This window comes from Lactuca saligna, chromosome 5, assembly GCF_052625555.1.
Source record: "Lactuca saligna cultivar CGN05327 chromosome 5, ASM5262555v1, whole genome shotgun sequence".
Lineage (NCBI taxonomy): Eukaryota > Viridiplantae > Streptophyta > Magnoliopsida > Asterales > Asteraceae > Lactuca > Lactuca saligna.
In genome coordinates this window covers 101,078,240-101,150,328 of record NC_136421.1, presented here as the reverse complement: position 1 = coordinate 101,150,328, position 72,089 = coordinate 101,078,240, and the positions used below count along the sequence as shown (strand labels likewise).

Below are 72,089 nucleotides of genomic sequence, written 5' to 3'. Positions count from 1 at the left end.
AGGAAGGAGGGAAGAGTTAAGGGAGTTTCAGTCCTTTAAGGATGGTGGATGTATTAAATATGGGAATAATTCATATGGCATGATCAAAGGGTGTGGAATGATTACAAACGGAGAATTTTCTATATGAAAGGTGGCATACGTGGAAGGATTGTAGCACAATCTCATAAGTGTCTCTCAACTAGTTATGGGAACTGGCTTGAAGGTTTCATTAGATGATGAAGGTTTTGAGATAATCGAAAACAAATCAAAGAAAGTTCTATTGAAGTCTAAATGCAAAGGAGAGATGTATCCTCTAAATCTCAACCCAATACGAGGAAAACCCTCTATATGTTTGCTGACAAAGGCGAACTCAGATGAAAGTTGGTTGTGGCACCGAAGGCTCTCGCACCTGAACTTCAAAGATATTAGTAAGCTAGTGCTTGGAGATCATGTGCAAGGACTTTTCATTCTCAATTTTGATAAGGAACACTTGTGCGCAGCATGCGAAATGGGAAAGCAAAGTTGAAAGATACATCCTACTTGTATCAATACAAAGATCATTGAACCTCTTGAACATCTACATATTAACTTATGTTGCCCTTCGGCTATTGAAAGCATCAGTGACAGTAAGTTTATATTTGTTATTGTAGATTATTTTTCACACTTCACATGGTTTTTCTTTCTTAAATAGAAATCAGAAGACACTCCCATGCTGAAACTTTTTATCAAACAAGTAGAGTTGCAACTGTGAAAGGTGGTAAGAAACATAAGAAGCGATAATGGGCTCGAGTTCAAAAACAAAGATTTTGAAAACTTTCTGGCTGAAAAGGGAGTAGCTCACAATTTATCTGCTCCCTATACTCAACAACAGAATAGGAACATTGAAAGGCGAAACCGTTCATTATGTGAAGCAGCCCGAACCATGTTGAGCTTCGCTTCACTTCCACTGTACTTCTAGGCTGATGCAATCGCTGCTGCGTGTTACACTCAGAACTGATCCTTCCTCAACAAGCAATTCTCCATCACACCATACGAGATTTTAAATAATTGCAAGCCTAATGTGAAGTTTTTCCATGTGTTCGGTTCAAGATGTTTCATTTTCAACTCGAAAGAGAACTGAAACAAGTACGATGTAAAGGCCGACGAAGGGATCTTCCTTGGTTACTCGCTTACTTCAAAGGCATATAGGGTTTTGAATAAACGCTCAAACAAGATTGAAGAAACCTACTATGTTACTTTTGACGATAATTACTTGAAGAAGATTCGAACAAGCGAAAGCCCAACAGAGGAAATCTTTCCAGAATCAGGTCAAGTCTCGGTTCCTATTTCCAATCTATTTGAGGAGTACATGCCACTCTTTGATGAACTAGAGAAGGAAATTTACTCGGAAGCGAAAGCAGCAGATAATAAAATCGACAACTTGAAGAAGATTATCGACGAAGCTGCAAAAGACATGGAAAGAGAACCTCAAGTCGAGAAGCAGACTCCAAGCGTACCTATCGAATCAAGCAAAAGTCCAGCTTCAACTAACCCTCCAAAAGAAAGCTCTATATTCCAGGGGGAGGGCTTGTCCGCACCAAAATCAACCGAGTTACCTTTCTAGGGGGAGAATCCATCACAAACCTCAACACATGAAAGTCCAACCAAGGGGAGCGTTCTAAACATGACATAGGATACGCTTCGCCATTTGAGGGGGATGATGAAAATACAAATGACGAAGGCGATCAATCAGAACTTGAAGAAGAAATTAACGCTGGATTGGATCCTGCGTACGATCCAAATTAGCCACCTCTCACAAAATGGACAAAAGATCATCCTAAAACTCAAATAATTGGTTAATCATCTGAGGGAGTTCTCACTCGCTCTCAATTAAAAGCGAAGAAAACTGCTTCCACTAATAGAAAAATAGCCTTTTATGACGCTCATTGTGCGTCATAAAGGGATCAGACGACGCGCAAATGCGCGTCAAGGAAGGCCCTGTCATAAAGAGAGACGACGGGCATTTACGACGCTCATTTACGACGCGCAATTACGACGCGCGTTTACGACACGCAATTGGTATCAAGAAAGGTCCTGTCATAAAGGAAGACGACATCATTTGCGTGTCATAACCTTACGACGCGCGTGTTAATGACACGCAATGCGTATCAAGAATGCCCCTGTCAAGAAAGGCCATGTCATAAATTTAAATGTTTAAAAAAAATTATATATTTATTAATATTTAAATTAAATTTTCCTTTAATTTCTCATAATATAAATAAAATACCATATACAAAAAATACAATCCATTGCATAATATAAAGTAAAATTTCATACTCAAAAAATAAAATAAATTGCACAAATTATAATGTCATACAAAAAATCATTCAAATGTTAAAAAAAATAATACATTGCTAACATGGGTTATACATTCCTATAAAACTAAGAAATAATCATACAACTCTGTTTCATACCAGAAACATTTCATGTTATTTGTTTTTGCCAACGCCTTGTGTGCGTACCACCTGCTTAATGTGTACTGGAAAGGAATGCCAAACATGATTACAAGTCTCCCTTAATCTTGATTACTCACCTGCTTAAGTAGAATGCTGTTGTTGAAAAGGTTACCTAGCAACAGAGAAAAAAACAACACCTCTCCCACAATCACAACATCATTTACAAAAAAAAGGGATGCTAATTACTTTCATTAAGACTTTCATTTAATCACAAAAATATTAAATAAAAGGGTAAAAAAATAACTTACTTTTGATAAGTTGATCTCCCTTAGAGCAAACACTGCTAAAGCATTGAATAAGACCCTAGGGCCTTCTTCTAATGTAAACACAAGGCTCCTCTGCAAAACTGAGGCGATAAAATAAAACTAGAATATTGTTTGGGTAGTTTATATATGATCTGATAATTTGATTTAAAATACATTAAAATAAATTATCTTTTTTATTACCTTATGTTCCAGCAATAATGTCCATAATAAGTGTGGCCATTTGAGACATGAGTACCATAGGGTAAACTACCAATTCCATCAGTTCTCTGGCTCTTTTCACAATTTTAGTTGTGTTTGATGACATTGCTAACTCCAGAAGTTCCAATAAATTCTCATCAGAGACAACTCCTACCTACAATCAACTCCAAAAGAATTAGTAAAAAGTTTGAATAAAAAGTTACATGGATCAAGAAACCAGTAGATTAGATACTTACAAGTTCATTTCCATCCTCTAAAGCATCTGCATCTTTTTCATTACTTTGATTTACATCATCACCATGTGCATTTTCTTCCATCACTATATCACCATGTGTTGTCTTAAAGGTGCTTGTCAATTGATCACCCCAAGTTTTCCAAACTCGTTTATCTGCATAAATTTAATAAAAAATTGCAGGAATTCTCAAAAAAATCTCATTACAATGTGCAACCAAATTTAAAAAAAGGGGAAAAAAAAAAAGACTTACCCATGTGATTGCAGTTCAATGGGTGAATTCATCAGGGGAAGATGCTCTTTGTACAAGTATTTCTGCCATGCGACCGTAATCTACAGACTTCATCAGTACCACTCCTAAAGTCAGAAATTTACAAATAAATGACAAAATTTGCTACTAAAAAATATGAGGTTTAATCGAATTACAATTTATATAGTTTTTAGTATAATCTTATTTGAATTTTAAAAAAATATCATTATGTTTACTTTTAATTTGTAAATAAAAGTTCATTAATTATAACTATATAACATAAAGAGTAGAGTCAAAACAATATGTTGTATTTTACATACAATATGAAAATTCATTACATGTCAACTAAACATGATCATGGAATGTAATGTAATGACTGATTCCATTACCTTGTTCATTAGCTACAGAGAACCAGAGAGTTCTTCATCTCTAGAAGATACTCTAAAAGTGCCAAGTCAGCTTGTTGCCGGATTTCATGGCTGGAATCACTTAACATATTAAATAAACCTGAGATCTCCACATGTGACATGTTAGATGAATCCAAAAATGTTGTGCGAAAAAAACACTTGCAAATTGACGGGAATACCCTTTAACTGTGAAGTGAGATCATTTACCATCAAGAAAATCAGGAAGAAAACTGAGTATGTCTATCTCTGGAACACTGTCCAACACATTGATCCATCCAACCAAAAATTGGCGAACATAAGGATTCAACACATTCATATGCTCTTTCAACAAAGATATAAATTCTTCAATGCTGATAAAAGATAAAAATTATTCAGGATCCCAAGTTCAATACATTTTACATTAGTAACCCTATCAAATTTATACCAAAAAATGAAAGATGATCACCTGAATTAGTCAGACTCTGCCATAATGTTCTGTTTTCAACAATAAGAAGAACTGTGATTCTGCATTAGAACAAATATAACAAATAATAAGATGAGTCATTTACTTACCTTAACGAGTTTATCTAACAGACGAGCTACACTTTGTACATTGGGATCTGAGTCTGCTGAAAGCTTACATAAAGCACCAAATATCTTATTGAAGAACACAATGAAGTCTCCTCTCATAACCTGCAAAAGGCATAAAGTAAGCCCTAAATGTACTGTTTACATATTATACACCATCTGATGAACTCACAACTAATTCTAACCTATGCGATGTTGTATAAAGCTTCACAAGCATAATAACGAACTCTGCTATATTGATTGGAGAAAGAGTTTATAAAATTTTACTTTGCTTTAGGAATAGATCATCGAAAATTGCTCCAACTTTATTCTGTTTTCTCAATCTAATTTATGTGGAGACTAACCATCTCAAATAGGTTTAAGGTATTAACAGAGAGCACTCTGCAGGTACCATATGTAGTGGTGCTTTGTGCTTGCTAAGGTGGAAGGAAACCACAGCCAAGGCCGTGGTTACCATATCGGATGAACTTATTGAAATTAACTTTTAACCCCGATGCAATGCTAAAACATCTAAGAAGTTGCCTCAAGTTTTTGAAGATCACCGACCTCATGCTTAACTGACAAAAACAATTACCGTTAATTCTTCGAAAAATAAATAGACACATAGACATATATATATATATATATATATATATTATTATCCATACAATAAATATATAAATGAACTGTATTTGGACAATGGTGTCTTTTAACAGATAAGGGGTCTTGTCCTGTAGCCATGACTGGGAATTTTCATGCGTAAATCCCTGTGAAAAGGGGGGCACAACTGACAATTCACTCACCATGATAAATAATATCGGCAATAATGAAATGAAGAAAATTATGAGAGATGTAGGGTAGGTTTCAGATAGGACAACTTTGTAGAGTACCTAAAACATTTCTCTTCTCTTCTCATTCCTTTTTTTTTTCTCTCTCTCTCTCTCTCATACACACAAACACGCATATTCATAGATGGAAGGTGAATCATGGTGTCAATGGTTCAAATTTTTCTTTTTGGTGGAGAGAAGAACCTGATGCCTCTTTTTGGTGGTACAATTTGCTACCAGGTGGATTGTAATGGAAGAAGAGGCAAGAGAAAATCATCATTTGCCAAATATATATCCAATAGCCGAGGACCCACATATTTATGTTCTTCTTTCTCAAATCACATGAACTTTTCAAAATCAGCTTCTATATGTATGTGAGAAATAAATCGGGCTGAACTCATCTATTAGGGTTTGAAGCGCTTATAAGAATAATTCACACATTTTATCAGCCTAGCCTTATCATTAATCACTCTACAAAGATGAAATAGGCAGAGATTAGTCTAAATTAACATGAAAAAGGGTAAGGAAACAAATACATGTGCCAAGTAGAAAATATGAAGTACTAACTAGACCATAATCACTAAACTTCAAATAATACCGATTTTATAAATATTTAAGAATGGAAGAATGTTAATCCTCTGTACGAGAAGTATATATGTAGAAGTAGAATAGAAAAGAAAAAGAAGAGGTGAGGAGAAGAGATGACCTAAAATCAGAATCTGCAATTGAAAAAACATGACGATCTAGCTCCCCAAATGCTACTCCTTTGTAGCGTTGCATCATTGTGAAGTCATTGAAATAAAAAAAATATATACCTGAGAGAAGTCGTGGGAGCTAGAACCAACGTAAGTGCACATACACATCTTTTATGAAAAAAACAGTAAGTCGGTGTCTTAGTCAATAACTTGTACCAAAAAACCCTAAATCACTATGAGAGAGGAGTGAGGCCTGAATCGCTTTCATTGAGATAGGATATCTTGAAGCGGAGATGTATAGCAGTCCGATAGGGCGGGGATACTTTACTTATGCGGCACAATCGGATGAATCAAGGGTGTCGAGCTAACCCACACCAAGTCGATTGAAGTTCCTGCCTTGAACCTTGCAGTTACCGTCAAAAAACACACAAAAGTATTGGGCTAACAATAAACGTATAGTTGTTGGTCGCCATTTTGTGATCTTTAGAAATGAACGCGAGTTTTTAAGAAAAAAATTTTAGAATGGTTATATGAGTTTTCGAGGTGTATAGAAGGTATCGTGATTAGGTTTGCATAGAGAAGGGAAGAAGAGAACGAAGGGATATCTGAAGCGGGGTATTTAAAAATTTTAGAATTTTAAGAGAATTTCATTTCCCACTTTTAAGAAACGCACCTTTTGAGAAAAACATAAAGCGACACTGATAGAGAACGCACATTTTAGATAAAGTGCCCTCCGTGTTTTTAATTTTTTTACATTAGGCACTAATTTAAGGGCGCGCAATAATACGTGACATAAATCCTTAAATTTTTTGATGAGATGACACTTTTTTAATGTCACTCTCTTTTGCGTAACATTAATCAATGAGCGTCGTGGTTTGCGCGTCGTAAAAGGGTCTTTTTCTTGTAGTGTTTATTCTCTCAAGTATAATTTTTCATGTTTAATTCGTTCGTCTCTAAGATTGAACCAAAGACGGTAAATGGTGCTCTTGATCACTTAGATTGGGTGCAAGCTATGCAAGACGAACTCCATGAGTTTGAACAAAATCGTGTATGGAGGCGGATTCCCACACTAAAGGATGCATGTGTAGTCGATTTAAAATGGGTTTTCAGGATTAAGTTAGATAAATAGGGTAATGTTATTCGCAACAATGCAAGGCTGGTGGTAAAAGGATATTGTCACGAAGAAGGAATAGATTATGAAGAAACCTTCGCTCCTGTAGCAAGGTTGGAATCAGTAAGAATATTTCTGGCATATGTTGCATATAAAAACTTTGAAGTTTTCCAAATGGATTTAAAATGTGCTATCTTAAACAAAGAACTAGAAGAAACAGTATACGTAGAGCAACCACCTGGATTTGTGGATGAAAATTATCCTGATCATTGCTACATTCTGGATAAAATAGTCTATGGTTTGAAGCAAGCCCTGAGAGCCTAGTATGAAACTCTAACATGCTTTCTCAAAATCTCGAAATTCAGGAAGTTGAAGAAGACTAAGTTTGAAATGAGCTCAACGGTTCCTATTAACTTTTTCCTTGGACTGAAATATTAGACAGGGACCAGAAGGCATCTTTATTAATCAGGAGTCGTACATGAAGACCTTGTTGGCCAAGTTCGGCATGACGGGAGATTCCAAAGTGAAGGTTCCAATGGCTTTTAGCACGAAGTTAACACGGTCTCTGGATAAACCAGCTGTTGATGTGACACTCTATCGTCAAATGATAGGGTTTCTTATGTATCTAACGGCTAATAGACCAGACATAATGTTTTTTGTCTGTTATTGTGTAAGGTTTTAAGCGAATCCAAGAGAACCTCATATGGTTGTAGTGAAAAATATCTTTCGGTACTTGAAGTGAACCTCGTCTCTCAGTCTCTGGTATCCTGCTAAATCTGGAATCTTTGTTCAAGCCTTCTTTGACGCTGATCTTGGTGGATGTGGTCTAGACCGAAAGAGCACAACCGGCGGGTGCCAATTCCTTGATGATAAACTCATCAGCTGGCAATCTAAGAAAGAAACATGTGTGTCTCTTTCCATAGCTGAAGCTGAGTACATTGCTGTAGCATCCTGTACATCACAAGTCATATGGATACAAAGCCAACTTAGGGATTATGGATTAAGCATGAAGAACATTCCCATCTACTGTGACTCTGAAAGTGCAATTCAAATATGTTACATTCTTGTGCAACACTCCTAGGCTAAACGTGTTTCACTGAGAAACCACTTCATTAAGGACCATGTTGAAGATGGTAATGTTGAAGTTCACTTTGTTCGGTCCTCAGATCAACTGGCTGACATCTTTACTAAGGCCTTACTAGAAGTAAGCTTTAATAAAATTCTACAGGGATTCGGAATGATGGAAGTTGACTCAGTACCGAAACCACTTTCCTTTCATTAAAATTAGAAAAGCGAAATAGAGCGTAAGCTCGGTGTATTTCGGTTCCGGGATTTTTGGGAACCAAAATGAATCGAACGCTCGGTCTATTTCAGTTCCGGGATTTTCGAGGACCGAAATGAACCAAGCGCTCGGCCCATTTCGCTTCATATTTTCAAACGTTTGGTTTCGGTTGTATATTTTTGTATATCTTCTCTCTTGTTGTTCTTTCGTTTTTGTCTTAGTTTTAAAACTCCAAAAATATTTTATTTTTTCTTTTTATTATTTTTCAGAAATTTCAAAAATCCAAAAATATTTTATTTTCTATTTTTATTATTTTTCAGAAATTTCCAAACTCCAAAAGTATTTTATTTTTTGTTTTTATTCTTTTTCAGAAAAATCCAAAACTTCAAAATATTTTCTTTTTGTGCTTCGCTTTGTTTTTGTTTCTTTTCTTCCTTAGGTTTGAAGATCACAGTTATTACATAATTTCGAGCTAGGGCAGGTATGTATGTGTGTGTGTGTGTGTGTGTGTGTGTATATATATATATATATATATATATATATATATATATATATATATATATTTGTACTAGTTAAGTGTCCTAGAAGCATGTTGTTGTATGTCGACCGAAGCCTCCAAGACTCGGGGTGAAGCCTTAATGATTCGATCAACACACATCGTTTCTTCTCAATTAGGCTACTACATTCACTCTAGTCATGAGCTACCTTACTCTTCTCACATTGAGTTAAGAGTTTTCTGCTTTGTCATTCTTAAATAGCAGAGGTACTTTCGGTTCCTTAACCACCTTATCACACTTCTCCATCTACTTTCGCTCCACAATCGTAACCCTTGAGACTCTCAGCAATTACCACTGAAGTTTATAGTTACACAACATCTGTGTTGATGATCTTAGATAAGTTCACCACGTGCTAAGTGAGACCCAAAATTCAACACCTTATATGAATTGACAGTGAATGCTTAAATGTTTTAGCTAGTACTTGTTACCTCGAAGAAATCTCCTTTTATTTTTGCATGGTCTTTATGAAATTGTCTAAAACCAAGATGTTTCTTCCCATAAGATCCAGTTTCGTTTTTGTTTTGGAGATTTCTCATAATCACCCAGTCACTACATATTTTATCAAACCTTCTTGTTCAACAGACCACATCGGTCTCACAAGTACTTCGTCCTACTTTCGGTCTTATCATAAGTATCGAAGTTCAGATGAAGATTAACCACCCGTTAAATACTATATTTGAAATAAAAAACCCTTTCAACATTTCTTAACATAGATTTGATCGTATTTCAACAGGAAACCACACAGACACTTCTAAGTCTCTCTTGACTTTGAAGGAAGAGATTCGTGCCCGGGATCCTTCGTTTCATGTCTTCATTAAAATCACTTATATCCCAAACAAATCTTGCTTTATTTCTTTTTCTTTGGCACACTCTTGCACGAAGATCTTTATGATTTTCCAAACTCTCTTTTGTGGTCCTAATAGCACCTTTTTAGATTTGTGCTTTTAGTCAAAAGAAATGGTGGTTCACTTTATTGTGGAGCGAAGGTTGCTGCACATGACAAGAACAGATGAGTCTCGTTTGTAGTTGCATGTAAGGGAATTTGAAACATTTTCAAAATTAAAGAGATGGTAACTAGATAAGGATTCAAAATGACTCACAGGATAAGACTTTGAATAGGCGTGTGAATTTGAAACAGTTCCTAAACCCACGCCTGGTGACATATATCTAAGGAAACCCTGCTGTCACATCACGCTTTTTCAGGCGCTGTTTCAGGGATCGTATCATCATCATATCTAATTCTTTCTCTCTCTTGGGAATGGTATAAAAGGGTTTCTCGCACATCCCGAACCTGCTCATCACCTCCAAATCTCTCTCAAGAATACAACATGTGATTTCCACTATTCATTTTCTTCCTTTCAACAACCATGGTAGCATCCTCTTCTATCCAAGAACAAACCGCTACTTCATCACTTTTGATCATCAAACCTAATCAGAATACGATTATCGAACTGAATCCCTTTGTCTATGACTCCTACATGCTTCATGTGGTCGAGTGTTTGAAGTATTCCCCACTGGTGGTTGCGCTCACTCAAGTTGAGTCTGTTCCAATGTCTCTACTCTCATAGGTCTATTCCTTTGCTTCTTATGAGAAACGTAAGGAATGAATCTTCTTTGAAATCTTCAATCACAAGACATTTGTCTCGAAAGCTCGCTTCTTTTCTCTGCTAAAGATTGCTTCAGATTCTTCTGTTATCTCTCTAGATTTCATCACTACTACGCAGCTCTTCACTATGTTCTATGACATGGGGTACACCGATGTCCTCACCATGGTGACTAAGTTCAAGAAGTACTACTTACCACCGTAATGGAATGGTTTTTTCACACTCATATTCAAGGGATTAGCTGAACCAGTCATTGGATCAGATGGTGCCAGTAAAGGCTTCGTAACCATTCTTTATGGTCTCTATCACGACATCAGCCTGGACTACAGCTGTCAGATATGGTCTTAGTTGATGTAGAGTCTCAACTCATCGTCCAAACACTCAGAAATCTCATGTGGATGCTTCTGGACTCTGGTGACTCACAGGGAAATCGAGCATTTTCAGGTTTCGGTTATGGCGGATGCAATGTTGTCTTTAATCGCTACCTTTCACATGACAAAGATCATTGTTTCTGATCCCATCAAGTTCATGTTCAACGGTTTAATTTCTAAAACAATGTCCTGCTGTGTTTCAAGTGTGAGTCGTGTTAGGGTTGATTATCGTAAGCTGACACCTTTAGGGCCACGACAACTTACTCCAGAGATGCTGTCTGCTTTGGATGTTATTGAGAAACCAGCTAAGAGGGGAAAGAAGCCAAAATCAAAGAAAACAGAGACCGAAGGTCCATCATCTCATGTTGAGACAACCAAAAAGCATAAAGCTGACAAAGCAGTTCCTTCCTCTCCAAAAAAGAAAAAGGTCAAGAAGATGACCAGAAAACCGAAGGAATCTTCGTCTGTTAACTCAGATGGGGAAGAAGAGGTTCATGTTGAAGACTTACAAAGGGGAAACATACCTCCAAGATCTCCAACTCCTGAGGTACAACCTCTTGTTTCTGTTCCTACTCCTCCTCCTTCTTCGAATCCTACTACAACACCAAATTATGTTGCTCCAATACCACCACCTGTCTCTTCTCAACCTACAACCGAACCTCCGGTTCATGTCACCATATTTGATACGGGGGCACCTACTGGAGACAACGAAACCCCTGTTACAACCAAACCTATTTCACCATCTCCTTTCACCGATTCTAAACCTATTCTTGGTGGTGATAACTTTGATTTTGACTACACTTACTATAGTCCTTATCGGCTTCCAAGTGATAATGATGATGATGCTCCGGTGATAAGGTACCATTTAAAGAGTCTTAATGATAAGCTTGACAAATTAATTGCTTCCCCGACAACTTATTCTGATGTGGTTTTGAAGGCATTTCTTGACACAACTCTTCAGCAATATACAGCCTCTAACGACAAATCTACAAAGGTTGTGGATGCCTCCACATCTTCCTGCAAGAAAGCAACAGCCGAAGTGGCAGATCTTATTCATGATTCAAAGATTTTCTTAGATTCATTCAAAGGCCATGCAGACTCCAACTCTGCCAAAGTTAATGCTTCGGTTGATTCGCTCTCAAAGTCACTTCAATAAGCGAAAGCGAAGTTTGACTCCATTCGATCAAAATTCAAAGTAGATCACACTTCTCTTCTTACTTATTATAATACTCGCCTTGATAAGCTTCAGGCTGATCTTGCTACCGAAAACAAGATAATGGATGAAATAGCTCTCAAAACTACTACGATTGAAGTCCAGACTGTTCACCTTAATCAAGCAAAGTGTAACAGCCCGGATCCCCAGGTATCTTTACTTTCATATTTTTGGTATTCTGTGAGGGGACTCGGCAAGTTGGAGGTCGAACTCGCCGAGTCTGGTCGCGGTTTTGGATGGAGGTTCGCGTCCGGACTCGGCGAGTCCAAGGGATGGACTCAGCGAGTCCGCGCTGTTTAATGAAACCCTAATTTTCCGGTCCTAAGCCCTATTTAAAGGACCTTATGGCCTTCATTTGCAGCCACCTTGAGCCCTGAGTGCACCCAAACGGCTATGAGACTTTATGAGTGAGATAGAGGCCATTTGTTCATCATTTTATGTGATTTTTGCAAGAAGGAAGGAGAAGATCAAGATTGAAGAGTTGGGGAGCTTGGATCTGCTTCTATTTCATCAAGGGAACCTTCTTGAGGTAACTTTTAGAGCTAAAACTTTGTATTTTGGTTGATGTGTGAAATCTAGGGTTTCTTCTTTCCTTATTTGGCTTGATTTGGAAGTATGAAAGGTCCCATGGAGGTATGGAACCTAGATCTGGACCTTAGCAGGTCCAGAAGGCCCCAAATGACAAGCTTTATGTCCATTCTTTTGAGTTGGAAGCTAGGGTTGCCATATTAGAGGTTATTTCTCCAAAATGAGCCTTGTATGCGTTGCATGGCGACCAAGACTGAGACTTTACGTGACAAATGAGCTTGGGAAGGCCAAATCTATGTGTGTATGGAACGGATCTGACCACAAAAGCCAGTTTTAGCTGATGCATGGCATGGACTCGCCGAGTCTGAAGAACAGACTCGACGAGTCGCTTGAAGATTGTCCTTGTGACCACCCAGTGTGTAGTCCTACCGAGTTATGGGTGACTCAGTGAGTCACGGAGAGTTAGAAAGGTTTTGACAGGTGGACTGATTCGAGTTCGGACTCGCCGAGTTGTCCTTGCGACTCGGCAAGTTGAGTCGCGGTGGCCCCGTGATTCATGCCCAGGTGGAACTCGTCGAGTCAGGGAAGTACTCGACGAGTCAAAGGGAAAATCCTTGCGAGTTGGAGAAAACGCGTAGACTCGCCGAGTCACTATAGTGCACTCGCCGAGTTCGGTCAATTTGACCAAAGTCTGTTGACCAAGTCGACCAGTGTTAACTTGATAACAATGGTCAACCCTAGTGGTACAAGTAATAATTATAGATTCATGATGTCATAGGAGGATTATAGCTCGAGGGTTCGAGCACGAGTGATTTCCAGGGTTCACGAGTTAGCGAGACATACAAGGTGAGTCTTCTCACTATACTGTACCCGGAAGGTCGAACGTGATATGAGATATATGCCTTATGTGTAATATGTTATTCGTTATATGTGCCATGTATGATATGCTTGATATGGGCCGGAAGGCAATATGTTATGGGCCGGAAGGCGTGGTCATATGGACCGTAAGGTTGATGTGGGTAGGACCGGAAGGTTTACCCAGTCGGGACGGAAGTCCCCTGAGACACATGGACCGGAAGGTCAAGGCCTGGAAAGGCGTATGTGCGTAGGTTGTATTTTGGGGAACTCACTAAGCATTTATGCTTACAGTTGTTGTGTTATGTGTTTCAGGTACTAGCGAGGACTGTGGGAAGGTGTCGGCGTGATCGTACACACACTCGGGGAAATCATTTTGTGATCTTTGTTATGTAATTGGTCGTGACTAAATTGTTACATTGGAACCTAAATTTTATTACTCGATGTTTTTAATGATTGTAAAAATGGAAAAAATTGGTTTTGAAATTTATGACGTTACACAAAGAAGGAAATTCAATCACTAAAAATTAAGTATGCGGTACTTAGGAGTTGTGCTGGTGATGTTCTCTCAATTCTGGGAACACTTGTCAATGCCCATGATCCGGTTCTCACTCTTACCATCCGGAATCATTTAACTGCAAAACTACTCCTAGAAATTGAAATCATGAATCAGATGAAGGGTGTTACGGAGCCGATTGTCACTCCGCAACAAGGGGGAGAAGGTGTTCAAAATCCTCCAATTCCACCTAAAGTTGTTATTAAATCACAACCAAAACAATTGAAGGTTAATGTAGCTTCGAGTTCTGGTGGACAGGAAAAACTAAAAGGTGTTTTGGATGAGAGTGATAAGGAAGAAGAAACGATTGTAGAAGCCATGAAAAGAAAGAAAAGGGATAAAGAAATCGATGATAATCTCTGAATAGACAGAGAAGAAGAAGATAAAGAAAGTAAGAAAAAAAGAACAACAAGATGAGCTGATACGCAAAAAGGCTCTCTTTCCCCCATGGACTCGGAAAAGATTGCTTAAAGAAGCGATTGAGTCCCCAAGCACTCATTGGTTGGAACCGGTTGCTTCATTCAAGTGGTTCAATACGAAGGACTCTCAGTTTGATATGCATATACCTGTAGGGCATTCGTGTTTCGTTGTTTTGCTTCAACAGTTGAAGTTCCTTCTCCTCACCCACAGGTTGATCAATATCTTATTAACTATTATCTTGAATTCGCTCAACCTCAACACTTGACATGGAGTGCACAGAAAATAACTTTTGTCAAGGTATTGAAACCCTCTACTGTTGGAAAGTTTCTCAATGTTCAATTCAGGGTGACCAGAGGTTCGGATAAATCAGTTCATATGATTTCTTTGGCTAATCTTCCAAACCTAAACCCAAATGATTGGATTTTGTTGTTCAACACTTTTCTAACCAATCATGAGTAGTATGTGTCGATTCTCAATCATATCAAAAGAATGTTGGCTTCCTACATCTATGAAGTTGCTAAAATGGATCAAGAGATTGCAAATGTTTTTAGGAAGAAGCCGATAGTGAAGCCTATTGGGAAGCCGAGTGATCTTAAAAAAATGAAGATGGGCAAGATCGATCCAACACATCATAGTGTTATGTTCACAAGAGGCAAAGGTGAAAATTTCCTTTTCGCTCTTGTCAACAAGCACCTGTTCTCCACAACTTGTTTGGTGCATGTTCTTGACATAACTCTTAGTTGTAAATAGAATAGTGTTTCGGATAAGAAGAACTTCTCAGATATGCTTCAGTGGTATATTGATTTTCATCAAACTCTATTGGCCATTATACCAAAGGTGTCCAAGACATTGAAGAAGTCTACCGTCACTCAACCGAACTGATATCTCGCCTCAATTGTTTGGTGCATGTTCTTGACATAACTCACAGTTGTAAATAGAATAGTGTTTCGGATAAGAAGAACTTCTCAGATATGCTTCAGTGGTATATTTCTTTTCGTCAAACTCTATTAGCCATTATACCAAAGGTGTTCAATACATTGAAGAAGTCTACCGTCACTCAACCGAACTGATCTCTCGCCTCAATTGACGCAAAGGGGAGATTGTTGGGTTTAAGAGAGTTGCATCATTGAGCCTAACGCTTTTGCCTATATTGTATATCCGGTTTGGGCTTGTCCAACCGTGGATTATTATTAGGGTTAGCTTATATATAGTGCATGCATGTATAGCCTTAATAGCGGAACGCTTCTCATTAATTGCTTTATTGTAACCATAGACACCTCTACAGTCGAAGTTCTTAATCATCCATGCTTCCAAAAATTCTAGCTCCAAGGATCGCTCAAATTGATATAGACTCTCCCATTTGGAAACCTGATGTTCTCCTTGAAGAGCCTCTGATTCCTCCTCAATCTTAATTTTTTATCACCAAATATGGTCAACAAATCATTTCTGGCATGATCAAAAATCCATAAGGCAAAGGCAAATAGATTGCGACAGACTCTGACAGCTCAGTGAAGATGTTGAGAAAGTTTGATGGCTGGTCTCAGGAACATATCAATCAACTTTTTGATAAAATCATTTTTATTCAATCACTTAAAGACAATCTGGATCCTATGTTGGGCATATCTCCATTTTTCCTAAAAGTAGTTATTCATGACATACACTACGTGTCGTTCATGCACTAGGATCTTCCGATATAAGATGCTGATCATTTTGACCTGTCAATCTCTCCTCATGGTCATTTCTATATCAAGTACGCTCCTCTACATCTGAATCACGATCCTCAAATAATCATCAAAACAGAGTGTCTGTTAAAACAATGAACTAAAGATCAATAGATTCTAAACAAAATAATTTAATCAAATAGTAAGTACAATGATTGAAATGTGTCGAATGCTTAATATATACAAAGCTTTAGAAGAGTTCAATGAGAATTTTTCTATAAAAGCTAAGCGGGCTACACAATCGATTAAACCTAGAACGATACATCCATGCAATATAGATAGTCTAACCCTAGCACCATAATGACATGGACAAGCCCAATCCGTTAATAAAGACTAAATGCACACATAAAAAATTTGACACAATACAATAAATAACCCAACAATATCCCCTTTTGTGTCAAATAAAGAGACGAGATTCTTCAATGTGGCTTCTTCTCTATCTTGAATAACATGGGCATCAAACTTAGCAAAGCATTCCTGATCAACATATACCATTTCATCATATCATTAAAAAATTTGAGATCACCTTCACTATTCAGTTTGCATGCCACAATCAATTATGTGATATGATTCAATGTAGAAGAAGAGCATAAGTGTTTGTCTAAAAGAAAGAAAAAACTCTTCTAAACCTTATCACAACTTCTTCTTTGATACACGACACTCCAATCAGCTTTCTTAATCGCTGGTTTAGGCTTCTCTTGGTGGTTTTGGTTTTGGTTATGTGTGTGTGTGTGTGTCTATATATATATATATATATATATATATATATATATATATATATATATATATATATATATATATATTTATATATATATATAGGGAAAATGACTTGTAAGGGTAACGAACATTAGACTTTGTTCACATTTAGTCACTAAACTTTTTTTCGTTATCCATTTGACCGGTCATAAGGGTAAAATGTGAACAGTTTCAATAGTTCACTGGCAAATAGATAATGAAAAAAAGTTTAGTGATTAAATATGAACAAAATCAAAAGTTTGTTTCCCCCTTAAAAAGTTCCATGACTAAATCTAAACAAACTTCCTCTTGTATTATGTTTTAGCAAATTATTTGTTTTTGTTAAATTCTAGCAACATTTGCTGATAAAGAAATCTACAAAAAACCGAAACTGAAATAAAAAAACCAATGGTTTGGTATTTTCCAAAATAAAAAATCATAATTTCCAATCTGATTTTGGTTTTACAAAAAAGAGTAAATTACACGAATGGTCCCTATAGTTTGGGGTAATTTGCACGCCTGGTCCCTAACTTATTTTTTAACTCGGAAAGTCCCTACTATTTGTTTTTGTTACTCGCTTGGTTCCTAATGTTTCTTTTTGTTACGCGATTGGTCCCTGTCTTACCTAAAAAGACTATTATTTAAATAGAAAAAAATGGTGGGATAGGTAAGGTAAGGTGAGGGGTTGGGGTTGAGGTGTGTTTATTTAAATATTTTAAAAAATTAATGGTAAAATAGTTTTTCTAGGTAAGACATGGACCAAGCATGTAAGAAAAACAAACAATAGGGACCTTCCGAGCTAAAAAAATAAGTTAAGGACCAAACGTGCAAATTACCCTAACCCATAAGGACCCTTCGTGTAATTTACTCTACCAAAAAATGAATCATTCTCACTGATTTGAATTATGGCCATTGGTTTAACATGCAGAATTAAAAAAACACACAAAGAACACGGTGATTTAGGTGTTTAAGAGATGGATTCAATTATGAAAGGTGTTTACAAAAAAGGATCTAAATCTAAATCTACATAATTAACACACACTAACACTCTCAGTGTTACATCTCTCAAGCACATCTCTGCATGTGGTATGAGCCCACCTCATATAGAAGTGCTTACATCTCTCCCCCCCCCCCCCCCCTCTATCTCTCTCTCATGTCACAAGGCTACTTTACCACACGCAAGTGGGTCTACAAAAGTCAAACCATTTACAAAGTCATACATGGATAACTTTGTACCCAACATTCTCCTCCTTAAAGTTAGGAATGGATGACCCACTTCAAATCTTCCAAACTCGAGCAACTTCATGAATCGAGCCTCAAATGTGACAAATGTTGAGATGAACATCAAATCTTCAATTCTTCCATGACTTTTCAATCTGGGTTCTAGAATGTGAGACCATATAAACTGAGCATCAAAAGGTAATTAGGAGTTTCTCATTCTCCAAAATATTACCCAAAATTTGAGCATTTATGCACACTCCAAAAATCTTCAATAAGTCCAAACTCATCATGAACCGAAATCATTTCCGAATCTCCAATCGAATCATTTCATAAACTTCAAATACTCGAGGTCACTTTGGTCTTCAAGTCCGCATAACATGATAAATTCAACTTTCAAATTTCCATATTTAAATCTCTCCCCCTTTTTATAATCGAAAAATGATTATAAAACCAAAAAGGGAATCAAAAAGCACTTAATTCGGAATTTTTCTATCCCCCCCCCCCCCCCCCCCACCCTTAGGTCTTAATACATGACATAAACATTTTGCTTCAATCCGGATAATCCAAAAATATTCAATTTTTAGCTTCGTTCATGGACCGCCTTTGATAGAATTTTGAAATTTACAATTTCTACCTAAATTTTTATCAAAAACAATCCGTGAACGAAGCTAAAAATTTAAGATATTCTGTATTTTCCAGAATGAAGCAAAATGTTTATACCATGTGATAAGGGGAAGTTTTGGATAGAAAATTTCCGAATTAAGCGCTTTCTCATTCCCTTTTTGGTTTTATAATCATTTTTCGATTATAAAAAGGAGAAGAGACTTAGATATGGAAACTCAAAAGTTGAATTTTTGTAAAACCATAATCAGATTGGAAATTTAGATGTTTTATTTGGAAAATACCAAACCATTGGTTTTTTTATTTCGGTTTCAGTTTTTCGTTTTTTTTAATATATTTTTCGGGTTTTTGTGTTTTTTTTTTATTTCATAGATTTCTTTATCAACAAATATTGCTATAATTTAAGAAAACTAAATATTTTGCTCAAACATTATACAAGAGGAAGTTTGTTCACATTTAGTCACTGAGCTTTTTTAGAGGGAAACAAACTTTCGATTTTGTTCATATTTAGTTACTAAACGTTTTTTCATAATCAATTTGTCACTGAACTATTGAAATTGTTCACATTTTACTCTTATGACCGGTTGTTATGACAGGTAACAACCGGTCATAAGGGTAAAATGTGAACAGTTTCTATAGTTCAGTGGCAAATAGATAACGAAAAAAAGTTTATGACTAAATTTGAACAAAGTCAAAAGTTCGTTACCCTTTTAAGTCATTATCTCATATATATATATATATATATATATATATATATATATATATATATATATATATATCCATTGAGAACTAAATTGAGGTAACGAACCAACAAATTTTATCTATACATACATATATCTAAGAGAATTGCAAAACAAACTTATATGCTTGTACATAGGTACACATTTTTTAATATATATATATATATATATATATATATATATATATATATATATATATATATATATATATATATATATATATATGAATAAAAAATGTATTTCATTGAAGAAATCTGTTTTTAAATCTTAGTTTTGAAATATATGATATATTTTCAAATATTTGGAAAAAAAATCTAATTTTTGAAGGCTTTTTTTAAAACACTATAAATATTTCTTACATTTCAAAATTAATATTAAAAAAAATAGATTTTTAATATATATATATATATATATATATATATATATATATATATATATATATATATATATATATATATATATATATATATATAGCTCTCGAGAAGGGCTAGGGAATGGGAGGGGCTAAGAGGGGTGTTTGAGAGAGAAAAAATAGAATAGGTGTGAGTTTTAGGGGTGATTTGTGCCTCTATTTATAGGCCGACTCCTGTTCGAACGTGGGGCATTCTCTTGTTGAACGGATGTTTGTGGCCAGGTGTCATCTTCTGCTGCCAAGCTGTTGTGAGGAAGCAGTGGCTTAGATCGTTCCACGTGTTGCTCGTTGGTTACTCCAAAAACTAATTATCTTCTGAAATCCATAAAGTTTGCATACGAGCTCGGTTTTTGATATTTTTTATATCCACGCATAGGTATCGATGGAATCTACTACTTTCGTTTAGACTCTGTAGGCCAATTTTGAATTTATTTTTAAAGTTGTATTTTAACACAGTTAGACAGTTAAAATCCGTTTAAAATTCATAATTTTTTTATCCGACATCCGTTTTCAACTATCTCTATATCATTGAGCTCCTATTACTGAGATCTTCAATTCTCATTTAGGGTGTGTCGGCTAAAAATCGATCGATCTAAAATTCGATTTCCGGGTTGTGCATTGTTATGTTAAATCTTAAAAAAAAAATGATAACTTCCTCATATGAAGTCAGATTTAGACGTTATTTTTATGCATGCTCTCAGTTTAATGTATACTACGAGTTTCATTTAGATTGCTAAGTCTAAGGAGTATTTTATTGCAAACTCACTTTTTACGATTCCCGTTGTCATGTTGGTTTTGCCGCAAAACTTCTATAGGTCATAACTTCTTCGTTACAACTCGGATTTTCGCATTCTTTATATGTACGGAACCCTTGTGACATATATTATAAATTATTTAATATTATTTATTCTAAATAATCATCTATCAAAAAGTCACTTTTAATTATTATAATCTCTAAATTGAGTAGCCCAAATTTGCGGGCTTTACTATTATCTCTCCTTGGGATGATTACGTCCTGGAATCATCAACGAACAGTGCCTGTACAATGATTCCACATGTTTTCTTTTCATCCTAGGTAATAACCGTAACTCTTATGTTCTTTCAAATGAGTATCTAACTCTTGGACTCCTTGATTGCTGGCGATGCTTAATCTTGCATCTGCTCTTCGTACTATGTTGAACTTTCGATTGTAACCTTCGAGTTACAAACTTGATCCTTATTGTAGACTCCTACTTAACTTAAGATAAGTTCTTTACTTTGATTATCGTAATAGACCAATGGGTCATGTCATAATGACCTCTCATCGTTTGTTGCAATGCTTAGACTCAAGTGTTTTAGAGCCAAATTCTAAAATGAAAGATACATTCCTTCATGTTCTAATGTGATATAATCACATTCTAGCATGTATCACTTCTAGCTACAAGCTTCTTACTTTAACAACAATCGCCATACTTTTATTGATCGCTTTGATTATCTTTTACTTCAATCTTCTAGCTTAAGTCAAATGCTACATGGATCTTGTCTCTTTGAACCATGTAACATACTCGTCTTAGTCGGACTCTATTTGATACGATGACTAGGGTCAAAATAATAATCATCTTCTTAGTCATTACCGAAACGATGGTAACGACAGACATGAATCAAACATAATCAATTACTAGCGTCTTGGTAACCTTGTGACTTTCTCTGATCCAAGTGCGAGTCATGTGCTTCCGGTGGTATAGGTCTCTACTACCTTTCACACCTACTCATACTCGTCCTAAGTATTGTCTCGCAGTTTTTTTTCCAAGCTCTTATTTCCTAAAATCACAAAAATGATTTAATACATACGAATATGTTCAAATAATCATAAAATTTCCTTAAACTCTACTAGTACTTCTTCCTTGCGTATCTTCAAGCATCAATTCTACTTCAACTCGGTTGGTAGTAGAAACTCTAGACTATGGGATAACTTTATGGATTATACCAAAAAATCTTTCTTTCTGCCAATTGAAAGTGTAGTTCTCCCATACCAGATATATTATCTATTTAGACGTATTCTAGAGGTAAAATATCTCTCTTATGATATCTCCCGATATCTATCATTCATTATCGTAAGCCTTCTCCTTTCCTCCATTTACTCAATTCGCTACGAGTCTTCACCATGACATTATATTCACAGAAGCATGCATTTAGTGTATCGGGGCAAGAATATATAGAGAGAAGGTTTAGACGAGCAATCATCCTTATTACTCCAAAATTTACATGTCAATTCTAATACCGTAATTAAACGTTTAAAATTTTGAACACACAAAATTTCTAGATCTGGTCGGCAACAGACCATAGATCCGATCAAATAATGAAATCATAAAGCATCATAGATCATTTAGCACATAAAAGCAATTTAGGCATCTTTCCTAAAATAAGTTGGTGCCTGTGTCTATTTAGGCATACTTCCTAAATATAGAAGACATTCATCTCACAATCGTTGCTTAGCTTTTCTAAGTTTAAGTCTATAAATTTCCTACAAATTTCTAGTTCGCTTAAACTAATGCTCTGATACCAACTGTGACATCCTCAAATTCATGATTATTTTAAAAAAAATTATTTATTCTTATTTGAGAATAAGAGTATTTATTTTAAAGAAAAATATTGCGGAATTTATTCCCAAAAAAACATGATAAATATATTATCAAAGCAATTATGAAGAAATGTAATTTGTTTAAGTTAAAACTTTGGGATATCATCGTCAATACATAAACATAAGCATAAACAGACCTTACATTCATTTACACCGGTGATTTACATCTCCTTTAATCTCTTAGTGTAATGTAGCTTCGTATCGATACATGTGATACAAATAAACTGAGTGGGTCAGGTTGGGAAACATGGTAAGTACATAGGGTTTTCAACCCGCAATGATATAATTATTTTGTTTCATCATCAAACAATTAACCCAATTACCCATCCCCATTATCTTCTTTATTCTTAAGTATCTTCCCTAAGAATCATCTATTCCTCAATATTTATTCCTAAGGATTGTACTAAGTAATAGGCATGAATTCCATCGCTGTCAGGGTTTATTTAACAGGCACTAAGTCCATAGCTGTTGATGTTCATCTATAAAGCACTAAATCCATAGCTGCCAATGTTTATTTGAAAGGAATTAAGTCCATAGTTGCTTGTGAAGCACTAAATCCATAGCTGTCAGGGTTTATCTTTTTTATTGACAATATTATTTTAGCGAGTCCACCCACAATACATGTCAATAGGTTTTTAGAGTACATCTTGTGAATACATCGTTCACAACATCTAAAGGTTACGATCCTACTAGTGTTTCACTGGACTGTCTAGAATAGTCTGTGGTTGTCAGTATACTCTGCTAGATGACTAGGTCATTATTTGGGTCATCGCTTCTCATCGTCTTTCACCTCTCATCATCTATATCATCTTTCATCTCTGGTGATTCGTCTCATATTTCATCTCTCATCTCATCTTTAATCTACCCATCTTTACCCATCATAATTATAGGTATAAAATACGTATATAGTTTAAATCGAATAAAACATGTATATTTTATTCATCCAGTATAGATATAAAGAACACAGATAATATGAACACATAGTACATAATTTATCTTAAATAATTCATATCTATGTGTAAGATGAAAGTAACTATGCATTCACTTGTTAAAGTGATGATCCCAAACTTGGGTAGCGCTTTGTCACACCCCCAAACCAAGGATAGCGGAAACGTCCGGGGGTGGAGGACTTCATGTAGAGTATCACAACAATGAGTATAATAGTGCTCAAAGTAAATACAACCATCACAAATATAATTGAAAAAGTTACATCAAAGCACATGTTTACATGATTCACATCAATTACATTATGATACAAAATGAACTGTTTGACGATTTATCGTCCCATCCTCAAAACGTTGTTGATTTCCTGTTTTCACTGAATTCCTGAGAATACAAGTAGTTTTGAAAAAGTGTCAACACAAAGGTTGGTGATTTCATAAGAGATTTCGTTAGAAAAGTAAACCGTTTTCCTTGTAAAAGCGTTAGAATATGTATCCAAAAAATCCAATATTTTCTTTAAAATCTGTGTAATGTAGTCTTATGACCGAAGACCAAAATGTATAAGTAACCTCTCTTACTAATAGAAAATGATATGTGTTTAAATGGACATGAATGCGTTTGAATTAAATGAAATTTCCGTATATTCTTATGTTTGTTAACACATTATGTATATGTAGTCCTAAATCCGAGGACTGGGAAATAAAAAGTATTGGCCATACTTAAAGATATAAATGTAGTTTCAAATGATATGTAGGCATAATTTACCAAAACCGAAAGTGTACAGTAATATATATACTCATTGAGATAAAAAGTGATTTTAAATCGACATAAAACCAATTTAGGTATTATAAATAAAATCCGGTAAACTTTATGGATTGTTATATCTCTATGTGAGTCGCTATAATCATACTATGACTATGTGAACCTGCCACAACGTTTCTCAGGCATCGCGAAACTGAAATGACATTTGTCACCCGTAGACCTGCAGGTCCCACTGTAGCTAGCAGCAAGGTGTGGGGTGTCAAACCCAATATAGATCTATATACAAGTATCACGTTCTCCCTCCAGGAGACTCTGATTATAACTACCAGGAATTATATCCCGCACTCGGACGTACGGGAAGAGAATGTCTCACAATTTAGGTTAACAAGTTTACATGTAATGTGTGTGAATGTAAATCTTTTCTGTATGGATATACCCTTTTTGTACGCGTGTGTTATGTGATGTATCATAAACTATACCTATTATAGTTTATCTAAAACGTTTGTAATATGTAAGAACTCTTTTATGGAAATGCATTAATGTTATGAATCCATTAAACTGTGCTTTTTATAGTTTAATATACGTGTTCTAAATGAATGAATAATCTTATCATGAATGACTTAGTTTCAGTTTATGATGATAAACTAACAAGGAAACACATTCAATAATTAGAACTTATGATTATACACTTTGCTCAACATAATACAAAGTGTTATGATATTTATATGTTGTTAACTAACTTTAACCTTTCTGCACTGTTTTGGAAAAATCATAGAAAAATCATACGAAGTCAAAAACTAGATCTGTAAACTCTGAAAGTTTCCAAAATGTGTCTAGTTTACTCATAATTTTTATCATGATTTTTGGAAGCCTTTAAGTTGTACTAAAATGCTCATATTCACATACTAGTCCGGATTTGTGTTTGAAAAGACAGGCTGTTTTGTAAAAATCACAATAAATTGTAGAAAAATTGTATGGAGATGTACAAGTAGTCATTTTAAAGCTAAGAAGTGCAAGTAGTCATTTTAAAGCTAAGATGTGCAAGTCCGTGACTGGAGTTGAACTTTTCTGATGAAGGTTGTTAGAAAAGTTTAGTTATGTTCTTGGTGTTTTAACTTGTATTCCCCCCTTAAAAACTTGAGAAAACATTAAAATGTAGGGGTATGAACTCACCTGAAGTGATTTCAGTAGATTATTGTTGAATAATGGAAGTGTTTAACTCAAGAACACGTGGAGATGCCTTGAAGATTTTCGAGAATGTAACATCATAGTTATGGAGTTTGTGTAAGAAATCAATGATTTGAGTAGAATGAAGTGAAATAATCACAAGGTGGATGAATTATACTTACCAAGAGTGGAAGAACACTTGATAATCAGCCTTGGAGACTTGAAATGGAGAGAAGAAGTTTGAGAGAAAAGTGGTGCTTGATTCTTGGTGAAATGAGAGCAAATGAGAGAAGTGAGGAGAGAGGATGAAAATTCAGCTCTCAAAAACGTGGGAATGGGTGGTAACTGAGTGTAAGGGACATTGATGTGACCTAGGTAAGGTGGGGAGGTGTGGCTGGTCATAGAGTGGTTCTGGGAGTGGTTGCTTGTTTCATAAGGTAAAGCAAAGTCAACACTCCACCTCTTTGTACTTTACCCACTAACTTTTATTATTTAAATAAAGATTTTCATGAAAATATGATTAAATTGTGAATATTTAGGGTTCATTATGCTAAAATATAATTTTGGGTGAAAATCCCGCGTTAAAATAATTAAAAAAAGGCCTTAAACGCAAAACTATGCGAAAACTGGGAAGAAAAGCATTCCCAGCGAGACCTCTCGGTCCTAGGCCGAGGATCGGTCCTTGCTGAGGAATGTAGCCGAAAACGAAGGGAGGCGAGGAAGCGAGAGGAGTTGAGGAAGAAAAGGGAGGGCTCGGGTTCGGTTCCTCCTGGGCTCGGGTTCGGTCCTGAGAGGACCTTCGGGTCCTAAGAGGCTTCGGCTCTTATAAGGAGGTTTCGGTTCCTAAGGTCCATTTTTCTCGTTTTTACCCCGTTTTAAGCCGTTTTTGACCCGGTTAAGGGTCGGGATGACCCGAAATACTATAAAAAGTCCAAGGAACTTTTGAGAGAGATTTGAGAGGGATTTGGGAGAGATTTCACATGCTTGGAGAGATTTGGGAGAGATTTGACATTCTTGGAGAGATTCCTCATACAAAGAGATATTTGAGAGAGATTTCACATACTTGGAGAGATTTGGGAGAGATTTGACATTCTTGGAGAGATTCCTCATACAAAGAGATATTTGAGAGAGATTTCACATACTTGGAGAGATTTGGGAGAGATTTAACATTCTTGGAGAGATTCCTCATACAAAGAGATATTTGAGAGAGATTTCACATACTTGGAGAGATTTGGGAGAGATATGACATAGAGAGAGAGATAGAGTGAAAACGATTGAGAGAGGTTCCTTATGTAACAATTGTGAGTGTTTGGCTCCGCAATGCAAGGTTCGTAATCCCTGTTAAGCCTTGTTTAAGGGTCTTACACACTCCCGATGAGTATGCAACATTGTTTTATCAGTTTGGCTCGCCACATACCAAAGTTTTAGGTTAAGGATATCTAGATGTTCGCACTTTTTGATTTATGATCTCTCATTAGAATAGCGAGTTGTTTAGTATTTACCTAACATAAACTATAGTACCCACATGCAAAATGAGTCGAACAGTTTGAGTTGTTGACTTCGGTTGACTTTGACTTGACCGGAAATTGACAGTTGTCACACGCTTCGCTTCTAACGAATCTATTTTCCTTTGACGAAACCTACTATCATCACCGCTAGATTTTAGTCTAATATTTATTGCAACTATTTACAAGAGATATTGTCTTATAAGTGTTAAACAATACTTTTCAACCACTATGTACAGACAGGGGTCAAACATGAAACACCAGAAGGAATGACCATTTTGACATTTAAGCACTTCTAAAATCCAACAACCCAATGTGGCCCTTCAAACCGGATTTCTCATACCTCGAGTAGTTAAAAGATATTATAATAACACATTGTATATTATATTATATTATATTATATTATATTATATTATATTATATTATATTATATATATATATATATAGTGTTTATAAGTTCATAATAGTGATATTGAACTTAAACATAAGCTATACTTAAAGTACGGTAAGCATAACTCACTTACGAGGAAGTTTGGCTAGGAACCGGGCTCTACGAGGGCAGAACTTCTGAGCTGAAAGCTCTTCTTCTCGGAATGTTCTACCACTCCGGGACTTTTACAACTAGCATTTTACGGCTAGCATTTCCTATCCATGTACAAGATAGTTCTTTTTGTAACTATGTAACGATGTGTTTAAATCTGAACCAAACTTCAATGTTATATCAGTTTATACATCCAGAATCTGTCTCAAGTCGAAACTTCCTCGTAAAAGCTACAAACCAAACTCAATAAACTGTATCCACTCAACTTTTGGGTTTTGACCGTGACTTCTCGGTTCAAACCTCTTAATGGACCAAAACTCTCTTATTGGGCCTAATGGGCCGGTAACCTCTAAACTTGGTTCTTTTGGGCCGAGAACGCATATTTGGGCCCTAGTTGGGCCAAAATTGATTATTAAACACTGATTTGGGCCATAAGTCACTTAGTGGGCCTTATTGGGCCGTGAACATCTTCTTAGATCCTTATGGGCCGCAAATCACTATTGGAGCTCTTATTGGGTCAAATTCTCAAATGGGCCAACAATTAGGCTGAGAACCTATTAATGGGCCCTATTAGGCCAAAAACTCATCCATTTAGCCTTCATGGACCGAAAACCCATGTTCGACCTTCTTGGGCCGGAAACCCTTATTGGGCCAATGAGTTCTCAGTTATCTCTCCTCCCAAGACCAAACGATTTTTCCTTCTTCCCTCTCCTATAGGCCAATCAGCCATTATATATATAAAATAAAATAACAAATGCATGGGGATGGACTCTTGGAGTGACACATCATTTTTACATAGAAGATATCCATGTAAGATGTCCACCATGTATCAAAGGATTGTCCAACATACACATAAGCCCTCTCTCTCTCTCTCTCTCTTTCTCTTTCTCTCTCTCTTCTCCTCTTTATCTTCGACCGAGACCACCATCACCTACCTCATTTCTCACTTCAAACTCATTCAAAATTCTCTCATACCTCCCCTTTAAACTCAAAGAAACTCTCTCATTTTCCCTTCAAATTATTAAGGATTGTGTGTGCATCAAAGAGGTTCTTCAAGTTTTCACTAACATGGTAAGTTGATAAGTATACTCGAGTTGTTACATTTCATTTTATGCTAAGATTATCCTTTATAATCACCTTATTTTCGTGTTCATGCTCCTAGAACCCTCTAAGTTTCAAAAACTCTTCCTAAATGAGCATTCAAGGCCGAAAACCTCCTTCTTCTACATCATCAAAATAGATCAAAACCCAAGGTGAGGTTCATACCCCTTGTTTTTCATGATGTACTATCTTTTGGGGGAGAATACAAGATATTTTTGTGATAAATCTTAGTATGTATACTTGCATGTGTATATTTTGTGTTATATATGTGTTAATATGTTGTGATATTATGATAAAAGCTCAAAATTTCGAGATTTACCCAAGTCTTGAAGTTGTTGAAATAAGTTACATTATGTAACTTCTTATGTTTGGATAAAAATGCTGAGTAAGCTTGAATATTCACTATAAAACTAAAGAAAACATAAAAGGGGCCAAAAGTGTCATTTGTGATAAAAAAAAATGGGCTTTTATTGACATCCACGGTTTTATTGGGCCACAAGTGTCACTTTTGATGAAAATGGGCTTTTATTGATATTCTTGGTTTTTAAAGGGTCAAAAGTGTCATTTTTTATAAAAATGAGCTTTTATGGCAATTTCAATATTTTTTTCGCTAAAATGGTCATTTCTAGTAAAAATGGGTTTTTTTATGACATTTTCATTTACAATGGGCCAAAAATGACATTTTTGTATAAAATGGGTCGAAATTGGATTATTTATTTAAAATCACTTATAACAATCTGGAACGAAAATTGGGTCTTATATGGCCCTTCTATCCTACTTGGGCCTTATATGACACTTTCTATGTTAATTGGGCCTTAATGTCAATTTTATGTAAATTGGGCATCTCATGAACATATCGTTAACAATCAAATATTCTGATAACAACGATGAAACAACGAAACTATTCCGACACTCTTGATAAAAATGATTACATTTTTTTGTATTTATGAGTTATAGTCAAAAGAAAAATATACTCTTGTAATAGTATTATTTTTCTTAGGATGAACGATACAACACACTATCCGCGTAAATTTCGTTAAGGCTTTTGTGAGATACACCTTCACCGTACCTATCTTAGTGTACACTGTAAGCCCTGTAGTTATAACTAGAGTCTCCAGGAGGGAGAACGACAAATTATGTATAGATATATGCATGGTTGACACCCCACACCTAAGCTGCTCGCTACAGCTAGACAAGCCAGTCTAGGGTGACAAATGTCTTCTCATAAACTGACGCCTGAAGAACGTCAAGACAGACACTCTGTCATATTAGTATGGTTATAACGACTCACATGGAGAATGACAACCCAATAAATTTACGCGGTACACATACTCTACCCATGTTACAAAGTACGAACCATACATTTACTATTTCACGTTTCATTCCATCACTCGGCAACTTTGGACTTTTGGGAGTTTGTTGTATTTTTGTTTTCACCATACACATATTATTTTTGGGATGTAATTTATGAATGGATACAATGATGCAAACCATGTATGTTGATACATTTGATGTATGGTGGTGATGATGTATATGTTTCATTTATTTACACTTGTTATAATATTACAAGATGAAGTCATTCGCCCCCAGCCATTTCCGCCGTTCTGGTTCGGGGGTGTTATAGGGACTCGTCTCTAGCACTTAGGTAGTGCTAGGGAATGGGAGAGGTTAAGAGGGGTGTTTGTGAGAGAAAGAATGGGAAAGGTGTGAGTTTTTGGGGTCATTTGCACCTCTATTTATAGGTTGAGACTGGTTTGAACGCGAGGCCTTCCCTTGCTGAACGTTGGGCGTTCGTGGCTAGGTGTCATCATCTGGTGCCAAGCCGCGGTGAGGAAGCAGTGGCTCAGATCGCGCCACGTGCCACTCGCTGGTTACTCCAAAAACTAATTATCTTCTAAAATCCGTAAATTTTGCATACAAGCACCGTTTTTTATGTTCTTTATATACACATGTAGGTATCAACGGGATCCACAACTTTCACTTAGACTCCGTCTGCTGATTTTGAATTTATTTTTAAAGTTATATTTTAATAGACTTACATAGTAAAAATTCGTTAAAATTCATAAATTTTTCATCCGACATGTGTTTTCGACTGTTTTTATATCATTGAGCTCTTATTAATGAGATCTTCAATTCTCATTTAGGTTGTTTCGGTTAAAAATCGATCGATCTAAAATTTGATTTCCAGGCTGTGTACTGCTATGCTAAATCTAAAAAAAAAAAAAAAAAAATCATAACTTACTCATACTAAGTCAGATTTAGACATTCTTTTTATGCACACTCTCAATCTAATGGATAATATGAATTTCTTTTAGATCGTTAAGGCTAAAAAATATTTTATTGCAAACTCACCTTTTACGATTTCCGGTGTCGTGTCGGTTTTATCGTAAAACTTCGAAAGGTCATAACTTCTTCGTAACAACTCGGATTTCAACCTACTTTATATGTACAAAACCCTTGTGACATATACTATAATTTAGTTAAGATTATTTATTCTAAATAATATTCTATCAAACTGTCATTTTAACACTAATTATCTCTAAATTAACTAGTCCAAATATGTGTGCGTTACAATATTCATATGCATAAAAATAAGTATATGAAAATATGTATATGAATAACTATATGCATATTTATATGAATAAGTATATGCATACGTATACGAATAACTGTATGCATATGCATATCCATGTAAATAACTATATGAATATGCATATGTTTATCAATATGCATATGCATATTCATTTGTATATGAATAAGAATATGCATATGCATAAGACTAGGTATATGCATATGCATATGAATAAGTATATGATATATGCAAATGAATAAGATTAAGCATATGACAAATGCTTATTCATATGTATGCATATGCATATACATAACAATAAGTTTATGAATATGCGTAAGAATAAGTGTATATATATATATATATATATATATATATATATATATATATATATATATATATATATATATATATATATATATATATACACTTATTCTTACGCATATTCATAAACTTATTGTTATGTACATGCATATGCATACATATGAATAAGCATTTGTCATATGCTTAATCTTATTCATTTGCATATATCATATACTTATTCATATGCATATGCATATACCTAGTCTTATGCATATGCATATTCTTATTCATATACAAATGAATATGCATATGCATATTGATAAACATATGCATATTCATATAGTTATATATATATATATATATATATATATATATATATATATATATATATATATATATATATATATATATATATGGTACCCGCATGATGCTGCAGCTTTAGATAATTCCTTTCGGCCAATAGTTTAAATGTAGTGAGTAGTTTCATGTTTGTGTCAAATAGTTCATTTCAGTCTTTTGGCGGATTGTTTTGTGTCGGATAATTTCTTACGCGTATCTAGTTAGGTAAGTAGATACGGAGGCGGAATAGTTTCCTATTAGGTGTCATCTTTTGCCCGGCTTTTATATCGAATAAATGATATGTTTTCGAAAAATGAATGATGATGGTTTTTTTCTTGTCATATTGGTTTTAATCATGTCTTTTTAATAGAGTGGTATTGGCTTCTTTTACAAATAGTTTCCTTTTATTTGTTTTTTTTTTTTTTTTTAAATAGTTTTTTTATTGGCTGCATAAGAATTGTCTCCTATTTATGCTTTAAGTTATTTTTATATAAAATCCATAGTAAATACGATTTAAGTTTTTTTTGTTTTGATGTAAGTATTGATTAGTTATTTTGTCAAATATAAGTATAAGATGATAAATGTTTAATAATAATAATAATAATAATAATAATAATAATAATAATAATAATAAATAAATAAATAAATAAAACAATTCAATAAGCTAAATTGTTTAACGAAAGGTAATAGAAGTCAAATCCAATAAATATTTTTTAGTTATTTATTTGCAACCGGTAATGTAAAGAAGCCGTAAATCGTGATTGTGAAATTGGTATTAGCGTTTTTTTTACTCAATTGGTTGTAGATATGTGTATTATTTTTTTTTAATAATGCGATCTGTTGGTATGACCTTCCCATAAACATGGTTTTTAAATACCAATTTTCTTCCATTGTAAAAACTAACATTTGACAAAATGTTATTTCCGGTAGACAAGAGCACATCACCCTATAGTGATATTACTGTGTTTTACTATAGTCATCTTGACTTTTAAAGGACTAATTTACTATAAACATATTGACTTTTAAAGGACCAAAGAGCATGTGCTTCTTCTCAACATGGAAGACACCTCTCTTTTAGGGATGTCAACGGGGCAAACGGGATAGGGAATGCATCTCGCGCCCCAGCCCCCGCCGCCGAAATTTCCCAGTTCCTCCACTCCCGCCTCCGCCCCCGAAATGTTCAGCCTTCCTACCCTCGCCCCAACCCCCGAATCCCCTTTATTACCCCCGCCCCCGCCCCCGATTGATTTTGGGTTACTTTTTTTTTGCTAAAATAAGTTGTTATTCAGGCTAAAAGAAACTATTTCTTAGATAACAAATAATTATTTATAGCAGAATTTTATATGTTAAAAATAAAAAAGTTATGGCATTTTAAAAAATTATACTAACAACTTAAAAACATGTTTTTTGATGAATTTTGGAAGGTCAAAATCATGTTATTGTTTATTATATTTATATAATTAATATATGTAAATATATGTGTAATTTATTAACGGGGTCCTTATGGGGATTTCGGGACGGGATTGCCTACCCCCGCCCCCGACCCCGAAATTAAAACGGGGATTAACCTTGCCCCCGCCCCCGTCCCCGCCCTCGATTTTTTTTTAAAAATATCCCCCAAACGGGACGGGGCCCCCACGGGAACGGGGTCCCACGGGACTTTTTGACATCCCTACTCTCTTTCAATCTTCCATCTGAACACGTCAAACTCCATTGCCACTACCACATCTCCGGTAAGAATCCCCCTCCACGAACTCGCTGCATATTCTTCATTTCTCTCCTATCTTCCTTCTCCTCTCCCATTATTAGATAACCAAAGCACCACTCCCATTCGCTGCACTCAAGAACCATGACCTAGCCTCACCTCATCAACTTGCGCTTTTGGATTTGATTTTTTCGATTGTTAGTACCTTTTCTGATGTTTTTTCTTTTGTTATTTTTGATTGTTTACAATTTCTGTTTGTTTATTTTAAGGCTAATCCAACAATAATTGTTTTAGTTTGTTTCTTTCTTCTCCAATGAACAGGTCGGGAAAAAACCAACTATATAGACAGTCAATAAGAACATACAGACCTTTACCCATTCTCCTCTATTTACTACGCTATTAGGAGCCAAAGAGGTCTTCCATTTACTGCTAGCCCAGGTAAACCCAATCTGTCAAACCCAATTCAAAGTAAGGAAAATGTTGATTTGTTCATCATTTTTGTTTAACAAGATTTTTAGCTGTTTTGGTTGATAATTTACTTTCCATACTTAGAAGATGATTTAGACATGGATTTCATGTTCATCTCGAATCCATGAACATCAAAGTTCAAAAAGTTAAAATCTCTGAATTTGTAAAGATTTCATTTTGTTTTTAGGGTAGAAGGATCATTTAGTCATGAGTTTGTAAAGATATCATTTTGTTGATTTTTGTGGATTTATCATAGCTTTATTGTGGATTTATCATAGCTTTATTGTGGATTTTTTTTGTTGTTTTTTTTTTATTCACATATTAGTTGTGTTGAGTGGTTCATGCAAGGAAGTATCAAGTAGACATCCAGGCGATCTATGATGAACACGAGATCTTAAAATAAATTTGATAACAAGTTTTATATAAAGATCATGGGAAAAATCTGATGATGCAAGAATTAAACATCTCCCAAAGAAATTATCATTTTTAGCCTATCTTGATTAGCTTATGACAAAAGACCTGTTGTTGTAGTTTTATGATAATATGCTATTTTCTTACTTACTTTTTTTTTTTTGGCCAACCATCCAATTTTTTATAATGATCCCTACATATGTATTCATGATGATCAACATCATTCACGGCCAACCCCCTTCTAAGGTAACATCTCTCTCATGTGTCTTTTTAAGTCTTGATTGTGGATGTTAAAGATTTCAGAACAACTATGACTGGTTTACTATTATACTTAAGAGTTATGATCTCATTGATTTTTCGTGGCTTTCTTGGTGAATTTAAAGGGACCCAGTCGCCTTAATTTTCAATAATTTATATCTTTTTAGGCAAAACATTTGTGTATTTGTGACACTCTTCAATGGTAATTTTTTCCTTCTAATTATACCCGATTGTACTTATCTAAACTTCTATTATTGATTTAATTTAAATTTGAATCGTTAATTATAGATTTATAGTGTTGAGTTGTTGGATATAGTGTCTAAGTCCATAACTTTATATGGTATGAACTTGACCCGACCCGGCATGGTCCATTTGGGTTTCATGGCATTGCAATACTTGGATAGACTAAATGAGAGAATAAGGCACTTATGATTATTAATATATTATAAGTTCTAATATATTAGTAATTGTATTATTTAATTAGTATTTGATCAAGTATTTATCTAGTATTAATTTGGTGATCAAAGTGAGACTAATTAAATATATAGGGTTGATTATGACAATCATCAATTCTTTTATGGTGGATTAATGATCCATGGTTTATGGGTTATGGATGTAACCACTTGGAGCTCCATGGATAGTCCATGCGAGTTACAAACCCATGGGTCATGAGAAATGAAGAGTCATGACAATTAAGAGTATTCTTGTGAGGGCATAGTCGATTTTGAAGTGTAGAAGTATTCTCTCTAGTTATTCGAAGGTTGTAGTGTTTTGTGAAGCATTTGAGGCACAACATTTGGGGTGCTAGGCTCACAAAGTCTTGAAGGAATCCAAGCAACAACAAGGTATGTATTTCTACTAGTTTTTATGTATTATGTATTCCCCATGCCATGCTAGTTAGGAAATAACCTTGAAATAGAAATTTGCATGTATATAGAGAAAACATAGATTCAAGGTTATTAGGGTTGCATGTACACTTAGGAAGTGTTAGAATGCTCAAAACCCATCAGTGGTATCAGAGACAGGTTTGTTTTTTGTATACTTGATGCAAAACTGCTTAAAATCGAAAATTCTGCACTCTGACGACTGGACTCGCCGAGTTCATGGGGAAGACTCGCTGAGTCCATGAACAAAATCATCCTACCCGATGAGTAGAATCATGCACTTCACGAGTAGGAGCGTGTTGGGAAGTTTTTTTCGTGTTTTGTTGCTGGAAATGGATTAAAATCATTATCCCAATCTGTTTTGGACTTGTATCAATTTTACATGACTTTTATCAATTTTCAAGTATTATATATGTTTATATGATTTCTTGAAATTGCTTGACATGAATTTGTGTTCTTATGAGGTTTTAGAAGATCATAGGAATTATGTGTAACCTCCATGTATGTTTAATTCACGATCTTAATGGCAATGATGGTGTCCAAAACTTGTCCTCAAGTTATGGATAACCAAAAGTTACTTTTTTAAATTGTGATTAAAGAACTAAAGAGGTTTCATAAATTGAATAGTCTTCATTTTTATGAACCATTAAAACTCATAAGTTACAAATTGAAGAGACTTGGAATAGTTTCAATTCTTGCCCTTAAGTTTTGGAATTTGTAAAGTCTTACACTTTAATTCCAAATTAATTTTTTTTTAAAGTTAAAAAAGAAATTCAAACTTTATGGACTTCATTAAATTAATTAAAGTGTTTAATTAAAAGAGTTAATAATTCCATAAAGACATGGTTTAAGTTTAATTAAATTAAGAGTATAGTTTAATTAATGGATTAAACCACCAAGTATTTTAAATGTTTAAAATACACCCTTATACTATTATTATAATTTTAATTATATAGATATGTATAATAATATGTCATTCTTACTGTTAGTAGGCCTCATTCACGAAGCCGATCTATAAGGGGGGTATAAGGTTGTTGCCTATAAAATGGTGACTTAATGGGTGTCCACTCTCACCCACTGCTTCCTTGATCGGCGGAGGGTCGTTAGCCGAACGGGTAGGATACGACTTTAAATACTCACTAAAAGTATAATGAATTATAAAGTAACTATACATTATAAATTGCCAATCTTAGTTACTTTAGGAAAATGTGAAATTAGTGCTAGCCCATAAAATTATACTTTGTACCTTACCAAGTTGTTAGTGTAGCGTGTGTGGTTAAACGGCACACTAACATGGACTAGTAAGAGTGTCAAAGGGTAACTTGACTTTATTATAGATCGGTGGAGCGTGTGTGGTTAACCGACACATCGATTAGGTAATATTGTTGAGGGTACCAAGTCAATTTGCACTACTAGAAAAACAGCCTTTTACGACGCTCATTGCGCGTCGTAAAAGGCTCAGATGATGCGCAAATGTGCGTCAAGGAAGGCCCTGTCATAAAGAGAGACGACGCGCCTTTGCGCGTCGTCTGTAGACGATGCACATTTACGATGCTCATTTACAATGTGCAATTACGACGCGCGTTTACGACACGCAATGCGTATCAAGGAAGGCCCTGTCATAAAGCAAGATGACACGCATTCGCGTGTCGTAACCTTACGACGCGCTTGCTAATGACATGCAATGCGTATCAAGAAAGCCCCTATCAAGAAAGGCCATGTCATAAATGAAGATGACACACATTTTTGCGTATCGTAAAATTAAATATTTTAAAAAAATATATTTATATATTTATTAATTTTTAAATTAAATTTGCATTTAATGTGTCAAAATAGAAATAAAATACTATATACAAAAAAATACAATCCATTGCATAAAATTTAATGTCATACAATTCTATTTCTTACAATAATATAAATTTGCATTCATCTAATCTACTCTATGTTTCATACTAACAACTGAAATGAAGAATGCAACACTTGCATTTGCAGCATCTTATCTCTTTCAGGTTGAGCTTTCTTTTCCTCTTATAACTCCAGAGCTATTCGTTTTCATCAACCCTGTAAACACAACACAAAATCACTTGTTATCATCCCTGTAAACACAACATAAGACATATCTCACTCAAGGTATTTAAACACCTTGAAACATCTTTTTTTTTTTTTTTTTTTTTTAACAATTCCTAATAACTAAAATGTGATTTCATATATTTTTAATTTGCAGAATCAAGTAAAAAGAAGGCTTCATGCTATAACTATTGCATCTTCCACTTGCTTTTTGTTTCCTGTAGCCATGTGGGACATGATTGTTGTAAGTTTAGCCATTTTCTGTTTGGGTTTTTTCAAGCACCATTCTCTTTGGTGTAATATTAATATTTTGTGTGGACAACATTGCTGAAAAAAGGTATGATAATTACTATTTATTTAATTATTTATATTTTATATTGTAGGGTTTCAAAGCACTCCATGTATGATGTCAATGGGCCCCTTTGATGAATTCTAGGTTAAAATCCCAAGACTTTTCTTTTCCCTATAAATAGTCATGTATTATTCACAATTAGGGTTAAGAGTGAGGCAAAATGTAGCCGCCACGTGAGGTTTCTTATGTAGTGTTAGATTCTTTAGTCTATGCTGAAAGTATAATTTATTCCTCATATTTGAATAAATCGAGTGATCATTCGACACATCTTCATATTTGTGTTTGTTCTTATTTTCCGCATCTTGTTCATCAAATCTCAATTAGGGTTTTAATCCCAACAAGTGGTATCAGAGCCAGTCTTTGAAGATCTATTGATTTTTAAAGTATCGGTTCTTGGTTTGATGATTTTCTGCACAAGTTATTGAAGATTTTTGGTGATTTGGCATTTTGGAATCAAGGTTTTTTATCTACTGTTCATGATGATTTATGGTGTTCTTCTATTGTTTATCTGGTATATCTTTTAATCCGTTTCTTTTTACTATTCATTGGGTTGATCTAATCGTTTGATGTTAATGGATTTATTTCCTTTGATTTAATCCATTTATTCAATTCCGTTTATTCAAGTTTGTTCACTGTTCATTCTTGAGCCCATTATCGATGGTTTCTGATCGTTGTTTGACTCAACAAAATCGAAGATTTAATTTTTGACTATGCTTTAGCCCACTAATATTGATCTGTGGAATAAGGGTTCATTGATATCGTATACTACAAATTCGATCCATTCGTAAAAAAAACGTATCTTGAATTCTTTGTTCCTTCATTCTTGAGTCGTTATCTGTACATGGGTTTATTGTCAAAATCAAAATTTGATTTTATTGATTTTGGGTTTAATCTTGTCAATCTATTCTTTCATTGAATGTCGATGTTGTATAGTGGCTGGATTGATCTGAGAAAGTCAATTTTGGTATTAATCAATAATCGGTCTTGATGGTCCTAAAAAGAAAATTCAAAATCGAGTTATGTAAACGAAGAAAGTAGATTGTTGATCTGGAATTGAATTGGAGTCAGGTTCTCAATCGCCAAATGGGTATTGCCATCAGTGCTTAAAACAATCAATTTGGAAAGCCAAAATCAGTTTGATTGCTCATCGTTCTGATCAAATTGCAATGTCGGAACATGAACTGGTGAAAGAAGATGGATTTTGATCGTTTTGTTCGTAATGAAGGGAAGGATGCAAAACAATTCAGATTGAGAATAATCGCAAATGTGAAGTTAATTTCAGAATCGAAATGTTGGTCAAACCTTGGAAGTCAAAATCAATATGATTGATCTTTCCTACGAATGGTCTTGGAATCGATACTACTGGGATTTTGGGTTGCACTCATATCCAAACGAAAGTCCAAATTAAGACTGGTTTCAGACTCGACTAGGCTCGCATTTAGGAGCTCGTAATGCTTGCATTCAGGGTCATACTGATTCGCATCCACATTGACTTGGGTTGAACCTCTTACCTATGAACTATCATTGACTGTGGTTCGCACCGAATCTATGCTTGGATTTGTTGTTACTTAAGATTTGCATTGGTTCGGTGATTCATTGATTGATTCGGAGCGAGAGGTCAATGATTCAGGGTTACCTTGATTCACACTTTCTGATTCGGTGCGAACTATCTCTCAATTGAAGTTGCGAAAGTCATTCTAGGTTCGAACTCACTTCACATACGAATGTCAAAATTGATTTGTGCTCGCGTTGGGACTGGACTCAGATTCACATTTTTGTGCTTGGAACTAAAGTGTAATTCGTGGATGGCGATTTCTTGGATTCGGAATTTAATCGCGTGATTGTTGTCGTTGTATTGTTTCATTTCACTGATTTAATGGGGAAGATGACTCAAGTTACAATTCTGGTCCCTAAAACTTCAGTGATTTAATAGCTATGGTACCTGTATATTTCATGACTTGGAAGTTTTGGATCATATTCAGAAACTGTTACAAATGAAGGGGAATATGATGCAGATTTATTATTTTAATCCCCTAACTTTCAGCAATATGATAGTTTCAGCCTATTCTTTGAAAAGTTTGCAAATTTGAGGGCCGGTGAAGAGTTTTGAATTTTTTTAAAGCACATATTTTTTCGTGAACAGAAAGGTAAAGATTCCATCAAGTCTTGGCGGTTCAGAGAGTCGTTTTTCGTGATAACGTCAAATTTTCACGACTTTTTCGGATTTTATACTTCATCGTTTATATCATTTTGTCACGGTGGAGCTTAGTAAATTTTTATCCATTCAAGACCATTCTCATGACCATAAGAAGGCTTTATAATCACGTTTTCGATTATCATTCGGGGGAGAATTTGGTATGGCCATTCAAAATTGGATTTATGACTTTTCAAAGTTGAAGTTTTTTGATAAAGTTTGTGGTAGAATTATGAAGGTAGCTTTTACAGCGGAAGTTCTTCATCGAGCTCTGCTAAAGATTTTATAGAGAAGTATCCTTTACAGCGGAAGTTCTTTATCGAGCTCTGCTAAGGACTTGTTATATCTCCGACTTCTTGTATTTTCTCGATCAAGTGGCGTTAGGAATCTTAAAGTTTGGGTTGTTACATGATATTTTTTTGATGGCTTATATCATTAGCTTATTTGAAGATCATTGTGACTTGGAGGGGGAACTCTTCAAAGACAAGAAGTGATTCAGTTTCTTTGTTATGAAATGGGTTTTTATGGCGGGTTTGGTTTTCATGAAGATTCTTTGGGATTACATTCGAAAATGAAGTTTAAAGACGTTACTTCAGTGCTTGATTTATATATCCTAAAGCCCGTGATTGAAGACTATTGAAGAATCAAGATTCGCGGATTGCTTCATATATTCCTCGTTGCAAATCTTTTTATTTGCTAGATGCTTGTTTTGGAAGTTAAAGCATTGTCATCCATTCCATACTTTGAGGGGGAGATTGTAGGGTTTCAAATGTAACACCGAAAATTTTCAAAACAAATTTTTCAATCTTTATAAAACATAATTCCATTGATATTCATTAAACAACCATTTTAAGTATCCAAACAAGGCAATACAAAATCCCAAGATCATGATATCAAGCTCCGAATGTGTGTGTGTGTACGGATCAAGCCGGCGCCTTCCCGCGGTCGTCACTAGTACCTGAAACAATAACATCAACACTGTAAGCACAAGGCTTAGTGAGTTCCCCAAAATACTACATATAACACATATTAGCCACTCAAGGCTATAACTCTGTGGGTCCGTGCACCCAAACTCTGTGAACCCTCAGGTTCTAACTCTGTGAACCTTCCGGTTCTAACTCTATAAACATGCACAGCATCAAACACATAGAAGTAATGCAGTACAACACATAACATACATAGCATACAAATACTCTATCACATAACTCTGGTTACCTACTCAAGGTAAAGTATAGTGAGAAGACTCACCTCGCGTGTCTCGGTAACTCGTAAACCTGAAATCGCTAATCACTCGACCTGTCGAGCTGTCGTCCCCCCTATAGCACAATACACCTCTAATTAACACTTTCCCCACTGGGGCTGACCACACTATAACAAGTCAATCTAGGTCAACGCTGGTCAACGGTCAACGGTCAACTTTGACCGGACTCGGCGAGTACCCAGGCGACTCGGCGAGTCTGGGCGTGTACACCAATTTCCCTGGAATCCTCCCTTGACACGTCGAGCATTCCCTCAACTCGACGAGTTCCACCTGGCACGAGTTGTGGGGCCACCACAACTCAACTCGCCGAGTCTCAAGAACAACTCGGCGAGTCCAGCTAGACTCAGTCCACCTGTCCATTCTGACTCCCCCTTGACTCACTGAGTCCACCCTTCCCAACTCGGCGAGGCCACTCACAGAGTGGTCGGGCAACATTCATGCTACTCGCCGAGTCTGTTCTTCGGACTCGGCGAGTCCATGCCATGCACTGACTCAATCATGCTCTAAAGGTCAGATCCAGTTCATTAATCCATAGATCCAGTCCCTCCAAGCTCATTTAGCACGTAAAGTTACAATCTTGATGCACATACAACCTTTATATGACCATATATGATGTTTATGACTCAAATACTACAACACAAGGCCAAAGACTCTATTGGCACTCATAAAGCTTGATGAGTGAGGCTCTCTGGACCTCTATGGGTCCAGATCCATGGCCTCAACTCAAAGAGGGAACCAATGGGCATCAAATCATCCCATAAATGACCACCACAAGCCCTAAATTGCATCATGCTTCACTAAACAGAAAATGGTCCGAGATAATACCTCTAGAGTGATGATCTAAGCTCCAAATCCACGAAATAGCAACCTCCTTTGCTTCCTCTTGCCTAGGGTCTCCTTCTTCTTGCTAGAACACACACACAAGATCAAGAATGGCTCCTTTCTCTTCACAAATAGCTCAAGAACACAAGGGTCACTCACTGAGGGTTGGGTGAGCACAAATGACGGCCATAAGGCCCTTTAAATAGGCCCCAAACCCGGAGACTTAGGGTTCCATTACACAGCGCAGACTCGCCGAGTCCAGGCGCGCACCAATGTTCAATTCCACGTCTCTACTCGGCGAGTCTAAGCTCCAACTCGCCGAGTCCCTCTCACAATATGACAAAATTAGATTTACAAGATACCTGGTAAAATCCGGATGTTACATCAAAACACTCCATGGATGATGTCAATGGGCCCCTTTGATGAATTCTAGGTTAAAATCCCAAGACTTTTCTTTTCCCTATAAATAGTCATGTATTATTCACAATTAGGGTTAAGAGTGAGGCAAAATGTAGCCGCCACGTGAGGTTTCTTATGTAGTGTTAGATTCTTTAGTCTATGCTGAAAGTGTAATTTATTCCTCATATTTGAATAAATCGAGTGATCATTCGACATATCTTCATATTTGTGTTTGTTCTTATTTTCCGCATCTTGTTCATCAAATCTCAATTAGGGTTTTAATCCCAACATATATAATATTAATAAATAAATAAATAAATATTTTTCTTAAAAAGGTCCTTATGATGTTGGTTCATTCCAAGTTTGGTCCCTCTCTTGGATGGGATTACTTTTTGGCTGTTAGTTTTTTTTTTTTCAAAAACGACCATCTTGCCCTTGGACCAAACCCAAAAAACAATTCAACATTTTCTTTATATTCATCAAAATGCAAAATAAAAATATGAAACAAATCATACCTTTCATCGAGAATCCATAATAAATGTATCATCTTTTGAAAAATAAGGTATTGTGCTTTGTGAAAAGAATGTGACCTACAACAAATAGCTTCCAAAAATAAATATAAAATGTTTCCCAAAAGCAAATCTACAAATTTAAAATAAGCACGCGAAAAGGGCTTTAACGTAATATATTTCCCGGCAGGCTATGATGAACATCGGCGCACTATCTGGTCGATGAGCTTCATGCAACACCGCCAATGCTTCTTGTAAACATGCCACTGTTACATATATTATTAGGACCCTGGAATTAAGGAAAAATACATATACGTATACGCTAAGTAATTTTGAAAACCTTTATTTATTTGTTTTTACTGAAAATAAAATGATGATACCTCCACATGTTATTATCTGCATTTAACACATGTTCTGCCCATCTTTTCATTACCCTACACTCAAAATTAAAAATGTATATAACTAAAACTAATTGGAAATATTTCTCTTAATATGAAGACTTGAGAAAATCAAAATGTTGTCTTGTTTTATTATATATATATATATATATATATATATATATATATATATATATATATATATATATATATATATATATATATATATATATATATATATATATATATATATATATATATATATTATCATACAAGAAGGGATTAATAAATAAAGTACCTTGAATAATCACTTCCTTTTAAATGTGTTACTGCTAAGGTTGTAGCATCTGTCCAACACCCTGCATCTTGCAGCTGACAAACTTAATAAAAAACAATCTTGATTCATGATGGAATTCTAAATATAATTTAATATTATATAATAATAAGCAAAAAATGAATGTGAATGACATGACATGAGAGCAATCAACACCTGTGAACAAGCTTCTTGATATCTCCCAACAACACAGAGGAGGTGTGTGCCAGATAATGACCTGCCAGTCCTCACCATATTTGTTGCAACCACCTAACGATTAAAAAAGAAATTATTTATGATGGAAAAATAAAATAAAAAAGATGAGATGGCAATTGTATGTTACCTTTACTGCGAGTTCACTTAAAGATCTGGAGACAGTAGGGGAAAGAGTAACAGCACACAAAGCATTTGGGTAGAAGAAGAAGCTGTCTGGAGGAGTTGAAAGCAATAAATTCACAACAGCATCCAAGTTACCAACTATTACTAGCCTAATTATTAGACATGATAAATCATTCATCCACACCACAACGCCTTAATAAAAAATAAACATTTATGATTTATCCCTTTCCAAATTGGATAAACTAAGTAAGTATATGGTGAAAGTAGGAAGCAGAGAAACAGATGAAAACTGACTCATGGACTTGGTTTTGAATAGCTTGTTCACCCTCCATGTTTTCATGCAAAGTAATACGCTCACTAGATTTTCCCATAACTCTTCTTGTGCAAAAGCCATCATCCTAAGTTCACCATTACTCTGTCATCCATTCAAATAAAAAACATGGATAAGGAATGAAATGAAGAAAATGAAAGGAATCAATGGCTCACGTAAAAATATAAGAAAAAAACTTAAGAGTGAATTTGAGTTTATTAACCTTGGTACAGATCTCCTCTTCATGGTGAACATCCTACTTAGTACAGAAAAGAGAGCATTTTGCCTTGTCTGCACATTACAGAGAACCAAGTTCAGTTCACTAATGATACAAAAGGTAACTACCACAAGGGTAATATGGTCAGTTCGTTGAAGTGTTTGAAAGGGAATCAAAATGCACTTTTGGTTGGAATTTTTCTCTTAGGCATTTCATCATAAAGTTGGTAAGCCCTAATTTGAGAAAAACTGAAATAGAAGAGATAAATAGAGAAACTACCGACCTGTTCAATGGAAATTGGAATGAAAATAAACCTAGTAGATAAAATTGAATTTTGCTTTTTTTATTTAGTTTAATGAAAATAAACCCAGTAGATAAAATTGAATTTTGCATGAAATGTAAAGGAGGACCTGAGAACTCGAGGTGTAATTTCAGACGAACATAGGGTAATTGGGTAGCTGAGATTCGAGAAACCAATAGATGTAGTTGATTATGGCTTGGAACTTTTGGGTCAGCAGTTGAAGTTGCCCTAGCTTATGATGAAGCTGCCCGACTCATGTATGGTCCTTGTGATCGTCTCAATCTGCCAAACTGTCGAACCATGAGCGAGTATTATTCTGAATCAATGGTGGTTCCTAATGGTGCTTCAAGTTGCGACTCCAATACATTGTGTAGCCATTCAAAAGACTCCAAAAATGGGTCGGGTAGCAAGCCCTAATTTGATGACGACTGTTAAACAAGAAGTTGAAGATGATCATGAAGATGACGATTGGTAATAGCAAGCCCTAATTTGAGAAAAACTGAAATAGAAGAGATAAATGGAAAACTACCGACTTGTTCAACAGAAATTGGAATGAAAATAAACCCTTAGTTTACAAAATTAACCATAAAACTTCTTTTGATCTTCCATCTTGTGAGAAAGGGGAATTCGAACCTTTGTTTGTGGTGGTGTTGGTGGTCTGATGTAGATGGGGTGTTGGGGGCTGCAAGGATTGGATTTTTTGAGAAAGCGTGTGAGAATGTATTTGTAGTGGTGTTGGCGGTCTGAATCTTGAAGAGTTAATACTTGGGTAGCCTTCCATATCACAATTCCTTGTTTCATCGATGCCTATACATCTGAACAGAACACACTACAAATATGGTGGTGTGAGTGATGGCTAGGGTTCTTGATAGAGAACAAATGATTTTTTTAAAAATCGTGTGAGAATGTCTTTGAAGATATTATGGAGAAAAGAATACCTAAAGAAGCAGGTCAAGGAATAATGCAAGAACACTGTTGGCGAGTATTCTCAAGAACAACAGAGATGAAGCAGGTCAAATCACAGCAGAGATGAAGCAGATGAATTGAAATCAGAAGCATTTTTTCTTTATTGATATGATGAAGTCGAGAGATGGAGATGAAATTGTAACCTTGGATTTGTGATTGAGAAGTTGCACAATAGTGAGAGGAGAATGAAAGATGCATCAAAACGCTCAGGGCAAAGAGGGTGGCGGGCTTTTCTAATTTTTTGGCTTTTCTTTTCCCGCTTGTAACTAAGGAACGCGCGTTCATAAAAATTATAAAGCGACACCTACAGAGGACGCGCAGTTAAGATATAGCGCCCTTCGTGTTTTTAATTTTTTTTCTTATGGCACTAATTTAAGGGCGCTCAATAATGCGCGACCTAAATCCTTAAAATTTTTGAAGAGATGACACGTTTTTAATGTTACTCTCGTTTGCGTAACATAAATCAAAGAGCATCGTGTTTTCCGCATCGTAAAAGGGTCTTTTTCTTGTAGTGTTGTATGGTTATTCACACCTTGTTTGTGATCCTCGGCATCCCAGTCACAAACTTGAGAGGGCATAATCGAGATTCAAACATGCCATTGAAAAGTTCAATGTATCTCAAAAGATCTAGGAGTTTCAAATCCAATTAAAACTTAATTATATTTTGTTGTTCATGGTGGAAATTGGTAAATCGTCATTTACCTACCTTTAACTATTTTATAATTTGGATTACAACATCCCTCTTCCAGTTATAAATAGGTTATTGGGTCCTAGCCTTAATATTTCGTATTAGGTGTTATATTAAGGACTTTAAATCAACTAACTTGAATTTCTCCCCTTATAGATGTCTAGTTTAGACAGCTATGGTCTTCCCAAATCTTTAGGAAGAATATTCCTAATGAAGATGATATCCCAGATGACAACCAAGGTGAAAATATCAATCCCTTTGTTGTGAATTAGTGGGACTGAAAATCATACCTCACTTCCTTCACCTACTCCAATAAATCTCCCTATCCCACAAGTTTTAAGACATGATAAGTTCTAAGTCACTCAATCCCTATTGGCAAACAAAGTCTATATGTGCTTAGGTCTTGGAGATGAAGTCACATATTGATAAGCCGGGAGAGTCGGGTGTCGAAGTCTCAAGGTAGCTGGCTGTTGACTTGGTCACTCCCTGATGACAGATCACGACATGACCCTTAATGATCTTACCTATTTGCTTGATGATGCTGAATCACTAATGATTTGGAGCATTGGTAAAGCAAAATTTGATTGGAAGATCAACTTCCCAAACTTCCATGGACATTGACAATGGTAACATTGGAAGTCCAGAAAAACTTTCTCTTCCCAATCGAAAGGGATTGGCCGTAGTCAACTCGGTTGACAAAATGGTAAAGAGAAAGGCTAAGTCTGTGATAGTCCCGTGTACCGTTTCCAAAGAGTCCATATGTTTCTATTACCAAAGGAATGGCATTGGTTGCGAAGCTGCCTAATTTACCTAAAAATCCATAAGGATAGTAAAGTCAAATGTTTGACTCTGCTTTAGGTAAAGTCCATTATCTAACTTTATTAAGTTTCTATTCTAAGATTCTTATTGCATGATGTGACTTGGTCTCATATTGATTTTTAAGAATCAAAGAAGAGTGAAGAAACTTAAAGGAATTATATGCTAATTCTGATCGTGAAGATGGATTTCGATCGCATGGTTTGGTGATCAGAATTGTGAGTTGTTACTTAAGAGTTAGATATATTGCTTAGGAAAGGATAACAACAAGTTTTCCATATGGATTGTAAGGATAAGTTTTCCGCAAAGTTTTAAAATAAAATAAAATGGTTTTGATTTTATTTATTTTAAGTATCCTTACAATGGCATTTGTGAAAAAGGTTGTTGCTTATATGTTTCCATTGATAAGCAATATGGGTAAATGGATTTGATTCTTTCATTAGTGATAGTATCATAATTTACCAAATAACGAAAGATTCTCATAACCCAAGTTTCAGTTGGATAGAAACTTGGAATCATGCAAGTTGTATTGTGTGATGAATGAGAATTTTCATCTTTGGTAAATTAAGACTAATTCCTTGTTCACATTCGCATGTGAGTCGAGTGAAGGACTAAGAGATTGAGTACACTTGGTTGTGTGCTGGTCAGGTCCACCACAAAGGTTGATAAGATTATTCATTATGATTTACTAAAGTTTAGTAAATATGGTTATGCTTATGAGTTTAAGTGCAATTCTGAAACATTGGAAAAGTTTCAATGTATGGTAGAATGAATAAGAAGAATCAAATAAGGCAGAAAGATAAAAGTTTCTCCAATCTGAAGATATGGGAGAGTACTTGTGTATTTTGTTTTATGATTATCTTAGTGATTATGAAACCAGATCACAATTGATCCTCTAAGGACACCTTAGTTCATTTGTTTGGCTAAGGAGAGGAATCATGAGTTGTTGAAATGGTTAAATCAAAAGATAAATCATACATCAAAATCAAATCTTAGAGTCATACTCCAAGATTGAGCCATTGAGTGACATAATCTTTAGAAAGTTTATAACACTTATCAATTGTAGAGTAAGATGTGTCCTACTCTTGTACATTTGAGGTTGGTTAGTTGTGATGGTTTGGATAAAATAAAGACCAACTAAGTCCAATTATGGGAAGTGTTTAACTTGATAAGAATCTGCACTAGCTCTTGAATATTTGTATTGTCAAGGAATGGTTCTTGACAAAGAGAAGTCTTATATGTCAAGAGGACAGTGGGAGTCAAAAAGATTCTGAAATAGTTTCAAGAACTAATCAAGAGTTTTGTTAATCACTAGCCCACGACTTGAGGTATGTAACCTATCGTGTTTACATATTCTTATTTCTGTGTCTATTCCAGTTGAAAGTTGATTATGCTTGTGAGTTATATGAGTTCTTAATTGTTTGCATAACAACCCGGAAGCAATGGTGGGCATTGTGCTACCAGGTGGCAAGAAATTAAGATTGCACAAGTTTAGTCCATATGAATTTGGAAGTGTCACTAACCTAGTTCTGTGATTATGGTTTTGACAAAAATTCACATGGAAAAGGAAAATGTACACCATAAAATCTAAGTGTCATAAGGTTTCTCTTCGATTCATGAAAATGATGGTAAGGAAACGCTTCCACTAAGAAGATTTTAAGTAGATAGTTGTTGTGATATTTGCATTCTCATATAGTTAGTGGAGCGTGTGTGGTTAACCGGTACACTAACTAGTGAGAATTGCAAAAGGTCTAGACAAACATGTGAGCTATCTAAGGAAAGGTGTATGTTTTTGATAAAGTCTTATCAAAGCAATCTAGTATCAGAAATATGAACTTTGGTAAGAAAGTCAATAAAGTATTGATTTCTAGAAGTCCAGTTGATTTCTGAGTACATGTCAAAGCTAGTGGGAGCACAAAGTGTTATGTTGGTAATGATTATGCTAGTGGGAGCATAAAGTGTTATGCTGGTAATCATTAGGCTAGTGGGAGCATAATGATTATGTTAAGTATTGCAAGTTAGCAATATTAATTATAGAAACCAGAAGTTTCAATTTGCCTTGAAAAAACTGTTTTGCTATAATTAATGGAGAGGATTTTATACTTCGTTCCAATGCTACCATCTTAGATTGAGTATTATCAACTTTAGTCAAGGATATATATGAATGTTATGTTGAATTGTTAAACATAAGGAATTTCTATATATGTTGCTGTCACACCCCCAAACCAAGGATGGCGGAAACGTCCGGGGGTGGAGGACTTCATGTATAGTATCATAACCACAAATGCAATAGTAATTTAAGAAAACACAACCAACATATATATATATATATATATATATATATATATATAATTGAAAAAGTTACATCATTGTATGAATTACATGTTTCCAAATCAATTACAATACATTAACAAAAACATGATATATTGATACCTTACGTCCCATCCTCAAAACGCACTTTGGTACCTGTTTAGTGATTACCTGAGAATACAAGTTGTTTGAAAAAGTGTCAACACAAAGGTTGGTGAGTTCATAAGTTTTTGTTTTCGAACTTAATAGAAATCTTTCTCTTGTAAATGTTACGTTTGTTTCAGAAAAATCCGATATTTTCCTTAAAATCTGTGTAATGCAGTCTTATAACCGAAGACCAAAATGTATTAGTAACCTCTCTTGCTAATAGAAAATGATATGTATTTAAATTGACATAAACTCGTTTGAATTGAATGAAATTCCCGTAAATTCTTATGTTTGTTAATACTTTATGTATAGATAGTCCTAAACCCCAGGACCGAGAAGTAACAAGTATCGGTCATACTTAAAGATATAAATGTGGTTTCAAATGATGTGAAATCATAAATACCAAAACCGAAAGTGTACAGTAATATATGTACTTATTGACATAAAAAGTTATTTTAAATTGACATACAACCCCTTTAGGTTTTATAAAAATCCCATAAACTTTATGTATTGCTATCTCTTTATGTGAGTCGCTATAATCATACTATGACTGAATGAACCTGCCACGACGTTTCTCAGGCGTCGCGAACCTGAAATGACATTTTTCACCCATAGACCTGCAGGTCCCACTGTAGCTAGCAGTAAGGTGTGGGGTGTCAAACCCAATATAGATCTATACACAACTATCACGTTCTCTCTCCAGGAGACTCTGATTATAACTACCAGGAATTAGATCCCGCACTCGGACGTACGGAAAGAGATTGTCTCACAATTTTGAGTTAACAAGTTTACATGTGGTGTGCTTGAGTTTGAAACCTTTTTGTATGAATGTACCCTTTTTGTACGAGTGTGTTATGTGATGAATCATAAACTATACCTATTATACTTTATCCAAAACGTTATATATAAGAACTCTTTTATGAAAATGCATTAGTGTTATGAATCCATTAAACTATGCTTATTATGGCTTAATATTCGTGTTCTAAATGAATAAATAATCTTATCATGAATGACTAAGTTTCAGTTTATGATGATAAACTAACAAGGAAACACATTCAATATTTAGAACTTATTGTTATACACTTTGCTCAACATAATACAAAGTGTTATGAAATTTATATGTTGTTAACTACTTTAACCTTTCTGCGCTGTTTTAGAAAAGTCGTAGAAAAATCATACGAAGTCAAAAACTAAATCCGTAAATTCTAAGATTTCCCAAAATGTGTCTAGTTTACTCATAATTTTTATTATGATTTTTAATGACCTCCAACTTGGGTGAAAAAGTTCATAATCACAGACTGGTCTGGATTGGTGTTTGAAATGATAGGCAGTTTTGTAAAAATCACCATAAATTGTAGAAAAATCGTATGGAGATGTGCAAGTAGTCATTTTAAATCTAAGAACTTGAACTACTTGAACCTTGTACAGTTTTGAAAACAAAAATGTTTACGTTGCCCAAAACAGTCCGTGAATGGAGTTGAACTTTTCTGACGAAGGCTGTTAGAAAAGTTTAGTTATGTTCTTGATGTTTTAACTTGTATACCCCACTTGAAAACTTGAGAAAACATGAAAATGTAGGGGTATGAACTCACCAACCTTTGTGTTGACACTTTTTCAAACAACTTGTATTCTTAGGTAATCACTAAACAGGTACCAAAGTGTGTTTTGAGGATGGGACCTAAGGTGTCAATATATCATGTTTTTGTTAACATATTCTAATTTATTTGGAAACATGTAATTCATACACTGATGTAACTTTTTCAATTATATATATGTTGGTTGCGTTTGCTTAAATTACTATTGCAATTGTGGTTATGATACTATACATGAAGTCCTCCACCCCGGACGTTTCTGCCATCCTTGGTTTGGGGGTGTGACAGATTGGTATCAGAGCACGGTTTATAGTGAATTAAGTATGTCAAACCACAGAAGATATACAAACTATAAACACATTTGGGACTAAAAGTCTCTTATTCTTAAAACATTTTAACGGGTTGTACTTTTAGAAAACGAATAGTTTCTTGCTTAAAAGTATACCTACATGCATTATATACTCGCGTAGTGTCATAACTAAGGAGAACATAAAGTGAAAGAGGAGGAGTTGAACACTACGAGTATGCCTTAGCATGTGTAATCAGTTCTGGGAAGGATATAGCCTGATCAACTATATTCGTCCGAGAAGTAACTTACGCACGCTCGGGGATAGTCGTAATGGGCAACAAATCTAATAACCTAACTACACTCTACAAAGAACACGCTAAGAACCAAATATAAACATTTATAAATACTATAGGAGTATTTGTACATTTCTATAGTGCCATGTTATTATTATTTTCCGATATGTGCTTCTTAACCCCCCCCCCCCCCCCCATCCCCCGTTTCTCGTACAAACGACATGGCAGGATTTCACATATCCGGGGACCCGTACTTTCCCAATCAGGGAAACGTGGGATGGATCGATGAAGAGCCCGAGCAACAAATCGAAGAGGATCCCGAAGAGGATCCTAAGGAGGATCCCGAAGAGGAACCCGAGGAGGAAGACGAACAAGAAGAAGAGGAGGAAGACGAAGAACAAGAAGAAAAGGAGGAGGATGAAGATGAAGAAGAGGAAGACGATGCTATAGTAATGGTTGGGAACGAAATGGAGGAACAACCGGAAGTATTCAACCCTCCCTACATCGCGAGGGTACCTGCACACCGCTTTGGATACAACGGACCTGAGCCCCCTTTGGTAACGACGATCGAAAGGTGGAGCCGACAACAACGCCATCGGTCACCATATGGCAACCAACGAGGTTATTATGACCTCATCCATGGTGGATCGGCTGATAGAGCCCTCCCCGTCATGACTCAGTGAATAAGAAGTATGGATGATCGTGGTAGGACGACGACAGATCAGGTTAAGGAGCTAAGTGTCATCGTAGGGTCTACCATTGCTCGCACCAGAGATCTGGAACGAGACTCCCACTATAGAGACCAACTCATTCAGGACCTTCTCGCTGCTCGATCAGAAGCAAGAGAGTATCGGGAAAGATACATGGCACTCGAAGAGAGAATGGTCGCAGCCGAACGGAGATTAGCAGAACTACAGGGCGCATCGACATCATCCCAGGCTCCGTCAGGGAAGGATCGTCGTGATTAGAACTCGTTACTATTCTTACATCTCTATAGTAAAAGTTTATAAGTATGTGTTGGTGCTACTCTTCTGTATGTCGGTTGACCCACGACTAAGTGATCACACTAGTTAAGGGATTTTTATACTGCCAAAACCTTATCTTTTATTTTCATGTAGTGTAGACCCCTGTGAGGTCAAACTTTCTCAAAACAATATGTACTAACAAGTTATCAATAGATTTGGCATGTACTTTGCTTTCTAGAATGTTGACATAAGCAATCACATGACCCTGCTTGGGTTAATACTAAGAAATTCATATGTTTAAATTGCATAACCTTTTCAATGAATTACCTACTAAAGTAATAAACTTGGGTCGAAATACAATTGAGATGAAACAAGTAACACTCGACTCGTTATTACTATTGAAGTCTGATCGACTGGTCATTTTTTTATAATGATAGAACCATGCCACCAAGGAAAAGACCAAGAGCTTCCGGCAACACAGCGCCGCCCCCTCCGCCACCACCTCCGCAGTTTGATCCTGCGATGTTTCAGGCTGCAGTAACGGCAGCCGTGGCGGCAGCAATGTCGCAAATGGGAACAAATGGTTCTGGCGGTTCTAAATCCGGAGCTACCAATTCAATTCATAGGGATAGCACGGGGCGTGCAAAGGAGTGCTCTTACAAGGACTTCACGAATGGCAAGCCCGACCCTTTCAATGGAAGCGAGGGCGTCATCACACTGGTGCAATGGTTCGAAAGGACCGAGACAGTTTTCGAAATTTGTGCTTGTCCCGAAGTGAGCAAGGTCAAGTATGCAGCATTCACTTTCACCGGAAAAGCTCTAACTTGGTGGAATGGCCGAGTTAAATCACTTACTCCTGCAATGGCTAACTCTATAAGCTGGGACGATTTGAAAGCTTTGATGTTAAAGGAGTATTGCAAGAGGGGCGAAATACAAAAACTTGAAGAGGAACTTTGGAACCTCAGGATGTCAGGCACTGATCTTGAAACTTATACTGCCCATTTCAATGACCTAGCACTCCTCTGTCCAACAATGGTCACTCCAGAGGAGAAAAAGGTGGAGCGATACCTCTGGGGGCTGTCATCCCAGATTCAAGATAGTGTATTGGCCTCGAAACCCACTACATTTGAGAGTGCCAAGGAATTGGCACAACAACTTATAGATCACAGGGCTAGCTGTGGTACCGTGATAGCCACCACCGACTGAACAAAAGGAGGGAACAACAAGAGGAAGTTATGGAACAATAAAAAGAAACAACTGACACAGGACCCCTACCAAGAAGCAACAGACTGTTGCTATTTGTACTGCCACCACTGCTACCTCTCCGACACCACCAAAGCAATATGCAGGGAGTCTCCCTAAGTGCAACAAGTGCAACTACCACCACAATGGTGCTTGTCAGGAAATGCACTGCAAAAACTGTGATAGAAAAGGGCACACTGCTCGTTTCTGTAAAGCACCAGCACGACCGGTCAACCAAGCTACCAATGCAGGGGCAAGCCAAACCTGCTATGGATGTGGTGCAACAGGACACTTTAGGAGGAACTGACCCAAGGCATAAGCCCTTAATGCTGGGGGTATAGAAAGAGTCCTAACTTTATGTCACACCCCAAAACCACGAACTGCGGAAACGTTCAGGGGTGGAGGACGTCATGTACAATATCACAACAGTGTAAAATAGTAAACAAGCAACAACATCATCCATTTCATTATAAGTAAAGTTTTAATACATGTGTGTACTTTCATTGTAATAAGACACCAAAAATATAAATTCAAAATAAAAGACTAGACTTGTCTGCTCCGTCTTCTCAAAACCTGGCCACTGTACCTATCTACTGATGACCTGAGAATACAAGTTATTTTGAAAGAGAGTATCAGCTTTAAAGTTGGTGAATTCATAAGTATTGAAGTGTCATTGTCTTGCTTTGAAAAGATGTTTTAAAAGTCATGTAAACCTTTAAATGAAAATGTTGATATAAGTATGAAAAACCCTAGAAAATCCCTTATTTTCTATTATTATGAAATGTAGTCTTCAAACAAGACCCGAATGTTTTGTAAGTAAAATGATAGTTTTTCCTTCTATTGACTATTACAAAAGTACTTAGTCTAACTCATCGTTTATGTGAAAGTATCACAAAATAAAGTAAACAGGAAAAATGTACTAATGTAAGTGTTATACCTAGATTACCAGGATTAACACGACATCGTTGAAGCGAAAGGGTATAACCTAATGAACATCCGAAGATTATCCAATTAACCTCTATAGTGAATAGTGGTTCCAGGAATGGTTAGTCCCGTTACTGACTTTACATCGCAGTAAGCGGAATAAATAACCTAATGAACATCCGAAGATTGTCCAATTAACCTCTGTAGCGAACAGTAGGTTTCGGGAATGGTTAGGCCCGTAACTGTCTCCTAATATAAGTAATAACAACCTAATGAACATCCGAAGATTGTCCAATTAACCTCTTTAGCGAACAGTAGGTTCTAGGAATGGTTAGTCCCATAACTAACTCTACATCGCGGTAAGCGAAATAGATAACCTAATGAACATCTGAAGATTGTCCAATTAACGTCTGTAGTGAACAGTAGGTTCCAGGAATGGTTTGTCTAACTGACTCCCGTTAACCGGGGATAAGCAGGACGATTTACTGAAGGTACTAATAATTCATCCTAATGAACTGAGGTTCAAGTATTCATGTAAGTATACACATGTCGATGTATCTACGTAAAGGTATTCATGTAATGTGTTCATGTAAGCGTGTTCATGTATCATGTAAGCATATGTAAAGGTACTCATGTATCAGGTAATGTACTAGTAACGACTCATGAATGAACTGACTCTTGTGTGATTCCTTGTAATAGGAATAATGTTTGATATCTTCTAACTATCCATATGATAGTTAACTAAAAGGTAATTGGTTGTTAAAGTAGGTTTATACACCCTTGCTACACAAGAGTGTGGGAAACTAAATGAAGGATGGAAACTATAATCTCTAACATATATATGAACATATGCGTATAAGTATAGTTTGATTCAAGAAGGTAAAAATGGTTTTGTACGACATCTAAGAGTTTTGAACAATAATTAACAATGACTTGATGTCATTTTAATAAGCATTTAAAAAGTAATACATTTGATAACAAAGTATTGTTAAGATAGAAAACCATTTCATGCATCACCTTTTGTAGTATGTAAAATCTGTTGAATGAAAACATAGTTATAAAATAAATATAAATGATTTAATAACATGTTATTTTCTACTTGTATTCCCCCCCGCTCCCATTAAAGCATTTAAAATCATTTAAAACATTGATTAGGGGTATGAACTCACCTGTAGATGGTGGTTTGGATAAACTGGACGTGTAGGATTGTTAGGTGTCAAGTGAGGACTTGTACACACACTATGATCCTAATGGACATATAATCACACATATATGCACTCAATTAGACTTATTTACTAATTGATAATGTTAAGACATCCTAGAACAAAATAAACACTTTATATAAGTGTTTTAAGTCCTAAGGATTTCATCTAAGCTATTGTGGGACAAGGTACTTGGGTTTAGGGTTCCAAAGGACCCCATATATGAGTTTACTCTCCATATATTTGTTGGATTAATGTCTAAGTCCATAACTATAATTGGTAAGACTTGACCCGACCCGGCATGGTCCATTTGGGTTGCATGGCATCATGCACTTGGATAGACTATAATGAGAGAAATAAGACACTTATGGTTATTAATATATTATAAGAATAATGAGATTATTTAATTAGTATTGATCAAGAATTAATCTAGGATTAATTAAGTGATCAAAAGAAGACTAATTAAATATATGGGTTGATTGTGTAAATCATCCATACTTGTATAGTGGGCTAATGCTCCATGGAAAATCAAGTTGGGCCAAAACCCATATGATGCTCCATGGTGTATTTGAACCCATGGATCCAAGGAAATGGAAATTCATGACAATTAGGGTTTGCCCTAATTGTAACACTATATAAAGATATTATTCTTGACAAAATCGGGACTAGTATTATTCTAGAGAGGGCTAGCCGATTTTCATGAAGTGTAGAATTCTCTCAAGTTATTCCAAGTGTATTTGGTGTTGTGTGAACCATTTGAGGTGTCACACTTGGGGCACTAGGCACTCAAGCTTCAAGAAGACATTCTACATCAAAGAGGTATGTATTCTATCTTATTATATTGATAGTTTTGTATGCTAGATTAGGATAATACCTTGGATGTTCATATTTGCATGTATATTAGAGAAAACATAGATCCAAGGTATTTAGGGTTGCATGTACACTTAGGAGTGTTAGAATGCTCATAACCCAACAGTGGTATCAGAGACTAGGCTTGTTTTCTTCTTATACTTGCAAAACTACTTAAAAAAATCGAAATTGTTGCTATCTGATCATCAGACTCGGCGAGTCCATGCCTAAAAAGTGATCAAATCGATCCAACTCGCCGAGTTGGTTCATGCACTCGACGAGTTGGACCCCCAGACAGCATATTTTAGAGGTTTTTGGCTAGAAATGGACTAGGAACATTACCCTAAGTTGTTTTGAACTTATAAACTTGTTTTTTGAAGAGGTAATGTTCATGCTAATCCAATTTCAAAGATAATTGTCAATAGATTCATGTTTTGTATTAGTTTAAGGTTTAGAGTAATTACATGAAAAAGTTTGATTTGAATTATCTTGTTCTTATGAGTTTCTTAGATTAATAGTAAAGTTGAGTGAAATAGTTGTTTTCAATCCAAATTAATCTAAGAGTTGATTCTAACATGTGTTTTTGTAACTTGTCCTCAAGTTATATGAAAAGTCACATTTAAGTTTCATAAAACTCATAAAAGTTGGAAAAGGTTACAAAAAATGAAGAGTCTTCTCTCATTGAATGGTTTTATGACTCCATAACTTGTCCTCAAGTTATGGAAGTTCAAGAGTCATTTCATTAAGTAATAAAATGTGTAACCTTAATTAATTAATTAATTCCATAAGTTATAAAATAAAGATAAGTTAATTCTTTTATTAGCTTAAAGTCTTCCATAACTTGTCCTCAAATTATGGAAGTTGAAGAGTTTTTGGATTAAAACTACTTTAAACACATAAGTTATGGAATTAATTAGTTTTGAATAATTTCAAAACTTGCCCTCAAGTTTTGGAATTTGAAAAGTGTTCTCTTATGAATACTTTAAATTCCAAGTCAGCCCTTAGAATTTTAAAAGTTAAAATTCAACCCTTATACTTTATAATATTATAAGTTAATAATATATATATGTATAACAGTAAAGTCAGTCTTACCGCTAGTACGCCTCATTCACGAAGCCGGTCTATAAGGTGGGTATAAGGTTGTTGCCTATAAAATGGCAACTTAATGGGTGTCCACTCTCACCCACCGCTTGCTTGACCGGTGGAGGGTCGTTAGCCGAACGGGTTTGACAGGACTATAATTCTCCCTTCATTAAAAATATTAATGATAAATACTAAGTAACTAAACTCTTAATAATACCCAATCTTAGTTACTTAGGAAAATGTGAATAAGGTGCTAATCCATGAAATTACACTTTGCACTTTGTTTAAGTCGATTAGTGGAGCGTGTGTGGTTAACCGGCACACTAACTCGTATTTAACAAGGTAGGCAAAGGGTAACTTAATGTTTATCATAGTATCGATGGAGCGTGTGTGGTTAACCGGCACATCGATTGAGGGGTAAACACTTAAGGGTACCAAGTAATTTGCATGGTTACTTCACACCTTGTTTTGTGATCCTCGGCATCCCAGTCACAAAACCTGAAGGGCACACCCGAGATTGAAACATGCCATTGAACAGTTCAATGAATCTCAAAAGATCTAGGAGTTTCAAAACCAATTAAAACCTAATAATACATTTCGTTTATCTTGGTGGAAATTGGTGAATCGTCATTCACCTACCTTCAAATTGTTTTATAGCTTGGATTACGGCATACCTCTTCTAAGTTATAAAATAGTTTGTTGGGTCCTAGCCTTAATATTTCATATTGGGTGTCATATTAAGGACCTTAAAATCAACTATCTTGAATATCTCCCAAAAGATGTCTGGTTTAGACATTTATGATCTTCCCAAATCTCTTGAAACAAGGTTTCCTAAATGAAGATGATGTCCCTTGGAAATCATACTTCATTCACCTCCTCCAATTATTCTCCCTACCCCACAAGTTCTTGAAAAGTTTAAGGTCACTCGAGCCCTATTGGCAAGTAAAGGTCTTGGTGTGGTCACATCTTGGAGATGTAGTCACATATTGACAAGCCGGGAGAGTTGGGTGTCAAATTCTTGAGAAAGTTGGTGGTTCAACTACTTTCTAAGTCACATAGTGAGTTCTTTTGGAACACCTATGAAACAAACTATGACAAGACCCTTAATGATCTTATCTATTTGCTAAGATCAACTTCCTAAAACTTTATGGACATTGACAATGATGATATTGGATATCCAGTAAAGCTCTCTCTTCCCAGTGGAAAGGGATCGGCCATAGTCAACTCGGTTGAACAAATGGTAAAGAGAAAAGATAAGTCTGTGATAGTCCCGTGTACCATTATCAAAGGGTCCATATGTTTATATTGCCAAAGGAAGGGGCATTAGTTGCGAAGCTACCTAATTTTACCTAAGGATGTTAAAGTCAATAAGTTTGACTCTCCTTCAGGTAAAGTCCACTATCTAACTCTGCTAAGTTTCTATTCTGAGATTCCTGATACATGGTGTGACCGGGTCATATGGTGATGTTTTAAGAATCAAAGAAAAAAGAAGAAACTTAAAGAAAGAGTATGCTGAATCTGATCGCGTAGATGGATTTCTATCGCATAGTTTGAAGATTGGCTTCCTGAGCTACTTCTTAGGAGTTATGAGATCTTGCTAAGGAATAGATAACAACAAGTTTTCATATGGATTGTAAGGATAAGTTTTTCTGCAAAGTTTTAAAATAAAAGAAAATTTTTGATTTTATTTATTTTAAAATATCTTTACAATGGCATTTGAGGAAAAATTGTTGCTTATATGATTCCATTAATAGCAAGAGTGGAAATATGAAATTGATTCCTTCATTTGTGGTAATGTCTAAATTTACCAAATAAGGAAAGATTCTCATCACCAAAGTCTCAATTGGACCGGAACTTGGAGTCATGCAAGTTGTATAGCATGATGAATGAGAACTTTCAAATATTAGAAAAACTAAGACTAATTACTTGTTCACGTGGATGTGTGATTCAAGTAATGGACTAAGGGATCGAGTACATAGTCATGTGCACTGATTAAGTCCACCACAAAAGATTGATAAGGTTATTCGTCATAGTTTTTACAAGCTTAAGTGTAACTCTGAGACATTGGAAAAGGTTCCAATGCATGGCAGAGCGAATAAGAAGAATCAAATTAGGCAGAAGGATAGAAGTTTCTCAAATTTGAAAAGATAGGAGAGTAATTTAGTATCAGCTTTGTGATCATCTTAATGATTAAGAAACCATATCAAAATTAGTTCTCTAAGGAAAATCTTAGTGCATTCTTATGACTAAGAAGAGGAACTTGAATTGTTGAAGTGGTTAAATCAAGAAGATGAGTCATACTTCGTTCCAATATATGTCTTAGAGTCATACTCCAAGATTGTAACTTGAGTGACATGTCTCAAAGAAGGTTTAAAACACTTGTCAAATGTAAGAGTAAAAGTTTTCTACTCTTGTACATTTGAAATTGGTAAGTTGTGATGTTTTAGATAAAACAAAGACCAACTAAGGCCAATTGTGTGAAGTGTTTATCTTGATTAGAATTCGCACTATCTCTTGGATGTTTGACAAGGAAGTCTTATAGGTCAAGAGGATAGTGGGAGTCTTAAAGGTCTTTAAAGTCTCAAGAACTAATCAAGAATAGAACCTGAAGTTCTTCACTAGCACACGACTTGAGGTTTATAACCTATCGTGTTGACATATTTTGTGCCCATTCCAATTAAAGTTGGCTTTTCATATGAGTTATTAGATTTCTCAATGTGTTGCACAACAACTTGGAAGCAATGGCAGGCCCTTGAGCTGCTAAGTGGCAAGAAATTAAGATTGAGTTCAGTCCATATGAGTTTGGATTTGTCATTATCCTTGTCTTGTGACTACGGTTTTGATAATTCACATGGATAAGAACACATACACCATTAAATCTAAGTGTCATAAGATTTCTCTCCGATTCATGAAAATGATGGTGAGGAAACACTTTCACTAAGTAGATTTTAGCTAAATAGCAATTGTGATATTTGCGTTCTCAAAGTCGTTAGTGGAGCGTGTCTGGTTTACCGGCACACTAACCTGGACTTGTGAGAAGTGGCAAAAAGGTCTAACCATTATGATTATGGCATACCTCTTCATAATTGTTTAGACTCACAAGTGTGCTATATAAGGGAAGGTGTATGATTTTTGATAAAGTTTTATCAAAACAATCCAGTATCAGAAATCTGAACTTTGGTAAGAAAGTCAATAAAGTATTGATTTCCAGAAGTCCAGCTGATTTCTGAGTACATGTCAAAGCTAGTGGGAGCATAAGTGTTATGCTAATAATCATCATGTTAGTGGGAGCATGATAATTATGATAAGTATTGCAAGCTATCAATGTTAATTATAGAAAACAAAAGGTTTCAATTGGGAAAAGTTGTTTTGCTATAATTAAGGGAGAGGAAATTATACTTCATCTCAAATCTATAAGCTTAGATCGTGAGGTTTTAATCATTTAGTCAAGGATATATATATATATATATATATATATATATATATGAATTTCATGTTGGAATGGCTCAACATAAGGAAATTCTGTATATGGGTCCATTATTTGCGTTCTAAAATTCGATTATGATTACGGCATCCCTTTTCATAATCTGAATTATGAGAACTTGGCAAATAGAAATGGAAATGTTATAGCAAAAGACTGGTTTAGTCTTTATGTGAGACATCATGAATCGCGTCCCATATGCTTCGGATATAGGATCGATTACATGTGCTATAGTTATCCGTTCTAAAAGTTTCCAAATGCCTGGGGCATTAAGAAGGGAAAAGGTTTAGAACTGGATATGACTAAAAGGATTAAACATTTGTCGAGGACAATCTAAGGTTTACCAAAGATTGGTTGCTCAAGGACAGTTGAAAGTATAGTGATAATTCTGGAAGGACCATATTGACATAATCTGTAAGGAGGCAACTCTTGTTTAGAAGTGATAGTCAAAATGAATCTGGAAATGTTTCAAAGTCAGAAATTTCAATCTGTGTAAGATTAAGGAAACTTAAAGCAAGAAGGATGTTTCCAAGGAATTGATCTCCTTTGGGATACTCTGTAATTATTGTTGCCAAGTCTTTGTGAATTTGTGCATAATCGTTACAAGAGGATCAATGCATATAAGTTTAGAATCTAACAAATTTCAGTAAATGGCATGAATTTAAAATTCTTGCATTTGCAGTAAGGATTTGGGAGTGTGAAAAGAGAATCATTGAAGTTATGTTCAGTTGATCTAGTTCACAAAGTTAAGATCATAGACAAACATAGTATACATACATGGTGTGTGGCATGACTAGTGTTTAGAAAAACATAGTGTACATGCTTGGAGCATGGGACAACTATTGTTTTAAATTCAAGAATAAAGTTGATAGCTGAAACAGTATACAATGAATAATGTGTAATCATATGGTGATAAATAAAAGGTGTTTTATTTATGTTCATAGGTTTTGATACCATATTGGATTCAATTATTATTGTGTTTCATTTTGCATGTTTTGACTTCCCGAATAAACTAGGTTATTCTTCCGGAATGACTAAGATATTCAAACCATCCACAGTCGGTCATATGTTGGAAGTAGATATGAATTAAGACTGTCATGGGTTGGCTTGTAGAGGTCTAAGGTGTTGGACAAAGGGCTACAACACTCATGAGTGCTCATAAGTTCTGAGTATTGGATTCAACCCGTGCTCATTGGAATCACTTCATGGGTTTTATCACGAGTGATCATGAGACGATAATATCTTATATTCTTCAAACCTAGAGATATGAGTTGTTACTATGAGTTGATAGTACATTGATTACACGAAACAGCATTTGGTAACTTGGTGCTATAAAACGTGTCTTTGTGTATGACTCAACAATTAGTAGAACAAGCCATATGAGTCGAAGTTTATCCATTCCTTTTACCTTCGGGATAAAAGCAATATCTGGGGGTCCATCGATGATTTGATGATGACAAATGGAAGTGCTCGGCCGGGCCAGGACTGATTTGGTTTTTTCAATTAGTCAGTCGTCATAAATCGGAAATCGGGAAACAACAAATGGACAGAGAGAATGATTATAATCCATGTCTCAGTCCATATGATATCTAGAATGGAGGAATATATGATCCCTTATCTAACGGACAAGTCATTGACAAAGGTCAGAGTTTATCTACAAGGTCAAAGTTCGACAGAAGCTTTTGAGAGCTATGATTGCCAGTTGGTTCCTGAAGTCATACGCAATAATAGTTTTAGATTTATCTAAGTGGGAGACTGTTGGATTAATGTCTAAGTCCATAACTATAATTGGTAAGACTTAAACCGACCCGGCATGGTCCATTTGGGTTGCATGGCATCATGCACTTGGATAGACTATAATGAGAGAAATAAGACACTTATGGTTATTAATATATTATAAGAATAATGAGATTATTTAATTAGTATTGATCAAGAATTAATCTAGGATTAATTAAGTGATCAAAAGAACACTAATTAAATATATGGGTTGATTGTGTAAATCATCCATACTTGTATAGTGGGCTAATGCTCCATGGATAATCAAGTTGGGCCAAAACCCATATGATGATCCATGGATGCTCCATGGTGTATTTGAACCCATGGATCCAAGGAAATGGAAAGTCATGACAATTAGGGTTTGCCCTAATTGTAACACTATATAAAGATATTATTCTTGACAAAATTGGGACTAGTATTATTCTAGAGAGGGCTAGCCTATTTTCATGAAGTGTAGAATTCTCTCAAGTTATTCCAAGTGTATTTGGTGTTGTGTGAACCATTTGAGGTGTCACACTTGGGGCACTAGGCACTCAAGCTTTATGAAGACATTCTACATCAAAGAGGTATGTATTCTATCTTGTTATTTTGATAGTTTTGTATGCTAGATTAGGATATTACCTTGGATGTTCATATTTGCATGTATATTAAAGAAAACATAGATCCAAGGTATTTAGGGTTGCATGTACACTTAGGAGTGTTAGAATGTTCATAACCCAACAATATCATCACACATGGAGTTCACGGTTGTAAACCCTTGATTTTACGGCCGTGAACTCACAATCTTGGTGATATTTTGTGTTTTGAAGTCCCAAATGATCCCTAGAATTATTCCAACTTGGTGGTTAAATTCTTGGAAGGGTTTAAGGCATAGAAACACCCCTTTGAGGAGTTTACGGCCCTAAGGCCATTTCTCTTACAGTTTGCAGCCGTAAACTGTTAAGGATGGGTGTTTTTGATGATTTCAAGTCTTATTCACATGTAGTATAGGTCTCAAACTTTTATTCCAAGCATATCAAGGCCTTTGGCACACTTTCGTGCCTTTGTTTGATGTTCACGGACCAAGAACCTTATTAGGGCCGTGAACTCACTTTGAGGGGTGTTCTTGATGTGTTTAAGTCCCTTGATTAAATGGGAACGAGTCTATGTAAATGCCTAAGGCTTTAGGTGCCTTAAAAGCACCCTTTGGTCCAAGATTTTGGAGTTCACGGTCCAAGATCATCTTGGGCCGGGAACACCCATACTTTTGTGTTTCATGGTTGTTTTCTTGTCCCAAATACACTTATATATGTGTCTAAGGTAGTAGCATATAAGAGGGGATAGGCTAGGCATCATTTCGAGAGTTTACCGCCCAAGAACACCTTGGGGAGTAAACTCCTAAATCTAGTTATTTAGCTATCTAAATCATGTTATAAACACATAATAAGCTTTCTAACACTACCAGAGAGAGTTACTCAGGTTTTGGGATAAAAACCCGAAGATCCGTGAGAGGGAAAATGGCTTTTCTCTAGTTGGAAATGCGAATAATGAATGAATTTGGTTCAGAATTCTGTTTATAGTCCTGAGATATTTTTGGCAGAAAATATTTTTATTCCTGAAATGATTTCTCATTCAACAAAGTGTTGGAATAACAGTGTTGCACAAAACCCGAGTGCATCCACTCTCCTGATATTTTCCTGAAGTGTAAGCCCTGAATTACTCAAACTTACACGAAAAAGTCTGAAAATTAATTGTGACTGCTATAACTTCTATTGAAGCGATATTGTTTGTACATAATGGAAATTTCAGGTTGTCACATCATCCCCCCGTTAGAAGGAATTTTGTCCCGAAATTATAATTTAAGCAATTAAGAAGTTACAAATAACTAAGCGAAAAGGTGAGGGTATTTCAGTTTCATCTGATCCTCTCGTTCCCAAGTGAATTCAGGTCCACGATTTGCATTCCAGTGCACCTTCACTATCGGGATACGACTCTGCTTTGTTTGCTTGACCTCTCGGTCCATGATCTCTACTGGTTCCTCCACGAAGTTGAGGCTCTCGTTGATCTCGATCTCTTCGAGTGGAATAACAAGAGTCTCATCGGATAGACACTTTTTCAAGTTCAAGATGTGGAAGGTAGGATGTACGTCACTGAGTTCGTGCGGTAGATTGAGTTTGTAAGCCATAGGGCCGATTCTCGCGAGAATCTGGAAAGGCCCTATGTATCTTTGATTGAGCTTCCCACGCTTTCCAAAGCGTATCAAGCCTTTCCAGGGTAAGACCTTCAATAGGACTTGGTCACCAACCTGTAATTCCAACGGTTTCCTTCGCTTGTCAGCATAACTTTTCTGTCGGTCTCTAGAGGCTTTCAATCGTTCACGAATTTGAACGATCTTCTCTATCGTTTCCCGAATGATCTCTGGACCCGTGAGAGTGATTTCGGGAACTCGTCCCTTAGCTAACTGGGTATCACCCACCTCAGCCCAACACAGAGGGGATCTGCACTTTCGGCCATAAAGGGCCTTGAATGGAGCTGCCTTTATGCTCGTGTGATAACTGTTGTTGTAGGAAAATTCAACGAGGGGTAAATGGGTATCCCAAGCTTTTCCAAAGTCAATCACACAGGCACACAACATATCTTCTAAGGTTTGGATAGTTCTCTCACTTTTACCATCGGTCTGTGGATGGTAGGCTGTACTCATGTCCAGCCTAGTTCCTAGGGAACTTTGTAATGACTGCCAGAACCTCGAAGTGAATCTACTATCTCTGTCTGAAATAATAGACAAAGGAACACCGTGCAGCCTTACAATTTCCCTAATGTAAGTTCTGGTAAGTTTCTCCATCTTGTCTGTTTCTTTGATTGGCAGGAAGTGTGCAGACTTGGTCAGTCTATCGACGATAACCCATATGGAATCAAGTCCACCCGTTGTCTTGGGCAATTTGGTTATGAAGTCCATAGTGATCCGCTCCCACTTCCATTCTGGTATCTTCGGTTGCTGTAGAAGGCCGGAGGGTTTCTGGTATTCAACCTTGACCTTTGCGCAAGTAAGGCATTTACTCACAAAGGTAGCAATATCTTCTTTCATGTTAGGCCACCAGTATAACTTTTTAAGATCCAGATACATCTTATCTGAACCTGGATGGACAGAATAACAAATGTTGTGAGCTTCGGTCATGACCAAGTCTCTGAAGCCACCGTGTTTCGGTGTCCAGATCCGATCCATGAGGTATAAGGCTCTGCCACCCTTGACTTCTAAGTTCTTATGCATCCCTCTAAGGGATTCACCTGCCATGTTTTCAGGTTTCAAAGCGTCGAGCTGAGCTTCCTTAATTTATGTGGACAAGTGTGAATGGATAGTTAGAGTCAAAGATTTGACTCTATGACCAGTAGATTCTTTCCGACTCAGGGCGTCGGCTACTACGTTGGCTTTACCCAGATGATAACGAATATCGCACTCGTAATCAATGAGTAGCTCGACTCACCGTCGTTGTCTCATGTTGAGCTCCTTCTGGTCGAAAATGTGTTGTAGACTCTTGTGGTCTGTAAAGACCGTGCTTTTTGTACCATATAGGTAATGTCTCCAGATCTTTAGAGCAAACACAACTGCTCCTAGCTCAAGATCGTGGGTGATGTAGTTAACCTCATGTGTCTTCAGTTGTCTCGAGGCATAGGCTATGACTTTATCTCGTTGCATCAGAACACATCCGAGCCCTTGGTTTGATGCGTCGTAATAGACCATGAAGTCTTCTATCCCTTCGGGGAGGGACAATATTGGTGCGGTGCACATGGCTCGTTTGAGCGTTTGGAACGCTCTTTCTTGTTTCTCTTCCCAGTCAAAGGCCACGCCTTTTTGCGTCAGGGTTGTCAGAGGTTTCGCTATGCTGGAGAAGTTCTGAATGAACTTGCGATAGTAGCCAGCGAGACCTAGAAATTGACAAATTTCTGTAGGTGTCTCCGGTGCTGACCAGTTCTCAATGGCCTTGATTTTGGAAGGGTCCACGTGTATTCCCTCTTCGCTAACAACATGGCCCAAAAGTTCGACTCGTCGAATCCAAAATTCACATTTGGAGAACTTCGCATAGAGCTTCTCCGCTCGCAATGTTTCTAAGACTCTACGAAGATGTTGACTATGCTCCTCCTTACTACAAGAGTAGATGAGTATATCATCGATGAAGACGATGACGAATTGATCCAAGTAAGGACGACACACCCTATTCATCAGATCCATGAATACTGCGGGCGCGTTAGTTAATCCGAACGGCATCACTACAAACTCGTAGTGTCCATAACGAGTTCGGAAGGTTGTCTTGGGAACATCCTCCTCTAACACTCGCAGTTGGTGATATCAATGCGGGGCAAAGGATAACGATTCTTAATGGTAAATTTGTTGAGTTCTCTATAGTCGATGCACATGCGAAACGATCCATCTTTCTTCTTTACGAACAAGACCGGTGCTCCCCATGGTGAGAAGATTGGCCTAATGAATCCCTTCTTGAGAAGTTCGTTAAGTTAACTGGAAAGTTCCTGCATCTCGGCTGGTGCCAGACGATAAGGAGATTTGGCTACTGGGGTAGCTCCTGGCACTAAATCGATTCTGAACTCGACTTGGCTTTGCGGTGGTAAACCGGGAAGTTCTTCTGGGAAGTGTCGGGAAAGTTACGTACTTCTGGGATTTTCTGAATGTCTTTCAGTTCTTGACTCATATCGACGACGTGTGCTAGGAATGCATGATATTTTTTTCGCAAGCACTTCTGGGCTTGAATGCACGAAATGATGCGAAGACTCGTACTAGGTTTGTCGACATAGATAACTAATGTTTCGTTGTTAGGAAGGTTAAGACGAACTGCTTTTTCAAAGCACATGATGTCGGTGCAAAGATGACTCAACCAATCCATGCCGATGATAACGTCGAAACATTTAATTTGGACTGGCATGAGATCTATCTTGAAGGTATGGCCATCTAAAGTTAAGGTACAACCTACGTATATGCAGTTTGTACTCTTTGTTTTCCTGTTAGCCATTTCTACCGTGAATGAATTATCTAATGCGCATGGTTTTTGTTTAAGCAGGTGTGCAAATTTGTGAGTTATGAAACTTCTCTATGCTCCACTGTCGAAAAGTATGCAAGCATATGAGTTATCTAGGAGGAACGTACCAGTAACTATCGTAGGATCAGCTACTGCTTCCTCATGGCCTAGGGCCACAACTCTTCCTACTCCTCCAGCCATCCCCACTTTAGGGAAGTTCCTCTTGTAGTGGCCCACTTCGCCACAACTGTAGCAAGTTTGGCCCATACCGGCGTTAGGAACCTGGGCGGCCTGAGCTATTGGAGTCTTGCAGAAACGGACTGTGTGTCCCTTCTTGTTGCAGTTAGAGCACTGCATCTCCTTGCAAGGTCTGTGGAGGTGGAAGTTGCACTTGGTGCACTTCGGGAGAGTTACAAGAATTAGGTTTTGTATGAGCACATAGGATGTTCTTATGACTAAAACCCATCAGTGGTATCAGAGCCTAGATTGGTTTCTATTGTATTGATGCTTGATGTAACTGAAAAACGTGTTTTGGCCTCACTGTTCGACTTGACTCGGCGAGTCACTCTTGGACTCGGCGAGTCAGCCCTACTCGGCGAGTTCCAGAGGGTGACTCGGCGAGTCGGTGCGTCAGACAGAGGTAATTTTGGGATTTCTTGTTGTTTATCTTTGAGATACTTGCCTTTATCATATTAGATCAATATAAATCCGATTTTATGATATATATGACTATATTCTTAATCTAATTAAAGATATTTATCAATTAATTAGATAATTGTTTCCTTATGTGATAATTGATTAATTATTTTGATTAAATTGGTAAATTATTTTGCAAGAAATCATTAAACAAATCAAATATGGATAATTATGTAATTAAATGTTAATTTAGATTATTTGTTATTTGATCCTTGTTGTTATGAAAAGTTTCATTTTTTCCCCTTTAGGTTTATAGTTTAAATTTGAACCCAAAAGTTTTGTTGTTTTGAAATTTAAATAGTTGAAACCCTAATGTTTTGAAAAATGTTTCAAAACTTGCCCTCAAGTTTTGGAATTTAAATTTTTATTAAAAGTTTAATTTTGAAATATTTAAATTCAAAACCATAATGTTTTGAAATGTTTCAAAACTTGCCCTCAAGTTTTGGAATTTAAAAGTTGATTAAAAGTTTAATTAGGAATGTTAAATTCTAAAACCCTAGTAATTTTTTGAAAAGTTCAAATCACACCCTTATGGTTTTATTAATTAATTAAGGTGTATAATTAAAAGAAGTTTAATAAATCCATAAAAGTTTAGGTTTGCAATTTAATTGAATTAAAAGTATAATTGTTAAATTTGACCACCTAGTATTTTAAAAGTATAAAATACACTCTATAATATATATAACATTAAAAGTCTAACATTATATATATGTATGAGCAAAAGTCAGTCTTACCGTTAGTAGGCCTCATACACGAAGCTGGTCTATAAGGGGTGTTTAAGGAAATTACCAATAATATGGCGATTGAATGGGTATCCACTCTTACCCACCACACTCTTGACTAGTGGAGGGTCGTTAGCCGAACGGGTAGGATAGGACGAAACCTTCCATTATAAGTATAATGAAGTACAAAAGTAACTAAATATTTTTCAAAATCTCAATCTTAGTTACTTAGGCAAAGTGAATTGATGCAATTCCATGAACTTACACTTTGTGCCCTTGCGAAGACATTAGTGGAGCGTGTGTGGTTTACCGGCACACTAAATGGTTCTAAGCAAAGGTAGCAAAGGGTGACTCAATGTTTTTCATAGTTCGATGGAGCGTGTGTGGTTTACCGGCACATCGAATATGTGACTGTAACATGTGAGGGCACCATGTAAGTTTTCATGGTTATTCACACCCGTTTTGTGATCCTCGGCATCCCAATCACAAACAAGAGGGGCATATTGAGATTTAAACATGCCATTGAAATGTTCAATGAATCTCAAAGGATCTAGGAGTTTTCATAAATTTAAAACTTAAATTTCTTTTCGTTTTTTGTGGTGGAAAATTAGTGAATCGTCATTCACTTACCTTCAAATATTCTGCAATTAGGGTTACGGCATCCCTCTCCCGAGTTGTAGAATATTGTGTTGGGTCCTAGCCTTAGTATCTCATTTGGGTGATTTACTAAGGACTCAATCAATCAACTAACTTGAATTCGTTTTCTCCCGTGTTGTAGATGTCAAAGTTCGACAACTATGGTCTTCCCAAATCCCGTGGAACAAGCATTCCACGTGAAGATGATATTCCACGATTCGATCGAGGAGCAAGAAATCATGCTTCACTTCCTCCTCCTCCTCCAATTGTTCTCCCTAACCCACAAGATCGAAGAATTGAAAGGTTCAATATCACTAAGGCCCTACTGGAAATGAAACATGAAGATGGTAAATCCGTGTGTGCCCACATTCTAAGAATGAAATCACACATCGATAGGTTAATTATGTTGGGTGTGTCATTTTCCGATGAGTTGGCTGTGAACTGGGTTCTGCAGTCACTCCCTGAATCATATAATGAGTTCAAAAGAAAGTATTATATGATGGATCATGACGATAACCTCATTGACCTAACTTACATGCTCATTGCTACTGAATCAGAAATGATTTGGCGAAGCAATGGAGCGTATTTGTTGGGAGAGTCAACCGACCATGCTTCCGAGGACGTTCTAAGAGAAGCGACCTGCGTTTGCTACCAAGAAAATGGGTGTTGGATACAAGTCTGCCCAAAGAGCCTGAAGAGTCCAGAAGATGGGAGAGTCAAAGTGTATGGCTACGCTTCAAGTAAAATCCACTATTTAACTCAGTTAAATTCCTATTCATTGATTCTTAATACATGATGTGATAAGATTGCATTTGAATGTTTTGCAGGATCGGTGAAAAGAAAGAAAGCTTGGTGAAAGAGCAAGATGAATCTAATCACAAGAAATAGATCTTGATCGCATGGACTTGAAGATTAGATTTTGAGCTTAGATAGTTAAGATAGAGTTGTTAGAAATTTTCTTTTGAAATACATAGTTTTCAATGGATTTTGCATTGTAAGGACAAATGTTTTCCGCTGCTTTTATAAATAAAATAAATTTTTGGTTTGACTTATATATTTATTTGTTTATTTCCTTACAATGAAATCGTTATGAAAATTGATGTTTGCATATTTCTACAACGAATCGATATGATTCTTATTTATGGAAATGTCGAGAATTTACCAAATAGGGAGAGTTTCTCATCGCCCAAAGTTTCAATTGGACAGAAATTTGGAATCACGCAACTTGGTTGCATGATGAATGAGAAATTTCTTATTTGGAAATTAGACAATTCATTGACAAAGTGTCAAGTGAAGAACTAGGAGATTGAGTACACAAAGTTGCGTGTTGATCAAAGTCCACCATAAGAGTAACAAAGATATTCGTCATGCTTTACTAAAGGTTTAGTAAATATGATTATACTTATAAGATTAAGTGTAATTCGGAATTGATTAAAAAAAGGTTTAAATCAATAGCAAAACGAATAAGAAGAATCAAGTAGGCAGAAAGATAAAAGTTTCTCCATTCAAAGAAGAAGGGAGAGTACCT

The 72,089-nt window shown here is 35.9% G+C and overlaps 1 protein-coding gene across 5 annotated transcripts; it reads right to left on the bottom strand.

The window, feature by feature from the left end:
* Positions 1-40,852: 40,852 nt before the first annotated feature.
* On the bottom strand, positions 40,853-46,017 carry LOC144997382 (uncharacterized). Of its 5 annotated transcripts, XM_078957281.1 has the most exons (15): positions 45,817-46,017; positions 45,512-45,707; positions 44,988-45,306; positions 44,584-44,651; positions 44,345-44,465; positions 44,055-44,140; positions 43,889-43,981; positions 43,697-43,778; positions 43,402-43,455; positions 43,193-43,310; positions 43,028-43,102; positions 42,476-42,573; positions 42,117-42,198; positions 41,279-41,346; positions 40,853-40,988 (listed from the first exon to the last, which is right to left on the bottom strand). In XM_078957281.1, the coding sequence occupies exons 5-8, from the start codon at positions 44,445-44,447 to the stop codon at positions 43,731-43,733; spliced, it is 330 nt and encodes a 109-aa protein (XP_078813407.1). In that variant the 5' UTR covers positions 44,448-44,465; positions 44,584-44,651; positions 44,988-45,306; positions 45,512-45,707; positions 45,817-46,017; the 3' UTR covers positions 40,853-40,988; positions 41,279-41,346; positions 42,117-42,198; positions 42,476-42,573; positions 43,028-43,102; positions 43,193-43,310; positions 43,402-43,455; positions 43,697-43,730. The 5 variants fall into 5 exon arrangements, with proteins under 5 accessions (XP_078813407.1, XP_078813405.1, XP_078813406.1 ...); XM_078957279.1 differs by having other exon boundaries at positions 43,028-43,310; XM_078957280.1 differs by having other exon boundaries at positions 43,028-43,287.
* Positions 46,018-72,089: the final 26,072 nt, after the last annotated feature.

Coding starts and splice junctions, on each gene's coding strand:
- LOC144997382 (XM_078957279.1), bottom strand. CDS start 44,447: ATGATGGCTTTTGCACAAGAAGAGTTATGGGAAAATCTAGTGAGCGTA. Junction 44,141..44,344: donor ATTCAAAACCAAGTCCATGA/GTCAGTTTTCAT, acceptor CAACTCCTCCAG/ACAGCTTCTTCTTCTACCCA. Junction 43,982..44,054: donor TAAGTGAACTCGCAGTAAAG/GTAACATACAAT, acceptor TTTAATCGTTAG/GTGGTTGCAACAAATATGGT.